Source organism: Argiope bruennichi, chromosome X2 (genome assembly GCF_947563725.1).
Source record: "Argiope bruennichi chromosome X2, qqArgBrue1.1, whole genome shotgun sequence".
In the NCBI taxonomy this organism is placed as follows: Eukaryota; Metazoa; Arthropoda; class Arachnida; order Araneae; family Araneidae; genus Argiope; species Argiope bruennichi.
Window position 1 is genome coordinate 14417779 of NC_079163.1, and position 54776 is coordinate 14472554.

The window sequence follows — 54776 nt, forward strand, 5'->3', positions numbered from 1 at the left end:
AAGAAATGGTGATTGAAATGGGAAAATAGAAATACTTTCAGTTAAGAGCGTTATTAAAATGTATGTGAAAGGAGAAGTAAGTAAAGTAAAGAATATATGTAAGGAAGCGGGAATTTCTTTGTTTCTCAACGTTTTTCTCAAATAAAGAACAGGGATAGAATAAAAAGTCACTGGACTATCTACATATTCATTCTTTAGTTTCCCAACTATTGATAACACGCTTAAAGAAACCAACTCCTCACCGTATACTGAAATCGGTACCTGTCCAAAGTGACACATCTCATTGCGAAGTCGCAAAGATTAAAACTTGCAGTCCGCAGAGAACCCAGCAAATATTTACCCAAGTATCAACGAGGGTCGCCGTAGCGTCTCTATCTCGGCAAGTAACTACCGATGAGTGAATATAACCCTGACCAACTGGACGCTTTCTGAAATACTATTGACACTATCGTTCGTGAGTAAACACTTTCAACAAATGCACACTTTCGGAATCATTTCGACTAAGATCACTTTGCTCTAGAGTGGATATTTCACAACTTTACCACGGAAGAGGCGAATTTCTACCACTTTATTTGACCATGAAAGTGTTACGCTATCACACCGATTTAATACCCTGAAAATACTAGTATCAATAACAGGATTTGTTAGGGTGTGACGAGAAAGAAATATGTCCCATTTATATTTTTTTCAGAAAGATTAATGGTTTGTAGAGGAATGAATAACTTTTATAGAAGAGACATAGCATTTCGAATCACTTATCAGTGAATAATAAATTGATTTCGAGTAAATGCAGAATATCATTGAAAATTTTTTTAAACTTGAATAATTTTTTATGCAAAAATGCCTTTTTATATAAAATGTACTTTGTTGAGTAGTTCATTTTCAGAAATTGCTGATATTTTGAAAAATATTTATTTTAGTTTTAGTTATAGGAAATATATTTTTCGCATTAATTATCTCTAAAATGCATAAAATTCCATGATTATAAAAAAATATTCTTTTAAATTGTAATATATAATAATATGAAACGAGTTTTGAATAAGATACGTTTTAATTGTATGAGTTTTATGAAACATTTTTAATTTATTCTTGTAAGAGAATTATATCGGATGCCTCTCCTCAATTTTAAGTGCCATGACAGAATTTTTCTCTATTCTAACAATATTTTACAGACGCACTTGATTCATTCAATATTAACAAGCTCGACATATTTAATTAAAAATCTTTGTAATGAACTACCTCACCCCCCCCCATTACAAGATAATGCATACAAAGAAATCTGTACAACTAAAAGTTAAATGCATTTAGCAAGAACAATTAAAAATAATTTATAAGCCAACATTTTTTCCTCTGAAAAATAATATTGTAAAATATCTTTAAAGATAACACTAAACTTCATAAAAAATTGAAAATAATGATTAAACATTCTTCGATTCTTTTTATTTCAGAATTATTGAAAAACTTGAATTAAGATTTGGAGATATATTTTAAGTACATAATGAAGGAGTCAAATCGTTCTTTATGTTATAACGGCACATAAGCAATTCATTTAACTGTTTCTCACCTTCAAACCCCTTCACATACTTAACAGAATTATTAACTTGTTAATCTGAAGCTATTAATTGTTGGCTCGTTACAGTTTCGATCATTAATGGCCTCAAACGACGATTATATTCAACAATGGATTTTAAAGGGATAACCATTTCCAATCATTGCGGGTGAGCTATTAATGGCTGTATTTAGAAACGAAATAAAACATTCTAGAATTATGCTTCTGACTAGACCTCATTCAGTTTTCTGATTATAATATTATTTGATTAATCATTTTCTTTAATTTGTAAGTTAAAAAAATCTAAATCAAAACCTTTTCATACTTTGGTTTAAATTCAAATAAATGGCAAGCTTATTATAAGCAAATTTGTTCTCTGCCTCTTACTCTTCAAAAAACTCTTTTTTTTTAGATTTTTTCAAAAGATATTAGTTTTGGGCTCAATGTCTTTTTACACTCTTTTGGTTAATTTATTTTATTTGTGTATCGATCTATTTTTCACTTATTTCCTGATGTATAAAGTACGGAAATATTATATTTATTTCCCAAGACACTGCATTATTTTAATAACTCCAAAGCCTGATTATCGGTTGATCGGTTTGTTTAGTTAAATTTTTCTTCTATACTAATGTGCCACCTGTTAGTGAATTTGGAAAAAAATGATATTACGATTTCACAATATTTGCAATGAATAATAAATTAAAAAGTAAATAAAAAATGACATTTGATGAAAATGTAACAATAAAAAAAATCTTCCTTATATGTTTTTATTTAACTTCATTTGTTTCATCATTGTAAAGAAGGACTTTTGTAGACATATGTATTCTGCAGGGAGATATAATGCTGCTTTAATGATTTCAGATCTTATTATCAGTAAAATGATTAATTATATTATTTTTTAATTCAATACGTTGCATTACCTACGTTAATTTAAGAAGAAAATTTAAGATTTTGCAATATTTATAATGAAGAATTATCGCCAAAAACATTAAAAAAATAACGACAACTATTTCTACCTTTAAGAATATTAATAAAAGTGTGTTTTGAAAACTTTTTTTATTAAATTTAATATCATATTTATCAATTTCTAAACTAAAAATCACAGTGCAGCAACTTTATATATGAAGCTTTAAAAATCTATCATTAAGAAATTTAAATCACAGAAATAAACACCAAAATCATACAAAATTATATATTTATAATTTGATGTTTATTTATGCGTTTCAGTTAATTATTGACTTATGTTTAAAGGTAAATAAACAACTGTTAAAATTTTAAGTTTAGGATACTTTTTTATTCATTATATTATATTATATTATTTATTTTTCATCATATTAACAATATTATTTCATCATATTCCTTCGATACTTATTATCTTTTCCCACTCTATTTTTAGAACTATTAATTCATCTTCTCCTATTTTTTTTTCGTTTTCCTTAAAACATATTTGCTATATAGTATCATTACTATAAAAAATAAAATGCAACCTGATTTACAAGTATAACGGAGAAAATAGTCATAAGAAATATAAATGTAAGTATATACTCCATTTTATATTATTTTATGGTTTTTTTAAATAAGTAAATAAATTGCTGTATATATAAATTATAATTATTTGTAATTGAAAAACACATCATAATTTTGGAAGCGTTTCCTTAATTTTGCCCTAGATTAAGTTGATTCCAAAATAAAATACTTTCAAGAATTATTGTCTATAAGCAGATTATTTTTCATTTATATTCCAATCAACTGACAAATAAAATCAACCTTAAGATCTGCATGATGTCTTCATCTTGTTGGCATCATTTTCCAATATTGATACATTCTGAATATCGTATCCATTTGCATGATATTAATGGTCGGTTCTTATTTTATTTGAGGAGATGGGAACAAAAATCATTGTGAGAAAGAGAGCACAATAGACAGACCGGTACACGGTATGGAAAAAATATAACCACCAATTACGAATAGTTTCTAGACAACAATCTGTGACGACTATTTCGTCTTTACTTGATTGTGTCCTTATCGATTTCTCTTATAGGAAACGTGATAGAAATGCATCAAAACTAGTAAATTTCTTACTAGTACAAATCAGTTCCAAAAAGAACATTTCCTGTTTTAATTAAAAGTAGTTTGCTGTTAAGATCTTTAACTTTCCAAGTAAATTCTTTAAATATTGACTTTCTATTTGGATTATATAAATATCCAAAGCCATTTAATACTATATTTTCCCCATTATACAAACTTATTTAAGATTTGTCTTGGCCTATAGCATATTACAGATGTTTTAGTTACGCAATTTAAATCTTCGTATTTCTGATTTCTTTGTAACATGCATATAGTAATTTTAGGAACCAAACATATATTTTTATATTAACATAATAAAAATGATTATTTTTCTTAGAAATTTTGAATATCTGAATATTTTAAGTATTTTAAAATATAATTATCAAAATAGATTTAGATTCGATATATTACTAAATGTTTTTAGACCAAAAGTTTGTATAAGAAGGAATTAAGCGATTACCTTACCATAAGGACACAGGAAAAATGGTATGCGGTTCCTACGCCGCTACCGCCAATGTATTGTTTCCAGATCAACGTGAATTGGTCTTGAATGATAGATTACCTTACCAAATTTGGTAGTTCAAATATTGAGAGGAGACAAATACTAAATATAGTTATAAAATTCTTGAAAATTTCGCATGACAATACCAAACTAATTACTATTTTTAATTGTAATCACTCCTCTTTATAATTATTTAAAAGTTATTATATGAAAATATTATAAATAAGAAGTGATGTTTAAGGGAGTGTAGTTAGTTTTTCTTTTCTCTGAAAAAAATTATAAGGAAAGGATATCAAGGAAAAGTTTAAAAGAAAAATTACTTAATCTGCCACAAACATTATATTTTGAATTTCCATACGAGTAAGAATCCTAGAATAAACAAACAAAATCAGTTTCTTACATCGTTTAGACATTCCTTAACGAAGAACAATAGGAATTTAGGATAAACAAATGAAATCAATTTCGTATATCGCTTGGATATTCCTTAATATAGAACATTAGTTAGGAATTCTAGAATATAAAAAGCAAAATCAATTTCTTACGTCATTTACATATTCTTTAATATAGAACATTAGTTAGGAATTCTAGAATATAAAAAGCAAAATCAATTTGTTACGTCATTTAGATGTTCTTTAATGTAGTACAATAGCAGTTAGTTTGTAATGAAATAAATTAAAAGTTTACTAAAACATTAATTGTATAAATTCTGATTACAAAACACGTAATTAATGAAAAACTTTGCATTTAGTTTTAAAGATATAAGGCTGTCAAAGAAAACATTGCTATCAGGAAATGAGCAATTAATTCAAATGTCTAAAAGAATACTTGATATATATTTTAATCATCTTTACCCAAATGGTATTAACATATCAAATTAGAAGTACCTTAGATGTATTGTTCAAATTCATCCTAACTCAAGAAATAAATTAGTACATATTTCAATGAAATTAAAAAAGGATTATAAGGATAAAAAAGGATTCCTTTAACATTAAGCAATATATTAGAAAGTCAATGAGGGAAATATTTCTTTATTGTTAATATTTTATTATGTTATATTTAAAATTAATCAGTGTCTTTACAAATTATAATATATGATAATGTTAAAAATAAAAATATGTATAATATCTGAATATTAATTATAGTATAATTATTAAAATGAGACATGCATTTTAAATTTTTAGCAAAAATTATTTAATTAGAAGTACTTTATACTGAAAGATAAATTAATTATAATCATCAGCATTATCTTGAAATCAGGCCCATAATTCATTTCTTTAATTGATTATACAGGTGTATTGTTTCAAATTAAATGGAGAATTTGATAAAATCTATTCTGACGAATTATTTCAGCTTCAATATCTATATTTGTCTTAGTAAAATTTTATTTTATTTTCATGTAAAATGTTATTGATTGAAGGAAACTCAGTTGTTTAAACATTCAACTGATACTCCCACATGGTTGTATTTTTTCCGTTGCTGGCAGTTTAAAAAATAAAATATATATAGTCAAGCTGACTGAATTGTTTGACAGCGGTAAACTTGTGTATAAAGATTGAAAAATTGCATCTCAGCTGCATCCAAAACTCGAAAATTATTAAATCTTTTTTACAACAGAATCGCAAAAAGAACTTCGAAAACTAATAAATAGCAAGAAAGCTTTAGCTTTATTTCATTTGAATTACGAATATAAACCTGCCTGTTTTTACGAGTAAAATTTGAAAAAAAAAAAAAAAAAAACTGAATATTTAACTCATGAAATTGTTATTTGTCGAATTTACATAATTTTAACATCAAAAGTTATTTACGACTAAATTATTACATTTTTTTCCATAAAATTCCCTAAATGGAAAAAATAACAAATTAAAGATATCTATTAAAAATGAATTAATGTGACTTCCATTTATGTAATGCACTTGTGGCTTCGATTTTCTATTATCTTGTTGGGCACCGAAACGGGAAGCAAAAGCATTCAAGGAATAACGATTATTTGAGCTCATTTGATGACTTCGAGATCTCACATGAAACATTCACGCGTCTTCCAAGGGTGTCCCAAATATACTCTAGTGAATACAGGTCCAGAGATTAAGTCCCATTCTTTCCATACCTTTAATCTCAGTCTATTATTCAACCCGCCTTGTTCTGTGAAGTCGAGCATAATCATCCATTTAGATAAATTCCTTACAAATATCATCAACATATGATCTGACATGTGGGTCTAAGATCTCCTTTCTATGAAGTAAAGCAGTGAAAGATCCACTATATAGCGCGGAGAGGTCATTGTGATTGCCAGAGATATTCCGGTCCAAATTATAATTCCACCTCGTCTATAATTGGGTCTTTCATCAATGTCTCTTATTTTCTGCTTGTCAACATACTACCTGAATCACTCTCCAAAGTAAATCTGGGCTCATCTGTGGAAATCATAGAAATCCATCGATGTATGGTACTAGTCCAGGTAATGCGTTCTGTTGTCCACCATAAAAAGTGCGTCTCTGTTGTTGATTAAGAAAACAAACTACCTGAATCACTCTGCAATGTAAATCTGGATTCATCTGTGAATAGTATAGAAATCCATCGATGTATAATTCTAATCCAGGTAATATTTTCTGTTGTCTACCATAAAGGGTGAGTCTCTATCATTGACTAAAAAGGATGAAAGCATGCAAGTTGTCCTTTGTGTATTGTGGCTGTTGATATTCCCTTCTTTGCTGCGAAATTACCTGAAATTGCTTGAGACACAGCCCTTCGTAGGATCAAAATTACTAGAAAGGAAATTTTCTACAAAGTTTGTAAAACGTGGCTGACTTGGAGTATGCGTTGATGACTTGGAGCATGCTTTGAAACTGTATTGATGTATTGAAATTGAACCCATAACTCTTGGACAATTCCACCGGACAAATTAAGCCTTTCAGTAGCATCAGATTGTATCAAACTCATTATCGAGAACCCGATTGTCTAACATTTTAATGCATCTTCTAAAAGAACTTCTCTGAGACATAACCGAAATGTCTTTACAGATAAAATTAAAGACTAGCAAACATTCACAGAAATCAATAGTACATTACTAAAGCAAGAATTCCGCTTCTATTTATTGTTTCTACCTTTATTTGTATTTATTTAATAGCAAACTTCAAACAACAGGATATATCTGAACTTTTGGGTATCAGAGTAATTTAAAGCTCATAATTATAGATAAATTAATATTATTTCCAATGATATAAAAGCCTTTTAAGTTTTCTGTAACTCTGAAGTATCTTGATTGTACATTTTCAATTCATAGGGAATTTACAAACCTGTAATTATCAGCAGCATAATTGTAATCATTATAATCATTGCAATTTTATTACATGAAGCTAAATATTGAATTTATGCAAACGTTTAAGAAGAGACTCAAATTTTGTAGCGTTAAATATGAAATGGATTTTGAAGCAAAATTCAGAATTGTTAATGAACTTGAACTTAATAAATCCTATTATTATAGCACTTGTTGAAGTAAGTGTGTTTATGCAATTCTTCATATTTTTAAAAATTAATATTAATGAATTTACTTTTTTCCCTAGGTTTCATTTTGTAATTCAAGAAATTTATATAGTTTATGAGCAATGTTCATGTAAATAAAATTCCAAATATTATTAAATCACAAGTTTATCAAAACAGTATTACTCTACCTGAAATTACTCTTTTAGTTTCGCTGTGAATAATTTTAATGGTATAAGCTATTAGGTCTTTATGAAATGTTTTTGAAAATGATATTAATTTTATGAAAAAGTTGTTTTTCACAAGACCGAAAATTTTATATGCAAATCTAATAGTTAATCTGTGACTTCAAATCATTTTTCTATCATTTTCTATCATTTAATGACAAAAAATATGACTGCAAAGTCTCTATATTGTTTTAGATCAAAATTCATATTTTTGTTTTAAATTATCTACAACTACTCATTATCATAATTATTTGAGAAATTAACTTACATTAACATTAGGCATAGACTACAAAATATGTATTTAAATAGTATGCAAGCCCTTTTTTTATTAGATATGAAACTTCTTTAAAACTTTAAGCAAGAAAGCAATTTCTTATCTGTACTTGATATAATTTATCAACATTTATTTTTCAGGAATTTCGGTATTCCAAAATAATGAAGTAAATAAAATATACTTACTAGCACGTATTCGTTAAGGAAACTAAAAGAAAGCATAAGTTATTTGTAGTCTTGTGTGCAAAAAATTAATTAAATAATTAAAAGAAAAAAGATATGACTCATTAAACGATTCAATTTATCAAAAACTGTTACTGATACTTTAGAACTGAAATTGAAATACAAATGATTTAACACCCTACTGGAACTCTTTAAAATAAAACCAAATGTAATTATAACACTTTTAACGATACACATTTCCAGTTTGTTATTTGATAAAACAATTATTTATATTAAATTAAGAGGTTGTGTATCTAATGTAACGCATAAATTTCAGCTTTTAGACTTTCAAGTATTTTAAATTATATATTAATAATTAATTAGCAAACAATATACAATAAGAAAATTCTTTAAAACCGTGATGGGCTTTGTTTATTTATAAGAAACAAACGGAACGTTATATTCAAGAACGATATACTTTATATTCAGGAAATTTATGCGAACCCGTCCATATTTTTAATTGTACTGATCAGTAAAAATAAACAAGATGGGATCATTTATTTCCTTCTATACCAAAATGGGATATCTGAGTTTGTGAAAGCGTTTTGAAATGGCAAGCGGCATCTTATTGATTCGATTGTAGGCATTGCTATGCGCATCTTTCATTAATGACCGTAAATGGGCGTTCCTTCCTATTAGCTGATTGTACGTTCCACCCTATTCAACAACCGTAGCCTCGTTAATATTAAAATAATATAAGACTTGCATTATGTGAACTAGACATCACATAATGCAGGAATTTGTTCCATAACAAATTTCAAACATTTTACACTACGTATCCAAAATTTTAATTTATAAAGCTATTTCTATTTAAAACTATTTGTCTCATTATGCATATCATAAGAGGAATAGCATTTAATGACATTTTACAGCAATTAAATTTCTTTCTGTGAAGTTTGTGAAATACTATAATTAGAGCTTTAATATATTCATTCAAACAATATCAGATTATCCAGCTGGTGATGAATTAATTTCTTAGCTTTATTGAACTAACATTCTGTTTTGAAAAAGGTATTTTGATATGAGCATCTTAATTTTTTATTTGTAATCTGATGCTGAAGGCGGCATTTGACCTCACATCCCAGTGGCATAGCGAAGTTAAATACGACCTTGGCCTAATATAATTTTATAGCTCCCTTTTGTTATTAGCGGTAAGAGGTTGTAATTGGTACTATTATTTATTCACTCCTTTCCCATATTTCTCTTTCAAACTGTGATATAAACATACTAATGTCTGTTTCTATAGCACTTACTCTCTGGATTTCAATATCAGTGAATTAATGTATCCTAGGTAAATCTTCGGGGAAATGAGGTCTAGAAGACTGCCGCCAATCCATCCTAGCCCTTTAAACTAACAGAGAGCAGCAATATTTTCTTATCTATTGGAAAAAAATATTTGAAGTAGTAAACGTATTATCTCTGATTGGTATTATTTTATTAAAAACTTTTTACATGCTTTTCATTGAAATATCTGATGAAAATGCAATTTTTATGCCTTTAATTCAGTATCATACATAGAATATTATTTTAACTTTACATTAATCCGTCATTTCAAGGGTGTATCTTTATCAGTTTTCAAATACTTCTATTTGAAAATAAAACTGTTAAAGATTTCTGTAAGTACTTCATATCACATTAAAAAAAATCATATTTTTATATTTACTGAAGTTTTTAGTGTGATTGCAAATAAAAAAGGCTGTTTTTTTTTCTATATTCTTAAATGTTTTATATTTTAATATCTCTTATTATATATTTTTCTCTTGATTTGACATAAGTTTTTCAGAAATAAAAAAATAATTAAAAGCGTTTTAATTTATTAGATTTTCAAACTTATTAACGAAATTGCTTCGTACTTTATTTTTAATTAGCAATGTACTTGAATATCTTAAGTCTAAAAAAAGTTTTAAAAGTAAAAAGTTTCTAATTTATGAATATTTTTCCTTTATTCGATTTCTTTTGGAGTAAAACGTTATGAAATACATATTCAGAAAATATATTTCTGTATCAATTATTAAAACATAACAAATTTCCATTCAAAGTTCTAAGTTTAAATAATGATGCATTTCGTATCTTTGGAACTTAAAGCAAGATTTTTAAGATGGGAATATAAATATTTTATTTGAATATGTTATATATTTGAATGTCCAAAGAGTCTGCATTAATATTTATGTTTCTTTCCTTTTATATTCATCGTAAATCTTTTCAAGTCATAAGAAAAAGCACCATTGTGACAGCACATTGATTAAATATTTGAATGTTACTCTACATATTCCATTTTTGATAGCAAACCAAAAGGTCATTTTTCAGTATTGGCAACCGAAAATATAGGGCTATATTTTCTAAAATATGACGATAAAAATGTTCACTTTATCAAGTTTGCGAGAAGTTGACACTCAAAATGCTCTAAAACTTTGCATCTAAACATTAAAATCAAAAGTTGATTTTGTGTCTTTCTTCATTTCGCAGTGGGACGCTATGATTCACACTACGACAGAAACTCCGTGACATCAAAGTGCAAAATAAGCTCTGCTGTAAATATTATTTTTTTTAAAAAAACCGTCGAAGTTGATCAAAAATTCCTTGCGAAAAGAAATGAAATCCAGTTGGCTTTATTACATATCGTTTTCTAGATCTTTATTATTTTTTGTTGTTGTTGTTGTGCTGTTGTTCATCTGAACTTTCCAGTCTTATACAACAAGAAGTTTGTTTTGGGGGAGATCACATAATTTTAAATCGCGATCACGAAGAAATCTAAGTAGGCCCACCCACTCCAAATTTCTTCGCCATACCAGTGAGACAATTTTCGGTCCTAGGCGTCAGTACAGTCGAAATACACGACGGACTTTTGGTGGATTTCACTGTAAACCTAGAAAATTCAGATGACAAAGAAAAAAAACCCCAAACATGTAACATCATAATCTATGGTGTTTCGAACTTTTAAAAACTCTTCTTCAATAATATTAATTGTTTAAAACTGGTAGAATTCCTTCTAGGCTTTTTTGCTTATGTCGTAGAGTATTCGAATAATGAATATAGTATTAATATTCATAGTGAGGTTTAGGGTTGCACTGTAAAAATAAAAATCAAGGATGCTTTTTTCTTTGGATTTTATAAAATTCTAAAAACTAGATTTGGGTATGATATCATATCTTTCTTTTTCATTTTCTCCGTTGAAATTTATTTCCATGATTTAGATCACATTGAATCCGACAAAAAGAATTTTGAAATTATGCTTATGTTTCTGTCCATATAAGGGAGAATGTCCGAATATGAAATACTTTCCTAATACGAGATTTTTCCGAGTCTTTACCTTTCGTTTATATGATGAGACAACATATTTATAATTACAGTATGGGTCGTCTTGCTGCAAGTTAGATTAATTGTACGAATTCTGAACTGATCCTAGAGAAAATAATAGTAGTTGGCGAAAGATGCATGAGTGTTTAATATTTAGATATTGCTTTTGAGTGCGGACACGAAAGCTGAAACACAGAAAGAAAGGAATAAGTGGTATTTACCATTTGTTTAAAACGCGTGATTTGTAAATATGCATAAGATTTTTAACTAAATCTGTCAGCGGAAGACTTTTTTTGTGTGTATTTGTTATAGTGGCACTTCAAGAACGCAATGAACTTGATGAAATAAATTTGACATGTTGGCTCTGCATTAAAATTACATATAAATAAAAAATTTAGGAAATAATTTAATCAAAGATTATATTCATGCATGTGTGAAAGTGATAGTTCAGAACTATATCGAATCCTTACACCTAAATTATAGATTTGTATAAAATTTTGCCTCAAATTAATCAATACAAATGACACTGTACTCGGTTCTCTTCAGTAAGCGGGATAGGAAGAACATGTTTGATATTATGTAGATACTAAATGTGCGAGAAAATAGAACAGTGAATACATAATGACAAGAAGATCCATACTTCTTAGAAGTATGGATCTTTCGGTCATTTTGATAGAGAATTCTCACTTAACATAGTTCATGCGACGAAATATTCTGAGGATAGTACTTATCACATTTCTCATGCTTCCCAATAACATATGTTCTATGAAAATGATTTTCACTAAAAGCATATTCTACAAATTTCCCTAAATAAACGCATGCTCAGTTCAAGCATTTCTAAAGTGTGCTATTACTTAGTGCTAACTGTATCTTCTAGTATTTGATATAAACATTAGATATTTTTATTTTGAAAATTTTACCTTCTTAAAAATATATCTCTTAATATGGGGTTTTGAGTAATAATATGTTACCACAATATATGGATAAGTTTGTAATGTGCTATAATCTAGATTATTATTAAACCATTTTGAATCACATAAAAGGATAGAACATTTCACGAAGTGAAAGAAAAAAAAGTCAAAGAATCAACAAACAGCATTATTATTTGGCGATCTCAAGTTTTAAATAGTTAGACTTTAATGAGATACTGCCTTTGTTAAAGAATAATATTATAACTCTAATTTCTTATTAAGAGTAGCTAATCAAGGATGTATTATTGTAACATTAAATTCTTATTAAGTATGTCTAATGAATGACGTGTTATTACAACTTCCAATTCTTATTAAATGTTTTAATCAATGATGTATTATTGTAACTTTCAAGAACTTGGCAGTCGGCAAAATGTTGTTGATGTATAGTTCGGAATAGTTTTCTTAAATTAAAATTACATAATTTGATTTCGAGCTCCTTAAATAATGAGGTTTTTATTCTGAAGCATTCACTCTTTGGTGAATTTATACACTAGTGCTTAATGGTTTAGTTGTTAATATTTCTCTTTTATTGTCATTTCACAATACACAATGATATGCTTAATATATTTTTCAACAAATTCTCGAGAAGAACATGCTTTTAAATTTTAGCATTTTATCTTCACCTTTTAAGAAAATGGATTCTTGAATTTCAAAGTTGAATCTGTTTATGTTGCTGAAGCAGTCTGTTCAAATCCTGTACCATTATTTCTATTCCAACAAAAGTAGTCGTGACGAACGGAGCTCAAATGCATTCCACTTGAAGAGTTTTCTGAAAATTTCTTTTCTGCCAAAAGACTTTCATTCTCACTTTGTGTGCTTCTATAATCAGTTTATGCGAACAATGGGTTCAACACACTAAACATGAGAAAATATTGTGCCTTTTCGGGTTCTCGAGATAAACTGCTGTCGATGTGAGCAGCTGTCATGAAAGATTTTTAGAATGTTTCCGGAAATAGATTGCTTTGAAAATGTCATGTCCAGATTTTTCTAACAGTTTCCAGAGAGGTTTTTTAAGAAGATATTTTTCGATTTCAACATTATTTTGATGTGTTTATTCTAAGTTTTTGATAAATACTTTCTATTAGCATTCTGAATATCTTATAAATTATATTAATTAATAATTAACTAATTACATCAGTGAAAAACATCCTTATTTGTTTATGTGAAAAAATGAGGAAAAGTTGCATAAGTGTACCCAGCCTTCCTCTTGAGGTTAAAAATGAAAACCTGTAATTGCCCATTTGTAGAGTCATAGTTTCAATATTGTGCGTTAGAAGCCATCGAAAATCATTCATAACCTCTTCAGTCCTTCATTTTTTAAAACTGGTTTAAAAATTTGATTTAAAGATCTTTTACCTTTGTTACATCTCAATAGTATACGAAAAAAAAATTTTGCTGATCAAACAATTTTAAGTCCCATAATTTTAAGGTACACATATGTGTACCTCGGGTCTTAAGCAAGTCAAAGCATCCTCGACAAAAAAAATAATAATAATTTTCCTGGTTATTTAATATCTATACTTTTCTTATTTTAAGGTCTTATAAATGAAAAAAAAATTATTATATTAATAATCTATTAAACCTTATTTTGAAGGAAATTTCATTTTTTTTTAATATTACGTAAGTGGATACTGCATTTTGAGCAATTGACTCTTTTTCTAGAGTTACATCCTGCATTTTGATACATACTTATCGTCAATGTAACGTTGTAGATGGCTTGACATATCTAGCCTTATTTCTTTTTAATTGGGAAGGGACAATTTTTCTTGCTCTTTTAGAGGTATTTTCACCAGATGGTGGTAATGAAATCTCCAATGGTCTTGTAGTTGCATTTACATCATTTGATGACCCTTCTTCTATTAATTTGTTTTCATTGAAAGATGATTTTTTTTACTTGTTCTTGGTTTACTTTCTTGCTGCTGATGAGAATTCCCTCATATTTCAACAGGGACTAAATTATATGCATTTGAAATTGCAGTAAGATCATAACATTTTCGGCTTCATTCATAATAGCTCAGCTTGTCACTTTGCCATCATTTTATAGTATATTAAGCAATTGACAACTACTAAATCTACAAAATGCGCGAATTACTCATGCATATTATTCATATATATTAATTCATAATTAACTAATTACATCAGTGAAAAACATCCTCATTTTTTTTATGTGAAAAAATGTGGAAAAGCTGCATAAGTGTACCCAGCCTTCCTCTTGAGGTTAAAAATGAAAACCTGTAGTTGCCCATTTGTAGAGTCATAGTTTCGATATTGTGCGTTAAAAGCCATCGAAAATCCTTCATAATGTGAAACTGGAGGTAATAAAAGCATAGGTTAAAAGTCATGTAGTATGAAAAATTGGAAATGGCCCACATCTGGTATTGTCATCGCCTATAGCCGATGATTTGAATTTTTAAAACGACTTTGTTAAGGAATTTGAGAAAAAACAAATGCGATTGAATAAAACATTTTTGGCAACATCCTATTATCTGAAAAGACAAAAATCATCTGCTACTTTTAACCAGTTAACAATTTTGGACGAGTATACTCGCAATGGAAAACGTACAGCATTTTGCGTTATGACGAGTTTATGCGTCAGGAGTAACAAGTAACAGAGTAATTAAAGTAATTTAGAGTTTTAATTAGAGTTTTAAAGAAAATTAGAGTTTTAGTATAATGTAGAGTAATTAGAAGAAGTAATAATAATTTTCATACGCATTTTCCGAAGAGGTAGAAACAGTTAAGTTTATTCTTCAATCAAAATATCGCATGTAAACAAACTGTGGATAGTAAAACGTGTTCTCACACTTTCTGAGGAGAAATAGTTTTATTCGAATTCAGAAACGATGTGAAATTCATGATATTAAAATTTCTATGTGCAAAATAAGCAACTTTTTAAATCGGAAAGAGAAAAATTGTCACTTTTACATGAAAAGATTTACATGGAAAGAATACTCCAAACGAATACTCGAAATAGGAATGCACTATTTTACTCCAAACGAATACTCGAAATTGGAATGCACTATTTTAACTATTTCTAAAATTAAAACCGTTGGTAGGAAAAGAAATTCCGCACACTCAAGAACTATAGTAATAATAGGCAATAAGTATATTAACTATAGTAATAATATATCTATAATGACAATAGATAAAATTATAAACCAAGATTTACGGCCTAACAAAGCTAAAACGCAGGATGTTCAGTAGCTTTTGTCGTGGCGTAGTTCAACGCAGAATAATTTGTAGAACTCAGTACGAAAGTTATTTATCAGGAGATAAATGAAAATGAATTTTTACTTTGATGAAATATGAGTTTATCTACTGACTATATGGTTGCAACAAAATTGAATCGATTTACTATCAATACCGATGAGAAAAAAAGGCACAGATCTGTTTTTGTCAATGCAAAATTTTGTCAATTTTAGTAAAGACTGCCGTATATACTTTACTCCTAAAGTGAAAAATTAAAAATAAGAAGAGTGGAAAAAAATGTTAAAATCAAATCAACGCACAATCAAAAAGTTTTCGTTCTGCATATGAACCATTGTGCCTTTGAAAAGAGATCTTTCAAAGTGAAAACCTACCATGATTGAAGGACTCTGGAAAGTAGTGGAAGTGGAATGGAAATCAATACATCTGAAGAAAAGCCCTTCTATCATGGAAATCACGATGCAGGCTTATAGTCCATATAAAAGTCTGCTAGAACGAACATTTAAAAATAGTTTTATCATTTACATATTAATTAAAATGTCCAGAAATCCTTCTAAAATGTGTAAACAACTTCCAGATGACTTGCGTTCCGTATTACAATGATTCGTAACTTTTGTTATCTCCAAAATTTGTTGTTTCATTTAAAACTTCATAAGAAACTTAAAATGAATTATGTATCTTTTTTTATATTCAATTGCACTGAATATTTCGATAAGTATTATTTTTTAGCTTGTTTGGGTTATTGAACTAACGAAATGAATGGAAATTTCGCTTGGACATAATTGGATGAAATAAGCATATTAGTTGGCAACTCAGTATAGATAAATTTTTAATCCGAATAATGTCATTGATCTAAAATATTTGATTGATAAAGGTATTTTTAGAATCAGAGGAGCTCTGTTTTTTCTTTGATTTAGTTTTTTGATTTATATTCATCTTGCATAATTTCCAACTTTTTAATATAATACTATATTAATGTGTTTGTATTTTCATCATGATTTGTAAAAAGATAAAAAAAAATTTATATTCAATGGTTTGCTTAAAAGCTTAACATTTGTTCTTTTCTATTATCTATATGTTTAAATTATTTGGAAAAACCAAGGATATAGTTCCCCAACCCTAAAAACTGGTGCAATTTCTTCAAGTTTTATTTTGAAAATGCTCACGACCTATAGAAACATCATTAAAGGTCTTCTTTTCTCATTGCTGCTCATTTTGTTAGATATTACTAAATGGAACTTTTAAAGAATCTGCAGCATCAACACATGGACCGATTTTTCAGATTTTATTTGCCAATTCGTTTCACCACTTTGCAAGTACCAAAGCAGCTAATTTTAACTAATTAGAATAGTCCATGTTTATTGTGTAATTTAAATAGTATTTTCTTTTGTTGTGATAAGAGCTAGTTCAACCAAACTGATAGATGTGTTTAAATTAATGCCATGAATATGCTGGACGAATAACTGCGCAACGCAGACGGCTAGTTCTGTTTTAAAATACTATGACAAAGTTATTACATTTCTAACTTCAATATTAGTTAGAAAATAAAACAGAATTATCCCTGAATGCAAACATTCTTAATATCATGGAATTATACCCAGGAGATAGAAAATGCCCATTCTTAAAGAAGCATTCAGTATGAAACATTATAGAATCACTGCCTTTATCTTAAAATAATTTGAATTTTCTTCATAAAGTAATAAACTTTAAGTAAAAGAGATGAGCTTCTTAAACCTTCCATAGAACCTAAGAAGTCAAAATTTTATATGCCTCTAAACAAAGGATCATTTTCTTCATGTGTAAAATAAGACGTTATTCTCCAAGATATTCGCTAATAATAAAGTCATTTGAATTTCAAAAGTAGCCAGTGTTTCATAACAATTTATATGTTACGAAAAAATTCATTTGTATTCGATATCCCCAGAATAAAATTCAACGCATAGAGACTATAGAGCTTGGGCTTTGAAATATGCTTCAGTTTATTACATTTATATCCGTTTGTTTTGTTACGCGAATGAAATTAAATTCAATGATCATGATGAAAGATAGAGGATTAAAATTATTTTTTAAAAAAACAGAAGAAGACTGAATTTATTATTATCAGTAATATGAAGCCGTTATCTCCTAATTAGTTACTTTTTAGAATTATTTTATATTAATTTCATTGTACTTCATAATTTCCAATAATTATTGGTACAAAAAGTGCTAAAAAATTACCTTCCTGTGAAATTTAAAAAAAAATTAAGATGTAAAAACAGGCATTTCATATTGCAGGTGTCAGTAATATGAAGTGACATTTTGTGACATTTCTTCTCGTTGTCCGTGTTTAGAAATACGAAAAAAAGTGTAGTGACAAGTGACATGGTTCACTGAGTTGGCATGAAGATCGACTTCTTTGAAAAAGAAATGATCTTTGCGTCATTTCAAGTCGGCTGGAAATGACAGACGGTGAAATAACTTGCATTTAGCTTGGCTCCTTTTTGTGGAAGACAAAGGAGAATGCGAAACTTAAAGTTGGAAAGTCTCCTTAACTTAAAATTAAAGGAGAAAAAAAAACTTAGAGTTGCTTTCATATGATAAAAATCAGGTAAAATTGTAATAGACATATTAATATATCCTTTTAAATTAACGTAATAAGAATAGTGTTAATTGAATTCATTTCATATCACTGACAATTCTGGAAACTGAAAACTGTGAACTTCTATTCTCAACTACCAACATATGTTCTTCAATTCTCACCTGGGAGCCATTGAATTTTTTTCGATATTCAACAACGATTGAAAGAAATATTGCTTTATTATCCATAGATAAACAGTATATAGACAGCTGTTTACTAGTACTAAAGCTTCCTTTTTTAAATCTCATCTACATTTTTTATCTTATTTTCTAATTTTAAGAAAGGAAGATTTTGTTTTCTCTCCAAAACTGTTAACTTCTTAAATACCTCTTACTAGTTTAGTTTAGTTATATTAACGTCCCGTTGTAAAGGAACTAGGGTTAGGGGCAACTAAGGCTATTTTGGGACGGACCTCGTAATTTTGAACCGCGATCAGATGACGACATCTGAGCTGCCCCCTCCCTCTCCACACCAGCGGGAGGACGTTTGGCATAACGGATTTAACGTGCAACAGACTCCTTCACACGACGGTTCTTCGGTGGAATCGGGTCTCGAACCTGAAGCCCTATGACTCATAAGCCGAGACCTTACCACCAGGCTATCGCAGCCCCACCTCTTACAAAACTTACTAGTTAAAGCCTTTCATCTTCCGAAAACACAACTGTAGAAAGAAATGGATGGAAATAAATACAATACAGTACTTCAATACTTATATTTAATTTACCTTGTTTCATAGTAGTAAAAATAGAATATGGTGATCAATTTCTTATTCACATTCTGATGTGCCTGAGGTTTAATATTTTGTACACTGGTGTATTATCGATGACAAGACACTTTTTGTATTTTCAGAAATTAATTGCCAATTATTTATTATATTAAAAATTATTCCTACGCAGTGGTCTCATTTGTTAGTAAGTTTAACGAACTTTGGAAGTAATAAGGAGAAAATAATACAAATAAGAAAATTCTGCTTATTACTACACTAATAAAGTATGCTTTAAAAACTGCTTTGAATTAAATTTATTATAATATAGTTTCAGACAGTTAACTGAAATCTTATTTATCAAACCATTTCAAACAGCAATCACTTTTAGCTGACTGCAAAGTTCTCACTTTAACTTAAAGAGGAAAAGAGTGGAAAGGTCAGGTGATGAAGGAGATATTTTGGATTAATAGGACAGCGGATACTCGGACTAGTTCTTTCTAAAATATCGAATTTTAAAAAATATTCTATGAAATATAAAATTTGATGGAAAAAATTATCACTTGTTCTCTAAGAAATGCATATTACCAAAATTTCTCTCTCTCTCTCTCTGTGTGTGTATGTGAACAAAATTGGTGTGAGGTGGGAAGCAATGATAAAAAAATGTCTATTTTGATAGCGATAAAAGAGTAAAGTGACAATTTTTTCCCTTCAGTGATTTTAGTATGAGATTCTGATAGGGATTACTTTGATTCGTATAGAATTGGGAAAGGAAATCTTAGGAAACTTTGAAAAAATGTGTAGGTGTAGGAATTTTAACCCTTCGTGAGGTCGTGTTACAAATAATTAAATAAAAAAGTAGGATTTTAATCAGGAAATAAAAGAACATTTTAGAATAAAGAAATATAGGCTAATTTAAGATAAAAATTAGGAAATCAATTAAGTTTTAAATTAAATTTAATATCATTACACACACACACACTATATATATATATATAAAGAGGGAGAAAGATATAAAAAGTGTGTGACAAATAAATAGAAATTCTCGAATTTTATGTAATTAAGTAAGTAATTAACATATGAACACATAAAAAACATTTTTTAATTGAAAAATTCCTGATTTTAAGCAAAGGCTTTCTTCTACAGCATGCTGCCGAGAAATTACATCTTTTTTAAATTTTATTTTCATTGCTTTATTGTGCTGGCTATTTTTAAGCGAGTTTCTTCCTTTTTATGTGAAAACTTATTTCAATTTTTGTCTTACCTTATTTATTTGTAAAGTGAAAGTGGTAATGTCTAAATTCAAAATGAGTCAATTAATACAGTTAAAAACATGCAACAGCCTAAATATATAACAATGAAACTTGAAATAATGGTGCTTAAAAAGATCTAAAGCATAATATAATGCTCTTATTATCTAAACCTTGATAAAAGATTTTACAAGAGTTGGTAATTTAATACTTGCAATCCTCTTATTGCACCTGATACGTTAAAACGCTTTAATAGTTTGAAACGTTGTAATCATCTGTGTTGCGAAAGCCATAAAATACCAAAAGCAGAACAGTTCTGTTGATAGTTTGAATAGAGCAATATATCAATTTAAGAATATTTGGAACACTTTGACAGAGAATGTTACGAAATGGCTCCTTCCTCTTTGAAAACAAATCACAACCACTGATACTTAAATCTGGAGGGAGCTATTGCAGCTCCATTGAGCAAAAGAATCAGTTATAGATGCCTTCCGAACTGTTCCAGAAATTCTTAGAGCAACAGAACTGTCTGTTCTAATCATCCATAAAATTGAAGCTGTTTCAAGTATTTACGACTTCCAGATCACTAGAAACAAATCGCTCGATCGCTACAACGCTTCAAGCTAGCCTTAACATTGCATCACCTGTAATAATGTAGGTGCCTCTATTAATTTTGTCTTCGTAAATAAAGAAGGTTACATTATCTATACATTAACTGTTGAGTGTGTGTTTGTGTGTGTGCGCCTGTGCGTGCGTGTTCGTGTGTGTGTGTGCGCGTGCGTGCGTGCGTGTTCGTGTGCATGTGTGTGTGTTTGTGTGTGTGTGACAGAAACTTACAGAGGCAGTAATTATGATTTCACTAAAATATTCGTTTTAGATTAAATACTTAAAATTTTAGGTTCTATATTTATCAATTTTAAAGCAATTGAGACATTCGATGAAAATCCCTTAAATTTAATTACAATAGAATATGTAACTTCATAATTGCATCAGCTTTAACTAAAGGTATAATAATTTTAGCTTGGCCACAAAACCTATTATTCATATTTCTAAAATGAAAATAAATATACGTCACTAAGGATCTATTATAATATAATTATTAATTTTATTGCAGCATTTTGTGTTGCCATTTTTCATTCCATTTTCTACAGTTTAATATTTTCTTTTAGCTGTGGCGTCAAATTTCCACCAATGGATCCAACGATGAAATCAGTTGACAATTCCTCTACGACTATGAAACTGAGCAAAAACATCTCAACTGTTCTCGAACAGTTGCTACAAAACTATGATAATCGTCAGAGACCAGATCATGGAGGTAAGTTTGTGATACTTTCGCTATTAATCATTAATTATCCATAGTTCTTGGTTAGATAGTGTAAAAACAGGACTTCTGCATTTCCCCCCTCTAAATTAATTGTTTTCTTTTCGTAGAAATATACCATTTATTATTTTTCTACTGCACGTATATTGTGTTTGAATTTTTAAATGTCTAGATAGCGAATTTTCGTCGAAACACTGAGACTTCCTTCTGAATATGTTTCATTATATATATATATATATATATATATATATATATATATATATATATATATATATATATATATATATATATATAAACTACTTTAACAGTTTTATAATAAGACACAAATAAATGAAAATGACTAAGTTTAAATGTCTTTGGATAAAAGTGAAGCCAGGTTTTATAGTGACTGTCAAATGCCTCAATTACTCAAAAGTTAATAAATTATTGCTTCAGTTAAAATCTTTTCTTGAATTCTGTATTTGAAATTATTATGATATCTAAAATTAAACAGCAATGCAATTTTGTTTATGGTTAGTAAAACTATTAGTTCATCATAAACTCAAGAGGAAAAATAAAATTATTTCTATCCACACTATTATAAGCTCAGGAATTCAACATATTTTTCATTTCTATTATGTACCTTTAATACTGTAAAAACTGATGTCATATATAGTTTGTAGAACGACAAATTCAAAGTTAACAACTAATATCTGTTCAATATGACGTCATTTTAATTTTTTTGTTTCATCTGTAGAATTATATTTTTTCAAAAGAAATAACAAGACAGAAAATAGGAGCTCGGAACGTTTATAAGAGAGGTTAAAATCGAGAAGAATCATTAATCATTTTGAAGAGTTTCAAGCTGATGTCATTCGATGATTAAGGTTGTCTTGAATGATAATTTTAGTTTGCAGCTATCAAATAAAAATAAAGTAGATCATAGGCCACGTAAAAGAAAAAGGCAGGAGAACGAAAGACAGAACTTGTTTTCTGGAATAACAGTTTCTACGTAAAATATATACACATGCTTTGCGATTATAGTATTGTAATACTAGCATTGAAGCGTTTAGTGGAGCAACAGGCAGATGCGGCTTTAATGAGCTACAAATATATTTTAAAAAATTTTTACCAGACCATTCTATCATAAAACCAGGAAAATTTCAGAAATAACATTTCCGTAAATGGTAAAAACAATGACCTTCTAAATCCAAAATAAACGTACAACGGCAGTTAGTCAATAAAAAATCAAACAAGAGAAAAATACTGAAAATTAAAATTCAAGTTGACTAAAACATAACCTTCTTCTCTGCCGCTGTTTGATTTCTTAAAAGAGGCAACGTTTCAAATGGCAAGTGTTTCTAAACAAGGATACTTCGTATATCGAATAGAGAAAATATTGTTTTTTCTCCTTGACGTGTTTCGTTAGTATTTATTATGAACAAGAATTTTCTATGCCCAAAAAATAGAGGCAATTTTCCATAAGTTGAAACTCTGTATGATTAGGCTAATGCCTCTTATCTCGTGGAGTATTCGGTAGGTCCGGAATTTTATATGGTTGGGAATAGTAATAGTTTAAATTGTCTCTGAATAATACCCCATCTTTAAGCAAGCTATCAGAGGTTAAATTTTCTACTAATATTGTTTCGGGCTCACTATAAAGTATGGAGTATGGATGGATGTTTTACATTTTTTTTTTTTAAGATTGGTGAATTATTTGATTTTTCTATGGTTATCAGGTTTTGGGGTTTCGTCGATATTTCAGGTTTTATCATCTGTTAATCATGAAATTCTATTTTTTATGTTGCTTTAAAAATATTGTTTTGGTTCCTATGCTTATGAATTTTGTTAACGGCAGATACATAACTAGTGTCAGATATTAGTTCTCAGACTACTTCAATCCGTTAAACTTCAATGTACAACACTTGTTTATTCAGCAAATAAAATTTTTTGAACTATCGGTTAGAGCTGAAGCACGAGAAAGAAACCGTCTCTCCCTTATTGTAAATATATTTTTGTATGGTCATTGAGAAGTTCACCTTTAACATAACAAGCTGAAGTCAAAGTCCAGTGGCAAATGGATTTGGAATAATCGGAATGCTGGCATTTCAAGCAGTAAAATGCATGTATATGGTCTTACGGTACAGTACATGTAACATCTCTCTACGAACTCGAGAAATTTAGGAGGCATAAAAATCTGTACCAATAGTTTCGTATTCATAGCATTGCTAGATTTCTTTATCATGATGCATCCTTCATCAATAAATCCTGGCTCTGAAAACTATTAAAATTGTCTCTTTCGGAATATCAAATAGCTCGCCAATTCAGATAACTTCTCTTGAAAAATTCAAAATTTTATCAAAATAAATACTAACGGGATATATCGATAAAACTTTCGGATTTCTTTTAACCATGCGATTGTTGGTAGAGGCGAATTTAATAAATAATTCTTCTGATCAAAGCTTTTTTCGATTTTGGTTTCCGAGCAATATTGACAATTTTTCCTCTGCGATAAAAAAATTGTCAGAACAGAAACATAATTAATTTTTTTGTATGCGTGATTTGAAAATCTATAATTGAAGAAAAATCTTTTAATAGGAAATACAGTCTTTTCGCTGCTTCTGTTTCAATGTTTCTTATGTCAACAATCTCAATTGCAGACTTTAGAAAACTGATACTCCCATAATTTAGCTACGATACCGTTGGTTATCGTTTAGTAGTGAGCTGACTCACAAAATTATATCATAAGGATATTTGAACATTCCCAAATTTCGTGTTCGTGGCTTTAATTTTGGAAACCAGTGTACTTTTTAAGTTTCTACTTACAATTTTCTTTCTGTAGAATGTCACTTAAATAAAACACACATGACTTCTTTGTATTTGGCATTAGCGAAAAAAAAAATTTAAAAAAATTAAACCCTTTGAATAATAAGGCAGTCGCTTTCTATATACAGTGTTCATTATAAAAAGTTTGGAATGAGAGAAATAACTACTGATGAATGAGGAGGCTGTTAGAGATATATTGAGATTCATATTATGTCCATGCTATTTAAATTTTTTAGGTATAGAAAGTTTCGGGTTCTTTTTTAGGTTCTCCAACTATTGTGACCACAAACTTTTTGATAAGAAGCATGGGACCTATTTCTGAACTAGACATGGTATGGAAACATCGATATATATATTTTTTTGTTCTGATTAATCGCTGTGTTCTTGTTGCATGTTTAAAATGATGGTTATTGTAACTTTTATTATGCTTTTTTAAATATTATATATGTGTGTAGTTAAGTTTATGGAAATTAATGTGAGACTCATTATTATTCAGGAAAAACAGACACGTCTTAGTTTGATTTTCATTATATAAATTAAAAATTATTTTATTATGTAATTTTATATTTTGCAGTATTTAATTATAGATTATTTTTGTTTATTTGTTCCTGTGTTATTTTAGCAAGCAATGTTTGGGTATTTCTTGAAAAATTGTAATCAAAAATAAGTTAAAAATAATCTGCTTAATTTTTCAGAAGAAAATAATGCATAAGAAGAAATTTAAAATTTAATTTCAGTATGAACAAGAGGTAATGTTTTATGAATTTTTTTTATTTATCATATTTAGAATGAAAAGCTGTATGAAAGGTAATTGTTTTTATTTTTCATCACTTTGTTTCATTGTCACAGCAAGAGATTTCCTGTTTTCGAAGGTACGTATTTTTTTAATTTTCTAGTTCAATCTAACAAGGCAGAATTGTTTCACAAATTACTAAATTATGATACAGAATTTAAATTAGACTGGACTTAGAAAGAAATGTATTAACAAGGTTTTCATATTAAATAGATGCATTATTAGAATTCATTTCTTTTAATATAGCGAATGCTTTAAATTCTTTTTTCTCTGTTTATATTATCTTCTTTAATGGTGCTTATGAAGAAAAGAGTTTTGATGTACAGTTTTGTTTATAAATCTTTACTTTTAAGAATAACCGTTAATAAATATATAAAGAAGAAAAGAAGAAGCAAGCGTGCTACTGCACAGTATTTTCTTTCTCGCCAAACAACAAATAAAGCGTCCGAATAAAATGTGTTCATTGATTTATTGGTAGTTATTAACTTCGCTTGAAATCCATTTCAAGATACGAAAAATATCTTTACTCAAAACAAGTAATAAAATATTTCTGTATCGGAGTTTCTATCGAAAAACTCACGGAAAGCGTGACATTCTTCTATGAAGCCAATTGTATTATTTCCCGCAAAATCGAGGCTTTCTGGGGGACACTCAGAACAGAAAATGTGACAAACCGCATTTTCGGCTGTTTTTTCAATACATCATCTTTTCCATTCAAAATTTCTATTCTTGGCTCGAAAAAAAAATTATATATAGTTGCAAAAATCAAATTATTTCTAAGTAATTGCATTCTGCCAATCATCAAAGTTTTTTGTGAACATTAACACATTTCCAATTTGAATTCCTAAATTATATTGCAAGTTTCAATTGCATTTATTACTAAGTAAGAGGACGCACACTTTCATTTAATTTGCAGGATATAGTGTATTCATATTTGGTAATAAAATAAATATTAAGATCCGTCGTATTAAAATGATAATATTGAAGCAGTTTGCAATACATCTATAATATATACTATGGAAAAGACTTAATTCTACTTTCCAGTACAAAAAGAATTGAAATTGAAGAAATGTTGCAGATTTAATTCTTTGGACAGAATAGGAGTAAATTGATTGTAACAGTTACAATTGGAAGATTCCATTTTTAAATACCTGCATAATCAAATGACATTATTTGGTATATGGTTTTAACCAAAATTGTCTAAAATATAAGCTTTTATCCGCATGTGTATAACCACATCATTTTTTCACAGACAAATTTAATCTTCTCCATTTAAATAAAACTTACAAATGAAAACGAAGCATTGTAACATTCGGTATTGAGTTGCCTCATATTCATAGGATATACTTTGTATTTCCAGAAAAATGTCAAAATCATAACTTTAATGTTATATATTATATGTATATAATTACTACGAACTATTACAAAGGCATTCTGAATACAAATAAGAACCCATACGTGCTCAAGCTCAGATGTTACACATTTCTTCATGTGGTACGATTATTCGTTTATAAGATTAAAACTGTCGGTTAGATAATAGTCTATACTTGAGTTTTATATTGGTTTATTTATTTCATGAGGTAAAAGCATATTTAATGGGCTAGAGACCATCCAAACACGTCGGTTAAGGTAATATATTTGCACTACGAAAGAAAAATTCATGTCCAGATGCGATAAAAAAACAAATATTCAGCATAATTTGCAGGTGAAGTCGCCATCATAACGTTTAATTCCAACAGGAACTTCACAATTCACAGTGTATACCTGAACGTCCTGTAAGTTATAAAAAAGAATACAACTGAATGATATTGAGCAATTACATCATTAAACTTCAAACGCATTTCAAAAGCTTATTTCTCTCCATTATTTACTTCACCATCCATTTTGTTGCGTTTACAGTTTGGACTTTTGTATCACATGTGCCACCTTTTATAAATCTTCATAACATTCTTTGAATTTCAGGTGAATATTTTATTATCTTTCTTAAGAATATAGACGTATGAATGATTAAATACATTGAAAAACTTGTAAACAAACAGAAAATATACAAACACATATATTTTGATAAGTACGTTTTGAAGTTCATATGAAACTTGAAGACATGATTTCTAACGAGCCACTAATTAAAATATCCCCTATATATAAATTCTTAAATATTTGTGGAGGCATGATGTTTCGCATTAACTAAAGGTACTTTCGCTTCTTCTAGTATTTTACGATGTTAAAGTACTTTCAGGCTATAGTTGATAATGGGATCTTATAGGTGAGGTTCAAACAATCAGTATTGAAAGTCACTTGTACATAATGTTTTTCTCACGCTCTAAAATTACCAATTATTTATTTATTTTTTTCATATGGCAAAACTTCAAAGTTATAGAAACTAGTAGGCAAGTCATAATACAGATGAGAATCAACACTTCATCACAATAATTGCTGAGTACAAGTCCGAATCCGTGGTGGCAAGTCAGAAAGGTCATATCCATTGAAGAACAAAATCTCATTCTTATTCTAGACCCTAGATCAAGATGAGACATTTGCATTTTCCTCCTTGATTGCTTAGCATAAAAAGCTTTGTCGTCCTCGAGGCCCTAGTGTTACTTAAAACGGGACGTTAATATAACTAACTAACTAATAAAAAGCTTTTAAAATAACTAAGTTACATAAAGATATCATTTCTCTAGGTGACAGAACTAATACGGATTAAGAGCTAAAATATTATAAATAGAATATATTTTTGCATCGATTACATGCATAATAGCAAATAATTATAGATTTAAAGAAATGTTTTATTTATAAAATTTCTACTGTGATTTCAAATTGCCGCCTTTAAATGCGACAAAAATGCTTCAACTGCAAATGAAATCGCTCCGATTTGTGAATTTTCTTTTCGTAGAGGGACGAATACATGTCAAATAATATTTCATAGTTGGCTTTTAATTGTTCATCTGCTCGATGGAAATTTCTGAAACATATCAAATAGTTTCTAAAACTTCTTTAATATATTCCATATTATAAATTTAAACTCCGATATTGTACATTTGATTGACATATTTTTTTTAATTCTGTTTACAAAGGTATGTACTGATATAACCAACAACAGGCGTAGTGAAAGCTAAGTTTTAAAACAAACTTTCTCCGAAATCTTTTTTAATTTCTTTCTCTATCGAGATAACCTTATAAGTATACTTATAGTGGGTAGGGATCAAACATTTTTAAAAGAATAATTATTGCTTATGTTTATCAAAAAGAATGCAAAATACTATGAATTTCTTTATTTTCAAATATTTCCCATTCTGTAGATTTGATGACTTTTGAAAAATATATTACCATTCCAATGACTTTTTATTCTAGTTTTAGAGCATTTTAGAAGAATTATTACTTCAGTTTTCATATATAGTGTTGTGATTTTTCAATGTTTCATTTAAGAGCATATATTTGAAAAAATCATTTCAAATTGTTCCTTTTTTTTAAGGAGATAAATATTTAAAAATATATTAGAAACATCTAAAGAATTTTCTATTTTCAGATTATTTAAGAAAAAGAAAAATCTAAAATAAAGAATTCATTTGTTTTCATTCTTTTTCTTTGTTTTACATATCTGCATAATGAAGACCGGAGATGAGTCATCCTTTATGTTTAATTTATTTTAGGAATATTCGATGGATTGCTATTTTCGACAAAAATGGACTGACAGACGTTTAATGTTTGATGCACCAATCCCTAGCCTCAGTCTTAACATCAAGATGTTAGAGGGCATATGGAAGCCGGATACTTACTTTCATAATGGAAAAGGATCTTACTTGCATACAATTACCCTTCCGAATAAACTACTAAGGATTTTTCAAGATGGCCAAGTTTTATATTCCATGAGGTTAAAACACGTTTTATCTGCTTAAATTCACAAAGATTGTGAAATTCATATTTTCAAATCTTTGCCAAATTACTATTAGTCAAGAACAAAAATAAGTTTCAGCAAGAATTTTATTTATATTTTTTTAAACAAAGCTTTCAATTTTTTTATCTATTAACGCCTGTCATTTTTTGGTCACCCATACTTAATCTAAAACAACTTTTAAATAAAAAGAAAGAATTTGTCATCTGCCGGGTAAATATTTATAAAGGAACATTATAATAGCTTTAAACGTAAGAGATCTGATAATAAATTCTTAAATATTTTTCTTTAATTTGTTATTTACTAAAAATGGTAAGTATGTATAATTAGTTATTTAAAAAATTGCTCCGTGTATTGAATTTTCACTTGCTGATTACGGAATTTTTCTACTTAAGATTTTTACCACGTTTGTCACCGCGAATGATCATTACGCCATTATAATATTCATTGAGCTTTCTCATGTGCAAATTTGTCCTCCGTTTAATTTACTTATATTAATCGCAAAATAGGGATTGTAGCAATCCTCACATAGCTCTCTCTACAGAATGTCTTATAAGCTAATATTCAACAAATATTTCAATAAACATGTACTCATATTTCGAATTATAAATAGCTGGTTCAATTATTCATAATAAATAACTGCTTTTGTTATTTCTAATTAATGACCTATAATTCAGATATAAAGATTGTAAGGGTTTAAAAATTATTTATTTCCATTCCTTAAGTGAGGAATGTTTAGCAATAAGTAAAAAGAATTTCATTTATAAGTAAAAGAAATTAATTTCGTATATAGACTAACTTTTGTAAATATTGCTATGAAGTAAAGTAAAAATATTTTACCTTATCGACTGAAATTAGGTATTTATTGTGATTTAATCCCTCTAACACTTACTTGCTTCATTTAAAACATATAAAACACACTCGTTCAAAAGTAGATACGTATTCTGAAGTTATGCCAACAATTTTTTTAATTAAACTTTAAAATTGTCTTCTTTCTTCTGAAATCAAAAAATTTTATCTTTTCTGGTAATTATTCTAAGCTAAGAACCAAATTAAATGAATTCAATAATATATTCAACAATATGCTAGTATACTTTTAACATTAAATCTATTTCTGCGAGAAAATAAACCTGGAGGCATTCGAACAGTTAAGTTTCAATCTTTATTACTTAAATGTTTTATTATTTTAGACTTAATATAAATTTATTTAATCTTTGAAAAGTGATTTCAAAATTCCCATGAAAGATGATATAAAATGAAATATTTAAGAAAATAAACGTGTTTTAAAAATAATTTCTTTAAAACTATACATTCAAAACTAAAAAGTTTGAATAATTATTTTATTAATAAATAAACTAGCTAAGTATTGCAAAGCATTTAGATTGAGTTAAAGAGTCTGAATTGAATACTTCGCAATTATTGTAAACATAATGCATTTACTAAAGCCGTTAGGCATTCTACATTAATCTATCATAATGCATTTACTAAAGCCGTTAGGCATTCTACATTAATCTATCTACGAAATAGGTATACAGTTTTATCAGATAAAATGGATTTTACTTAAATTTTTATTAAAGATTTTGAAGGTGATTTAGCTGTACCAAGAATATATTTTAGCATTTCAACATTCATTCATTAGGTTGAAATCCGTTTTGCAGTAATTATTAAGATTGAAATTGAAAGTGCGATCACATTTTGTCAACTTACTTTCAAAATTTCCAAGAATCTATTAAAATCCAATTAATTAATTTTCTAACACTAATTCATTAAGTTAAAATAACACATAGTATGGCAGAAGGAATGCATTATAAAAAACTTTTTAAGTAGAATGTTATACAGGGTATCCCGAATAAGTGGAACAAGCATTTATATTCTTAAATATTGCAACTAGACATATACTTTCAGGTATAAAATTTCATTAAATAAAATATTCAAATTTATGAAAATACTTTAGCTTTTCTAGAATTCGAGAATAAAATGTCACAAAAATTAAATTTTTACAAACCCCTCATAGAAAAAAAAATACCGGTCAGTAAAATGTTTCTATAAGCGCACAAAGTTTCATTTTCTAACTTAAACTGTTTGCTGAGTTATTAAAAGGCATTTATTGACTTAGACCATTTTTCCATACCTCAGATTGGTGTTTGATCCTGTTTTTTGTAGTCTTTTTCAGGGATAATAAGATAATATGCATATCACAAAAGGTTATTAAAAGGGCACAATCATAAAGCACTTACATAATGATGCATTTCTTAATCTTTATTAAATTTTGAAAAATTATCAAATTAATTAATTAAAATTAACATTAATTGAAGTACTTAAAAATACTTGTTCAAAATGAGCACCTTTGACACCTATACAAATTTGCATTCTTCTAATAATGCTAGCCTTCTAGTTTATTCCTTGTAATAGCAGGAAAGGCTTCTTGAATTGGTCAGCAAAGATCTGCTATATCAACATGATACGTGTTATATATGGAAGAACGTAAGTAACCTCATAAATAAAATAAACAGGAGTGAAGTCAGGTGATATAGGAGGAAATTCTCCAGATCTTCGTAATCCAATCCACCTATCAAAGAATGATTCATCATCTTACAGCTGAAATATATTGTGAAAGAGCGCCATCTATTTGAAAAAGTACCGTCAAAAGCTAAAATATTCAGACATAACGCCATTCAAAACTAACTGGATACATATATCGATCACTATTTATCATACTGTTGTACAAAATAGGATCAATTAAAGAAATGCCACACCATATATTTGAAGAAAATTGTTACTGATGATGAGCCTCTTGTACGAAGAACGATCTTTTTTCCTTTTTGATTTCACCTAAAGTGAAGCCCATTTGTAAAATTCGAGACGCTACTCATGACCTGATAGTTGACATGTTTATACTATGGACTGTATAAAAATATAATGTTTTTAACTTTTTAATTCCAAACTGCACAGAAGCCAAAGTGCTTTCATGCACGTACTATATCTAATGAAACTTTTATTACGAAGTATAGCTCTAATTACAATATTATTCCACTTTTCTGCTTTCAACCTGCTTGTTCCATTTTTTGGGGAGATCTTTTATACAGGGTAATTCAAAAGTATTCGAAAAAATGTAGAGACGAATAGAAGGGACCGAAGAAAGCAGCTTTTCTGATAGAAAATGTGAGCATAAATGGCATGCCGTAGTGGAAGAGGGTACTGAGAATCATAGATGATCAGATTAATAGCTGCGGAACATAGATAAAATAAGTCTGCTACATTAAACGTCATTACCTGTCCAAATTTCGAGCACCAAACGTAGTTACACGAACTAGGAGCACGCCAGCATGATTTTTAAGTATAGGGTTGCGATCGGAAATGTAGAAGAAGTTCAAAGCGAGTGATTCACAACTCATTCTAAAAAGTATGGCATGGCTAGTTATTTGAATGCCACTATATACGTGAAGCATTATTTTTCTTTTAGAACCACATTAAAAATGCGACTTTGGAAAATCCCAAGGAGTCCGATAAAGATCTAATCGAAAAACGTTCAATTCCTGCTGCAAATGTGCGTGGTACGCCTGAAATTTGTAATTATATATATGCAAATTCATGGACCACAGCAGTGAATCGTTTTATAAATCTATTTGCCTATTTTTCGTCATTAAAACATTAAATATCCAAACCTGAGAAGAATCAATGCCGACTGAAATTTCAATTTTCTACCTACAGACTCAAATATTATTCTTTATAGATGCTTCAATTATTTCTTGATGATGAATACTTTAAAAAAAAATATTTAAAACATCTTCATCTTCAGAAATGAGTGGTTTTGTCAGAAATCTTTCAAGGGAGAGCAAAGAAATTATAAAAATCTATAAGTATATTACTAGTAAAATCTTTTAATTTTTTTTGATATTATATATTTAATAATAATTTACGATAATACATAAGAGGAAACATAGTATATAAAAGCTAAAGATTTTATTATGAGCTAGATTTTAAGATAAGAAAGAAAAAATATGAAAAAATGATAAAGCGATGATCTAGAAAATAATCTGTATTGATATGTGATATTAAAAAATGCCATAAAGACGTACATCATGTTTCGTAAATATAGAGTATTCACCATTTTAGGCAAATGTAGAGTATTCACCATTTTAGGCAAATGTAGAGTATTCACCATTTTAGGCATTTTTATCTTTCAAAGATGTTAGTGACTTTAAACATGGATTTTGATGCAGTCACATAAGTAATTTTTTATTGGAAATTTAACTTACTTTTTTCAGATTAACTATCAAAGCAACTTGTCCGATGCTTTTGCAAAATTTCCCCATGGATAAACAGTCTTGTCCTTTGGTTTTCGGAAGCTGTAAGTATCTGCGTTTAGAAAGTTTTATTTTACAATAGATTTTGAATGTATTAAGACTGTTTCTCATTATTAATAATCCAAAATATAATGATCATTTATTATTATACCAACGTGAAAGTTAATCCATATTTCAATTTCTGAAGAAAGCAAGAGCTTGGGAAATTAAGTGAATTTAGAAATTAAAGTATTATTATAGTAGGTTCACCTTAAAGATTATTATAGTATGATTTAATGTACAGTATAGTGGATCTCTGATTATCCGCATTTCCAAAGGATTATTAACGCGTATTTAAATCATGATTGATTAAATTCGGAAATTTTAAATTATTAAAATTCTAATCCCTTCAAAGAAAATGCTATCTAAATTGTCAACTCTTAATGTATATAAGGGAAAAGCATATTACACATTTGAGTTTATATTCAACAAATTAGCATTTAATGAAGTTTATTTGTTTAACAAAATGTCTGCACAACTTGAATTTGAGCGACATTTGCACATTATTTATTCTTTACATTAAAAAAGATAATTTATATCTAGTAATTCTCTTCCAGCCATTTTCCCCTTAAAAGTTTCTACTGATTGTTTTTCTGCTACTTCTCACTTGTTAAAGTTCCATCAAAATTTATCAAATCGATTACGATTTGGTAGATTTCAATACAATCGATTCACGCGGCTTTAGCCTGATACAGAAAGTACTGAAGTGCCTAATTTTCTCCATGTTGATAAAAATAGTGTGTAATTTCAATAATACAAAAAGCGATGAAGGCAGCAATGAAGATGGTATCAAACAATCTTTAAAAGAATGAATGCTAAGAGAATTTGAGGAAATTCGAAGGGAACTACAATTTCAAGAAAATATTACAGATAAAGTCTTTCTGTCCTTATAAAAATTACAAAAATTCATATCAGAAATATATTATTTATATTATCCTTTATCTTTTACAAGAAGGATTAGAATTTTTCAAAATTTAGTATATGAATTTGCCAATAAACTATATAAACAAGTTTCTGTTTTTTTTTTTGTTTTTTAAGTAATTTATTTAGAAAATTTTCTTTATAACGAAAAAATTATGTGAAACGATAAATACTTCGTCAAATATAGAAACTACATGCAGCATAAATAATAATCATAATTTTTTTATCCAAATGTTTCTTGATTATAATGATAAAATAACTGATGACTCAATTTGTCCGAGAGACCTACATATAAGAACTTCGTTTTGGTACAGAGTTGCTGTTTGGGTTTACCACTAATGTGACTTATTTCACAAGGAGATTCTTTTCAGCATTACTATCTTTCAGCTTCTATTAATTGACCTTGAAAAGCAATAGGTCTTTAGAACCAAAAGGAGTTCTGGTGCAAACCATTTTAATTTCTATTAAAAGTATGAAGACTACTTCCCCAAAAAATCATATAAGGATTGTATTTCTAAAATGACAAAATAATTGCATGATTTTTATTAGGAACTTTTAAAATAATTAAAATTGAAGTCGTATAAATGCTAGAATATATGTATTTCAAGTTTAGCATAAAATATAAATTGTTTGATGTCAAGAAACTTTGTTTGGAAAAGGAATACATAAAACGCAGTTATTATGCCACATTTCTATTCATAACACCTCTTATCAATGCTTTTTATACATAATTAAGAGAAAAGAACCGTTCCATTATTTTCAGTAATGGTAAACTGAATTCTTTCCAAACAACAACACTTTAGAATCTTTCTTATTTTAGATGGTTACACTGAAGACCATCTCAGATACCAATGGGAATCTCATGATGCTGTTAGTCTGAATGAAGGTCTAGTTCTGTCTCAGTATGATTTAATTGATTTCCCAATAAAAAATGCAACCATCTCAGCTAATTCAGGTAAGCTGCTGATTATAGAAAGTCAAATTGAGTAAAATAAGACCCTGTGTAGTAAGGAGAACTTGATTCGAATGATATAATACATAATTCATCGTAGAATGTAGATTTAAATAATCGATGTAAACAGATTTTGAATGAAAATTGCAGTCTTCGCATCATTTATACTTATCTCTACTTTTGTATCATATTTACTAAAGACAATTTTACTACGTACATTAATTTGTAATTATTTACCATTCAAAAAAAAATCTAAAATATTCGGGCAAAATCTTAAAGTTTTTATTTTCTCCTACATGAAAGGAGAATATTGCAAACTTTAAAATATTCTACCTCGAATTCCCATATCTTATAAACCTCCGAACTAGAAAAACTTATTTGTGAAATCATATCTCGCTCTATGCCTGTGTGCTTGTGTAAGTAAGCTCGATATCGCAAAAAATTGGCCAAATTAGATGGAAAAACTTTGAATTTTGCTAATTAAGTTTGAATTCCTACTTTGTTTCAAAATTTGATGCAATTCGTTTGCTAAAAAGATATCAGCCCGTACGTAAAGGAATAAAATAAGTTGAAACGACAATAGAAAATCAGGTATTTGTTTTCTACAGCAAAATTACAGCTAGTATCAGATGCGAAACCAAAGCTCTCAAGAGGAAAATAGTCTATTTATTACGATAAAGCTAAACACGTGCCGTAAGGTAGACATGAGAGAGGGGGAACGGATTTTGATCAAAAAAGGTGTTTACTTTTACTTTTATGCCAACAAGCATTGTTTGGCTTCCCTGTTTCTTTTCTGTTATCAACTTTTGACCATACAAAGGAAGTCGGACAGGGTATTGATACAATCACTTGTAAAATTTAAAAAAAATTATTGTGGATAACAGGTTTAATAAAGTTCTGATATAAACTGGACGTTTATCTATAAACCAAGTGTTTTGGGTTTCAAGAAAGTAGCTTAATTTTCTCCGAATTCTTACTTATTTAAAACTTAAATTAGAGAGTTGTTGCTCTTTAGTTTAAATTAAAGATTTACATTCCTACACAAAACCGTTGATGATTATCTATAAATATATGAAACTCTATATTAGATGACATGGGATTGCCATGAAATTTTAGTCAAAATTCAAAACTTTTTATCTAGTATAACAGTTTTAATCTACGTTTTGAAACAGTATTTTTCAAATCACGTTCAAATAATGGAAGAACGCGGAGAGATAAAAACTACTTTTCACAGAAAAAAGATTAAACGAGGTCGTAATATTAGTAAAATTTAGCATAATATTTATCAATAAAATTATTTTGATATATATGTAGAATCATTATATCAGTACGTATATGAACGTACAGTCAGTACGTTATATGAAATCAGTACGTTATATGAAATCAGTACGTTATATGAAACCGTATCAGAATATCAGTACGTTATATGAAACCGTAAATAACCAGTAGTATAAAATAAATAATTTTCTATATAAAATCTCAAATCCGAATAAACTTAATGCAAAATTTTATAATAATCTAGATAAAGTATGCAGTTCGTAGCTAAAATATAAAATATTCGGGAAAAAAAATCGGAAATACCCTTTTAAGCTCCATTTTATTTATTATTTTTGGTTATTCGTAGCATCTGAAAAATTCCATATTTGAGAAGCATTTGAATTCATTTGCTGTTATATCCGAAATTTTAAAATTTTGTAATACTTAAGTGCATAAGACTTTTTGTATACATTATTTATATTTCGATTATTTGTCATTTTTAAACATATCCTTTAATATTTTTTCTTTAGCTTCGGTATAACTTCACATTTTTAAAATCTAATATAGTTTCATGGATATCAATGTGTAACTAGCAAATTGTGATCCTCAGTATCATTACTCATGGGAGTAACATTATGGATTGTAGCAACACATGACATTTCCCGCAACAACTCTCTTGAGTTACGAGTTATATTGGACACGTCAAAGAAAATGCAACAAATATATGTTGGAGAATTTCAATCAAATTGAAATTCCTTTAAAGTATCGTTAAATTTTAATGAGAAAGATTCCTTCATACTAACAGTATGTAAAATTAAATGCATTTTATATGAAACAGCGAATGGTTTCATATATCTTCGAATTAATTTCCTCAAAAAATCAGTCTTGTCTATTAAAACGATAATTTAAATGTGATACTGCAACTTCAGTAAATTAAAGGCAAATCGTATACTTATTTTTAAAGTGACACAAATCAAAAACCTATAATTTCAGTTATCACGATAGACAGAATGGGAGCGGCTCTTTAAAAAAGCATCAGAAGTGCGTACCAAATTAGAATCAAATTACACCTCCAGAGCTATCGGAATATTGAGATATGCAATTATTTTTGTTAAGCTCGTTTCATATTTTATCGATTTTTTTACAATATCAATTTTCACTCCTATTCCTTAAGAAATACATGTATGATATGTTTCATCGTAGAAAAATTTTACAAATATTTAACAAATAGAGAAAGGCTAGTAATATCTTTTGATAAAACTGCAATAATAATGATAAAATTATTAAACACTTAATGAATGTTAGTCTTTAAATGAGAATACATAAATATACATATCTGTTATTGTTTCAATATCCCATCTTTTCATACTGTTTTATACTTTTCATACTGACTGTACTTATGAAATGAGTACAGTCTCTCTTTGCTTGTACGTTTCTTTCCATAGGAATGTTTTCTGTTCTTCAAGTGAACTTCAATCTTAGAAGACACATGGGATACTTTCTTATCCAAGTATACGTTCCTTGTATTCTTATTGTTGTATTATCCTGGGTTTCATTTTGGATCAATAGAGAAGCCACAGCTGATCGAGTGGGTCTTGGTAAGTAAACTATTTCAATGCATTTCCGTTGTAGAATTTTCACAAATAGGATGTCTCAGTATGAATTTTTTCTCAGTTTTATTTCGTTTAGTTTATTTAGTTTCTAGCACATAAGCATCTCCTATTCAATTTTTTAATTTTTAGCTTTTAAAACGAAAATTTGCAATAAAAAACGTTGATTTTTTTAGCTCTAAAGTTTCAATAGTTAATTAATTTCATTTGAAGAGAAAAATACAAACTGCTAATTTATGATAGATAGAATAAAATTTATTCTTAAAAATGGAGTTAGAATAACTGATTAAAGAAAATTCCAGTTTTCAAAATGCAAATCCCAAAAAACTTGTTATTTTAAAAATTTTGTCTTCCAAAGCATCTATAAGCATTTGTTTAATTTAAAGTTTTACTTCTAGCCAAAATGACTTTGAGAATTTATAAGAATTCAAATTTGTATCCAAGCCACTTTCAAAAAATAATTTACACATATATTTGTGGACGATTCTAAAAAAGGTAAATTATTGATAACAAAGTATTAAAAGCTGAATAGTTTTTGGTCGAAGCTTTATCAATGAAGGAAAAAAAATTAAACTAAATACATTTTTTAAGCTAAATAAGTTATTTTCAATTAAATATCGTATTTAAGAGATAATTCATATTTCATTCAATCATATTAAATCATATATTCCTCTTCATTCAAGGGAATTAATTCGGAATGAATGAAATATGAATAAATTCCAATAGAATTTATTTTGAATAGGAATTGAATGAATTTCAATTCCAAAGCTAAATAAGTTCTTTTCATTTAAATCATGTATTTAAGAGATTATTCCTATTTCATTCAATCATGTTAAATCATATATTCAATTTCATTCAATAGGAATTAATTTCTAATGAATGAAATATGAATAAATTCCCATAGAATTTATTTTGAATTGGAATTGAATAAATTTCAGTCTATTAATCTGCTTTGTTTCATCTCAAAGCATAATTTGTTTCATATATCAAGACTTAAGCTACATATAAAATAAATAATTGTTTTGAAGCAATTTTTATAAATAACTACGAAGTCAATGAATGCAAAAGTATTTCAACTTCTCAGTTAAATGATATTTAAATTTTCCTTCATCTCTCAGGAAAAATTTAAAATGTAGCTCACCCTCTTACTAGGATATAGGAAAGCTGATTAACTATACTACCGCAAACAATAATATAGGCTCTGTGAACCACGCGTAATAGATTCTATTACGAACGTCGCATGCGCAAAATCTTCACATAGAGGTATGTTTTGTCATCAGTGATTTAACCGTCAGCCAACCTCATTACCTTTATTAAACTTCCAGATAAAATTAACTTATCGCTTTACTGCCTAAAATCAGATCCCTTTATCAATCAGATCCCTTACCGCCTCCAAACTTCCACATCACACCAGCGAGAGGACGTTTGGACCCGATTTAACGTGCAACATACTCGCTTACACGACAGTTATTCGGTGGTGTCGGGTCACGAACCCAAAACCACCGAATCTGGTGGTAAGGTGTTGACCTTACCACCAGAGCACCACAACAAAAAAAAGCATTAAAATGTATTAAAAATTTATCTATTATAAGACAGTTGAGAAGCAAAATCTTTTATTAATGAAAAAAATTAAAGATATCATTAACGTTAATCATTTTATAAATTATAAATAAATAGTTTAAAATTAAAATGTATTCTATTTTAATTCACAACACATTCGCGAGACAACATTTAACTACGCTTTAGGAGTAGGATTTCATAAGGAGAAATAACGGTATCCCTGTTGCCCAAAACTACTCAAATACCTTGTTGTTTGAGATATTTATTCAAAATTATATAGAAAGAAAAAGTTCTATGTTCCCTTTTATCATATTTTTACATTCTGAGAATGAACTCACTTTGACATTAACCCGTAACTGGAGACGGAAGTCAGAATTACTGCGCGTAGTTCATTAGCTCTGATTATCACGCGGTATTTTGTCCCTGAATACAATTATCTCCACCTTACTTTCAAGTTGTTCTTTCAGCAGTATGTTGGAAAAAGTCTAAGTATGAACGTATGCGTATAACTGAATCATTCTTTTTCAAAGTTTTTGTTGTTGCAGTCATTGACTCCATGTCTCTGAAACTGCTTTTAATTTGAATAATACAGAAAGAATAAAGAAATATTCTTAAACTAATATTTTAAAATATTGTATTCTTCATTTTTGTTTGTAAAATTCTAAGGGTTATTAACATTAGTGCAATTCCATAATATCGAAACGAAGTAAATAGTCATTAAAAAATTGTTCAGGTTTTTCTTTATAACATCTTTCCAACATTTAATGTTATAGCATTTAATATTTTTAATATTTTTGGTAACTACATGATTTTTAGAATGTATTGTGTTTCCAAAATAAATTCCAATGCGGTTTACAAAAGACAAAAAAGAAAATTAACAATGGAGTCACTTTGACTGCATGTCTCTGGCCGCGTGAGGAAATTCATTTCTCCAGTAACGGGTTAAATGCTGTTATAAAACATTTCATTTTCTACTTTCTTCGTCTTACTAAGCAATAAAAAAACTCACAGTTCTTATCTCGTTCATTTTCAGGAATTACTACTGTACTTACGCTGTCCACTTTTGGACTTGACACTAAAACAGATCTTCCGAAAGTGTCTTACCCAACAGCTTTGGACTGGTTTGTCATCATGTGCTTTACATTCGTAATTGCGACCCTTCTGGAATTCGCTGGAGTACACTATTTTACTAAAATAGGCAGCGGAGAATTCCCGTGCATCGAATCTGGAGTAGAGTCTGACACTGATGATGGATTTTCAAGTTCAAGAGTAATTGGTCCAAGAACAGTAAGCGGTCGAGATATTGTGAGTTCTAGTTCTGTTGTTAGTTCCAGCTGTGAAAAGTTCTAGAAATTTTATTTTAATTAAGTGAATGCAATTAATTATCATAATAAATCATTGTAATTTTCATTCATTTATTAACTTTTTTTAGCAACCGCTTTATGAAGTTAATTGATTTCAGTTCAAATATTCATTTCAAACCACGAAAAACTAAAGCTATAGTAAGTAAAAGTAATTCATTTTGATCATCACAAGATGTTGTAATAAAAATGATTCAATAAGAGTTTCGATATATATGTATGCCCATTAAATTTTATATTGAATTTTTGAAAATATTATTAATGAATTAAAAGTTTTCAAAAATACAGTTTTATTTAAGCTAATTTCAACATATGTAATGTTTAAAAGAGCAAAACTTATGTCTTAGTTAGTTAGTTAGCTTCCTCAGTCTTCTCCCCCCCCCTCAAGTAAACTTCTTTTAGCATTTTTCCAATATATCAATTAAATTTGTTGCTTCACTGGAATAGAAAAATATAAAAAAGTGTCATTTTATTTTCAAATTATAAATTTGATTAAAATGTGTTTCTGTTATGAGTATTATTTACGGTATTTAATTATACGACGCAATATAGAAAACTGAAAGACATATTTTAAAAATGATGGATTTCACTTTCCTTTTGTGAATGCGAATTTTTGATCTCAACTACTAGTTTTGCAGTAATAATTGGGTTAAAAGAATCTGAAAAGGTCTTCATTACTATGCGTCTTAGCTTTAAATAAATTGAAAACTTGAATTATTTAATAACTTGATTAAATTTTAATTTATATTTACCTGACTTTTGTGATACGCGAATATATTGAATCTAGTTTTGGAATTGCGTAACGGGCAGCGAATCGTATATGTATTGATTTATTTTTACCACAGAAAATATAAGGAGAAAAGTGCTCAATTCTCTTGTAATCAGCAATTTGTAGACCGAAACTAGGGAAGAATAATCAAATTAAAATTATTTTTATATGATAAAAGAAAAAGAAATCTTGAATCAAAATTGAAGAGTCCCATTTCAAGTTGAAGAAAGTACAAGATTAGTCATAGACTGACAACTCCGACTCGCTTGAAGGCATTTTTATATGATAAAAGAAAAAAAAATTCTTGAATCAAAATTGATGAGTCCCATTTCAAGTTGAAGAAAGTACAAGATTAGTCATAGACTGACAACTCCGACTCGCTCGAAGGCATTTTTATATGATAAAAGAAAAAAAAATTCTTGAATCAAAATTGATGAGTCCCATTTCAAGTTGAAGAAAGTACAAGATTAGTCATAGACTGACAACTCCCACTCGCTCGAAGGCATAGCGAAAAACTTGAATGACCGGACCGCCGCAACAGCAATACTGGCGGGAACTGTAGTTGAGTCCTAAATTGAGCCATCACCGACCATAATACAACCCTTCCCTAATGAAGTACTTTCTGTCATCGATGGGAGGTAGCCAACCCCGGCCTTTTCGCATACCCACAAGGGTGACGACTAGTACAATATTATATTTTTTTACCCATTTTCGTGCGTTTACCATTGCGTTCATACTTTGAACAAACTATCCATTTATTTCAACTAACTTGGACATGATCAATTTATTTTTTTAAAAATGTGTACACTTGAAACTTCAACAAATTTCTCTATAAGAGCGTTATATATTTCTTAATTTTTCATAATAAACATTTTATCATCTTTTTTTTTTTTAATTTCTAGGTGTTGTATCCAAGCCCACTTTTGAAATCAGCCAAGAGGAAACGATCATCAGGCCGTTTACCAAGCTGCCGGGATATGCGAATATGTTGCGTTCAATTTTGGAATTGCATAATGGCCAGCGAATCATACAAAGCATGCATGCGTCGTAGAGTGGCCGGACGACCAGATGCAGTTAATAGTGTCAGCAAAATAGATGAAATTTCACGCATTCTCTTTCCCTGTTGTTTTGCTGCTCTAAATTTATTTTACTGGTTTCTTTATGCCAGTAAACATCAGTCATCATTTTGGGAAAATACATAATCTGATGGGGAAAAAAATTAAAACTTGATGAGATTTTTCTTTAATTTGAACGAATAGGTAACATTTTAAAACTCAGTATGCAAGAAGAATCTTTTTAAGCTTTCTTTAACAATATGTGTATGAATTGGAAATGAAAAAAAGCATTTCTGTCTAACTGAAATCTCTTTAATTAACTCTAACTCTTTATTACAGGCTACATGGTTCGATCTCATTGCAAGAAAAGTAATTTTAAGAACTTTATTTCAATATAATGGCGGTCCGCGGTGGCCTGATGGTAAGGTCTCGGCTTCGAAACCCGAGGGTTTCAGGCTCGAGACCTGATTCCACCGAAGAATTGCCGTGTGAGGTGGTCTGGTGTATGCAAATAACTTATACAAAATCGTAAATGTAAAGCAGGAAGTGAAGCAGAGCAATCATCGCATTAATGATGTAAATAATGTGGGGAAGATCATCGTATTTCGAATTAGGATGGAATTATTGTTGACCGCAAATGGGATTATAGAATTTTATTTAAAGAATATTGAACACTTTACTAAAAGGACATTGTGTCCATTCCAAATGCTTTTGTAGACTAAATAGGAAAGTTTTAAAAAAGTGATGCAGACACATCTGAGATACAAATTAAATAAAGAAGTAATAGAAAGGTATAGACGTAAAGACATAATATACCAAGGTTAATCAAAAATGGAAATAAAAAAATTAAGAAAATCGGATCACAAAAGTAAGCGAACATTTCTAAAACATACTAAACTCTCCCAGTAGACAAACGGCCGCGGTGGCCTGGTGGTAAGGTCTCGGCTTCAGAACCGAAGGGTTTGAAATTCGTGATTGGATTCCACCGAAGAACCGTCGTGTAAGTGGGTATGGCGCACGTTAAATCCATCCGGACCAAACGTCCTCCCGTGGTGTGGTGTGGTGTGGAGAGGGGGGTGCCAGCTCAGGTGTCGTCCTCGTCATCTGACCGAGGTTCAAAATTACGAGGTCCGTCCCTAAATAGCCCTAGTGCTGCTTTAAAACGGGACGTTAATATAATTAACTAAACTGAACTAAACCGAGTGGGCAAACAGCCGATGGAACGAAGGGAGGGTCACGTGACAAGACTTACTGGCACATTTGTGAGAGTTGCCATGTGACAGTTTAGAACTTTTTGACGCGTGCGATGAAAATATCGATTGCAGTTAAAATGAAAAGTTTTAAAATGGATTGAAGTTTAAAAGCTTTTTAAATAAAAAGTGGCTGGAAGGTTAATGAAGGAAATATATATATATATATTATATTTTAAATAAAAGCTAAAAAATAATCATTTGGGGTCTTTAAGTTCTGTCAAAAACATGTCTTTTCGAAATTCAATTTCAGACCTTGCTAGCTTGGGTGATTCTTCTGTAATTAATAACGGTACAACATCGCTCTGAGTTTATTCTGTGGTATATTTCATTAATATTTTTTGGTTGTTTAAAAGTAGTTTTTTTTTAATTTAATAGAATATATGAGAGGGTTTTGTAGTATTAGAACTCCAAAAATATATCTTTTAACTTTAAATTTGAATTATTTCCTTTTCTCATAAATATCAATATTAATTTTTTTTTTTTTTTTTTTTTTTTTTTACTGTCTATAGTAAGATGAAAAAATATTGTAGGATGTTGATTAATGTAATTAAAAGGGAAGAAATTAAAAACTTTTAAAATAAAAAATAGTTGAAAAGATAATCAAATCAATAAATAATTTTTAATTAAAGTCTAAATTTAAATTTTAAAAAGAATATCATTTTTATATTTTAAATTTAAAGATATTAGATATAAAGATTTGACATCCTGTTCAATTTAAATTTAAAAAAAATATCATTTTTATAATTTAAATTTAAATATATTAGATATAAAGATTTGACGTCCTGTGCAATTTTTCTTTAGTTTTGTATGTAAAAATAATAAGTAGCTTTTTATTTATTTTTTTCAAAAAAAATTATTATTTCACATTTAAAGCAGGTATCAATGTATCATCCCAAGAAGCAGATAAAAAATAGGGTAAATTTTCTTTAAATTATTCTTTGATGTGAATTTATCTTTTGAAAGTCTTCATTATATTCCTAGATCATATATCAATTGATTGCCGATTCAGCTGCGTCCGAAAGATTTAACTGTTGGCTTCAAGTGTCTCGTCTCTGACTAATATTACAGAAATTGAATACAGTCATTAATTTCGATGCTAAAAAAAAATTCTTCTTACATAATGCTCTCATCCCTAAACCAATTTGCGAATTTATGTATTCTTCAAGACACAACTGGGTTATATTATATTTGATAAACTCCCAAACCGATAAGAAATATGCGAATCTCGTTGCTCGAAAAACCGATAAAAATATATCGTTGCTTGCGATCTCCTAATGTCTCTCAGGGCCGCGGTAGCTTGGTGGTAAGGTCTCAGCGTCGGAACCGGAGGGTTTCAGATTCGAGACCCAATTTCACCGAAGAACCGTCGTGTAAGCGGGGCTGATGCACGTTAAACGTCTGGTCAAACGTCCTCCTCGTGGTGTGGTGTGGTGTGGAGAGGGGGGGGGTACCAGTTCAGATGTTGTCCTCGTCATCTGACCGCGGTTCAAAATTACGAGGTCCGTCCCAAAATGCTTTTTAGTGTTGCTTTAAAAACGGGACGTTAATATAACTAATCGCAGTGGTATGATGTTAAGATCTCTAGTTGTAGGTTCGAGACCGTTTACGCAGAAAAATCGTCACGGAAAAGTGTCGACTGCATGTTACCCCCGTCGAGGCCAAATACCGTTCCATTGGGGTGATGCGGATGTTTGGAAAAAGGGGCGATCTAAACAAACAAATCACTATTTTCCCCGACGGCATACCAATTTTATCGCGATGAGGCTTGTCTTTCCACGTTAGCCATTTATCTAGCCATCATCACACAACTGTTTAACAGAACAATCTGCAGAGAGATTAGAGTTTCATCAGATAAATTGTGTATGAATTTCGATACAAATAATAGGAAATAACGGCTTATACTTAATGGAAAATTATTAATTCGTACAACACTTGTAACAACAAATAAGTAAAAGTTTAATAAAAACTATACTACTTAGAAATATCTCTCAGAAATTAAAATCAAGAATCTCTTATAGTATTATATATACAAAGATGAATTTCTATAAAATAATACTGGCTTCACTAATTTTTGGAAAGAAAAATATTAAGTATTTTCTAGCTATTCATAAAAATTAAATTGCATAAACAGAAAGAAACTGCATCTAAAACCGTAGATAGAAGAAACCGTACTTAACATCGTAAACGGGGAGAATTCAATTTTGTAGGAAATAAAAATAATAATTTAAGCATCTAGCAAGAAAGGTCTTTGCTTATTGATACTCACTGAAGCTGATGATTATTTTATTAATTATTTTTGAAAAAAAAAGCCTATTTGAAAATACAAAAATAATATAGAATTATGATTAATTTTTATTAATATATTATTCTTAAATTGTAAAAATTATTTATTAGAAAAATTATTATTAATTCGACACATAATAATGTAAAATTAACAAAACCACGCATATAAATATGAATATTTATCAAACCTTGCATTTTAGGAAATACTTCACCTATTGTCGCAAAAAAATTTAGTTTATTAAAGTAAATGTTATAATATTTAAAACTGTCATTATCTTTTAACTTATTAATGTGCAATTTATTTTATTGCAGCTTTATGTTCCAAACATTTAATTAAAGAAACATGATAAACAAAAGAAAAATCCAATTAAAGTCTCATTTGTTAATGGCGACAGTAAAATATTAAATATTTGTTTATTATAATTTTGTTTATTATATTGTCAAAAATTGCGATCTGAATCCTAAGTTTTGCTGATGGATGACTGCTCGAAAGTTATTCAGATATACCCGAATGTCGCAGAAAAAGCACTAATAATTACTTAAACGAGAATTTAAAGGATTATGAGCTATGAATTTGACATTGAATATTGCCTTTTACCTAAACTTTAAAGATGATAGAAAGGTGAGAAAGCAATAAAATTACCAATCCTATACATAAGCAGCAAGCGAAAAAATTGTAAATTAATAAAACAAAAGTAAATTGTAATTTGTTTCATAAATGATAAATTCAAAATCATGAAGAAAAAAAATGGGAAAAAAATCTAAATAACTCCTGTCTAAAAATCCAGAGCTTGTTAAGAGAAGGAAGTTATAGAGCAGAATAAAGTGCTTTTGAATTACTTGTATAGGAAGTATACTAAGAGAACTTATTGTAATCGTCGAAAAATCTGATGAGTCTGCGCATTTTAGACTTCTCTGAATCCGAAAAATATATTTTGCAATGATATTCAGTCGCTCTGTCTACTTGTCTGTGAAACATAGTAACTGAAAAACGAGTTGAGTGAAACGGATGAAATTTGATAAGTGTTCTTAGCACCAAAGCTTTGATTTCTGTCAAATTCTGAATGAAATCTATGCACAAGAGTTTCTTCTGTCTGTCCTCCTTTGTACAAATTATACTATAAAAGGTTAAAAAAAAATAGATGGATAGTTGTTTGTTTCTAAATTGTAAATCCGTGTCAAAATTTAAACAAAAAATTCGTGAACGAGTTTCTTGTCTCATGGTCTGTACCTTCACATGCATGTAAAGCAATAACTTCAAAGTGCAATGAATTAGATAATTAAAATTAATTTGGTATGTGATCTTGTTACTAAGTTATTATTATGAATAAGACTTTAGTTTTAATTTGTCGAAAGAAAGGTATTCGGAATACATACTTGGTTTTCATAGCTCAGAATGCTCACTGGTCTTAAAATAAAAATCTGAGTACTACACATCAATGTCCAAATTCCACAGTTTTCATACGGGAATGAAAAGGGTTAACAGGGGGTTTATTAAGGAATGTGTGGGAAGGTTTTATGGCGACAATCCCACTGAATAATTGCTGAAGCCATCAGTACCTTTTATTTCATATATAATGATGATGGCGAAGGTTCAACAAAATAGATATTATTAACAAAAAATCGAAATGAAGGGAGAGATAAAGAGTTTCCACTGATAATAAAGACAAAATTTCCTTGCTTTAAATGCATTACTTCACTTTCCATTCTGTAATTAGATAGATATATATACATTCAATAGAATATCTGTTGAAAGCAATCGAAAGTTCATTGCTTTACGGCATTAGTTTTCGAGTGCTATTGAGAGGCATTTATATACTTCACCCTCTTTTTCCTACTATTTACAGACTTCATAAATGGTCGTAAGTATATAGAGCTAGAAAAAAAAGAAAAGATTATTGATTTGTTCATTTCATTTACAGAATATCTTCTTTTGTCATTTTTAATAACACTCTCGGTTTCACTATATTTTGAACGGATATCCTGTGTCTGGAGATGTATACTTCCAATGTTGCCAGTTGAGGCGTTTTGTACTAGAGGGAAACTGCTCTGCATAATTTGTGTTTCAAGTTGTTTTTAAAGGGGTTTACTTCGTAACACGGAGTCGTTCGAAAAACGAAGTAATCTCCTGAGTTTGACAATCATCAATTTGTATGCTTCTGCCGGCGTCCTGGCATAGGGGTAGCTCGTCTTCTCCGTGATCTGGACCTGCCGGTTTCAAGTCCCGGTTCGGGCATGGTTATTCTTCTTCTGTGTTCTATCCGTGAAATGTGTGAATGTTCCCCCCTGTAAAAAAGGTTTATGCAAGCGAATGTGACGTATGAAGTAGCTAAGTCGTACTCTTGGCCCTAGTTGGCGCTACTGAAAAAACAAGAGGCGCTCACTTGGCTTAAATCGCTGACAGATATGTCAGCGGGCTTGTAAAGTGCCATACGCAACAACAACAGCATGTTGCTATATCACGGGTTATTGTTGCCATAGCTTTAGAATAAAGCTTTCTCCGACAACAAGCAACCAGCCATCCACGCTGCCGATAATTTGTTAGTTAGTAAAACACCAAATATATTGCCTTAGTATTTGTAACTGTAATTCTGTTTTTCCTCAGAATAAGCAACCAGCCATCCACGCTGCCTATAGTTATATTCACGTTTAATTTTGCAAGAAAAATAAAACGTAAAATATATTACCATGTGATTTGTAACTTACCATATAAGTGCTTCTTAAATAATTCTCACTTCGTTTCGAGAGTGTTTCAAGTGGTTTTTAAAGGGGTTTACTTCGTAACACGGAGTCATCCGAAAAACGAAGTAATCTTCTGAGTTTGACAATCATCAATGTGTAAGCTGCTGCCGGCGTCCGGACATGGGGTAGCGAGTCTTCTTCCTGATTTGGGCGTCCCGGGTTCGAGTCCTGGTTCGGGCATGGTTGTTCTTTACCCTGTGTTCAATCTGTGAGGTGTGTGAAAGAGCCCCTTGTAAAAAGGAGTTGTGCAAGAGAGTGCGTGAGTGTCATCTTCATATGAGCTGATGTAAGAATTCTGCCCTCGGGTGCTCGGGGATCCTTACCCCCAGAAGCTACTGTATCTCTCTTCCCTCGATCTCTTGGACTTGGTTTCAATACAAGGGAGATAAGTAACAACAAAGAGCTGTTAAGTCGTGAAATTGGCTTCAGAATTTTTTTTAATGAAAAAAGTGCGTTTTTCATTTTTAACCAGACGATTTTCTTAGAAATGAAATTTATTTAAAAAAACACCTTTAGAAAGTAATCTCCTCAGTTTAAAAATAATCAGTTAGTTTGCTGCTTTATCAGAAATTATTGTTTCCATAATTTTAGAATAAGGCTTTGCCCAAGAATAAGCAACCGGCCATCCACGCTGCCGAGTATTTTAAGTTTATTTGCAAGAAGTATAAAAAGCAACATATATTGTAATGAGATTTGTAACTTGCCATATACATGCTTCTAAAATAATTCTCACTTCATTTCGAGGATGAGAATTGTGTAGTATGAGCTCCATACTGTGACCACAACATCATTTGGCAAATGCACTTGATGATAACTCAGAATCTCTACGTTTCAGGATATCCGCACTCTTTGTCCAATATTTAGATCCGGATCTCTGGTCACCTAATCCTCTTTCAGGGTATATATTTCTGTTTTTCCCACTTAAAGAAAGTTATACGTCTCGTTTTCTTCTTCTTTTTTTTTTTTTAAACTTACGATTTTATACGAATTGTTAAACAGCGAAATTAACTTCAGAATTTTTTTAAATTTAAAAAAAAGAAACATATGCATTTTTTTTCTTTTTAACCGGATGAATTTGTTGGAAATACAGATTTATTAAATAAACCTTTAGAAATGAGAGAGTGTAGTAATGTGTTCGAAAACTGGGATATAAATCTTAAAACATGAAACTCTGTGCAGAAATTTCATCAAGAATTCTTAGCTTCTTGCAATGATATCGAATCAGTTAAAGACAGCTTAAAAACTAAATTACATTGGTTTTCAACTATATCATTTGTATCTCTTGCAAACTGCTATTCTATATTTCCTATTCTATACAGGATACTACTGCTATTCTATACAGGATATTTACTCTAATCGCTGCCCAGCAGCTAATTTCTAAACTGCTACAGATAGACATCTACGTCCTGCTGGAAAAATGCTTTAAAATGATGTAAACGTTTATAATTTATGTAGTATAAATTACTTAATGTATTATCAAAAAAAAATTACAAATTCAAAATTTTTATAAAGTTTTGCTATTCTTTTCAACATTTTGGTAAAATACTCTTTATACACTAACCTTTTAAACAAAAAAAGTTTAAATGTTCTGTTATTAAAACAGGTCGAGTAATATAATATGGAATACGGTAATTATAAAAATGCTGCTTTTATTCGTGTTTTAAATATTATTTCATTTTTTAGCGAAACTGCTTAGTTTTTCTCACCATATTATTTTCTACAAAACTCTGATTTTTTCTATTTTTTTTTTCGTACTAGTTGAATACTTAAATTAGTCTTTTTATTTGTTAACAATTAAAGTAATAAAAAGTGGAACTGATTTATTAATTAGGTTCAAACATTTTAGTTTCTCAAGAGCTGATAAAGGATTTCTAAAGCAAATTTGAATACAATCAGTATTTAGTTTCAAACAACAAATATTTGGTCAGTTTTAAACAATAAAAGTTTTTGCTATCGTATATGTCGAGGTGTCTAATTTTCATTACTATATATGACTATTAGAATAAAGAAGCTGTATAATAATTTTAATTTCGTATTTTTTAAGCATTACTTTTATAAATTCAAAAAACATAAAATATAATTCATTATTTCGCCAAAAGCATTTTTCTTATTGGAACTATATAACTAACCGTTTGGAAATCACCTATTGGATCACGATTCGAGTGGAATCCCTGTATAGACAGAATAGCCTATAATATCAAAATTATCTTCCAAATTACGATCCAATTAAGATCTATCAATATACATGCATATCAATTCATTTGCAAAGTACTTGCACAATGAATCAAAACCCAAACAGCTTTACATTTTCAGTTAAAAAAATCTATTATTTCAATAATAATAAAAATTTGTCTTCTTTCTCTCCTATGGCTTAGCTTAGATAAATTTAGAAAGTAGAATTTTATAATATAATCCTCCTTATGTGTTTAACATTTCACTTATCCCTGCATGCCACCGTTTTGATATAATAATTTTAAAGTGATTTTTTGTACTAAATTCAATAAAGTGTTATGTCTTTATAATTGATTAATATATTATATATTTTTTCGCAATTTTATTCTTTTAAATATAATTTCACTTAATATATATTAGCCTATATTCAGAATGAAGAAATAAGAAGGACATACGTAAGAAGAATAAAAATGTAAGTTTCTAAAATCAGTATTAACAAAAATTCTGATATCTCTATATTATTCGCCCTTGATAACATTCGAACATGTAAAATTGAAAAACATGAATGCAATGGACAGGTTTCCGCCATTATTTTATCAAAAAAATTGATCAAAAATATGTATTAAAATATGCAACTAAAATACAAATCTAAAATATAATTGCAAAGATAAATACATTTGTAACGATATTATAAAACATAAATAGGTGTTTAAAATCTCGTCATATTGGGAATTATTAACCCAATTAAACTGTTTGGAGATTATTTTGTGTGCCCTCTCTACTGGGTTGATAATTAATTTCTAAACCATTATATATATATATATATATATATATATATATATATTCAATTGGAAAAATGTTTTAAATGCTCCGGATAATTACATTGTGTGTTGTTTGATAAATGTATTTCCCAAAATGTCGCGAAATCTAACATTTTATACAGACCACCATTATTATAAATCATAATTAATAAAATACTTTTGACAATTTAATATTTCAAAAAAAATCCATTATTCTTCAGTTAAAACAAATCGACTTATGAAATGTTAAAAATTACTATTATAAACGAATATTACTGATACATTTAGAGTTCTGAAAGAGATCTTATAGGAGTGTTTGCAAATTGAATTTATGTCCTGTTGCGCTACTTTTTCAAGCTATTCCTTAAAATAAATTTGTACACGACCCTTATTAAGATTAAATGGTTATAACTCGGTTAATTTTAGTCGTGAAAGGGAAATTTTTTATTATATATTTTAGAATATCTAAAGGTTTTTTTTTTTTTTTTTTTTTTTTTACTGAAAATGACTAATAGGATCGTGAGACCGTATTTAGAGGTTAGATTGAGGTTAGGACTCATAACTTTTGAAGAAATACATTTATTGACTCACACAACATAAAGCAGATTCTTTCCTATCATTAAAGTATTTTTCCTAAGTATAACTCTCTCGTTATATATACATATATATCTAGTGGCTTAGAAATTAACTATTGGTTTACAATAATAGCGAACATCTTGCATATACATATATAATTTTCAAAATTATATATTATATCATAATTATTAACTGAGATTCAAATTTTTCTCAAAAATTCAAACGATTGCATCTTGCCGTTGTATAAAACAATTGTTTGCTGTTGCATATTTACATTCTCATTAAGTTTTCATTTCTAATGCTCCGCTAAAGGAGTTCTTAAACTTTCCATTTCTGCCTTTGTCTAAAATATTATCTAATAAAGCAAAATTTAATTGCATAAAATATTTTATGTAATTCTTATGGTTTCTGTTAAAAATTTATATTTGTTTATTTATATTTATTAGAATTGATTTTATGAAGTTTAAATCTTTCTTGATTCATTTCTATTTCTAAACGTTCATCTATTAAAGATACCCGTTAGATATTTATTAAAATTTAATTTTTGAAAAAATTTAAATATTGTACGTTTTAAATCTTTATCTAACAATTCCTTTCAAAGTATTATGAATATAATCATGATATCTGCAAATTTCTGAATAAGAAATTAAAAAAAAAAAACGAAAGAGACTTATATTTAAATAATTAAAGTTATCTGATATTTGTGGAATGTTGCTTCTCGTCGAATATGTCTATGAAAGTTGCCTATCTGTGATGAACTTGTGCATCTACATCAAGTGTATTTGTAATTTTGAAAATTATAAAACAATATACTGTATTCATGTTTGTATAGTTGAGCTGTATAATTTAATTCTGTTATATGAATTGAAATATATATTCCATCAATGTGAGTGGCATTAATCTGTTCACTTATTATTAATAGATTTTGTTGAAATTCAATTCTATAAGGTGTCTGTATCAAAAAAAATCGTATATAAAATTTAAGCTTCTCATTTGTTGTATATTAATTTAAGTTCTAATTCACTATATACATCAGCATTTTATGAATATAATTTTGTCCTTTTACTTTAAATAAATTACATTTTCTTCCATGAATTAAAATTCAGTGAAACAGTTAAAATGCCAGCCAGTTAAAATACCAGCTTGGACAGAGAAAATAACGTGGGAAATATATGAGAAATGTGGGAAAACGTAAGTGAATGAAATATGGAGCATCTCATGTTCGAGAAGGATGGCTACGTTAATTGAGAATATAGTAAACGTTTTTAATTTTAGCAAACTGATTCACTAGATGAAAACGTCACAAAAAACTGCTTTTTAAATGACAGTAAAAATACATGATTCACAGTTGTCAATAACAGTTGAAGAAGTTTCAGTTCAATTGTCATGTTTTATGTTTGATTTATTCGATAAAGTTTTAATAATTATTTTATTTCCCCTCTAATTTGTAAAATGCATGTTTCCTTTCGATCTTCAGTCATGAATTGACAAGAATGGATTGAAATAACCCCTAAAATATATTGGGGATTTCATGTACAATGCTAACTCAATGTACTACATTATGATTAAAATAAATGTTGAAAAAGTAGCTGTATTTGTGTCTGTGTTTATTGTGTCTGTATTTGCGTCTGTGTTTAACAGAAAAGACAGGATTTCAGTTATAATGTAGATTTTAATTTTGAGATTGAAAAAAAGAATTCTCTGATCTTTCTTAAATTGCTGTGCTTAACCCTCCAGCTGCGTATCCCGTGATTTCCGTGGGTAGGCAATCAGACCATTTTTTGTTGCATCCCGCGTTTTTCGCAGCTTAGAGTGTTTATTTTTACGATTATAGATTTTTATTATATTATATTATTATCGTGTAACATATAGTATCAGTTCACCTTCTTTGAAGAATATTTGAACTTTATTGCAAACATCGCATCTAAATAGTGATTTTAAAGAAT

At 28.9% G+C, this 54776-nt stretch overlaps 1 protein-coding gene across 1 annotated transcript; it reads left to right on the forward strand.

Annotated features, from left to right (window-relative positions):
* Positions 1 to 4099: 4099 nt before the first annotated feature.
* On the forward strand, positions 4100 to 43151 carry LOC129960397 (gamma-aminobutyric acid receptor alpha-like). The gene is made up of 9 exons (XM_056073817.1): positions 4100 to 4191; positions 21532 to 21677; positions 24753 to 24820; positions 28932 to 29152; positions 33442 to 33524; positions 35261 to 35395; positions 38095 to 38247; positions 40853 to 41124; positions 42852 to 43151. The coding sequence occupies exons 1-9, from the start codon at positions 4100 to 4102 to the stop codon at positions 43149 to 43151; spliced, it is 1470 nt and encodes a 489-aa protein (XP_055929792.1).
* Positions 43152 to 54776: the final 11625 nt, after the last annotated feature.

Bases quoted from the DNA above. Each gene is read 5' to 3' on its own strand.
- LOC129960397 (XM_056073817.1), top strand. From the start codon at position 4,100: ATGGTATGCGGTTCCTACGCCGCTACCGCCAATGTATTGTTTCCAGAT. The intron at 33,525-35,260 runs GTAAGTATCTGC...TTCTTATTTTAG, and splicing joins TCCTTTGGTTTTCGGAAGCT to ATGGTTACACTGAAGACCAT. The intron at 35,396-38,094 runs GTAAGCTGCTGA...TTCTTTCCATAG, and splicing joins AACCATCTCAGCTAATTCAG to GAATGTTTTCTGTTCTTCAA.